Genomic DNA, 72,089 nt, shown 5'->3' on the forward strand with positions numbered 1-72,089 from the left:
GAGCTCCATGTGCAAGGATTGCAATAACTCTACAAGTACAAGAAGAAGACACTAAACTCCTCCATTTCTGGAGCTCATGGAGCCTAACTCAACCAAGGAGATCAAACCCTAGGATCCCATATCCCAGTCTCCTTTATTTTCTTTCTCTCTCTGTCTCTATATATATATATGTGTATCCTTAAATGCTATTTAAGAGGACCTGAGAGCACCAGAGGCTTAAATGAGTGTTTAAGATATCACATTAGTTCGCAATTTTGCACTTGTTTTATGAGAATGATCAATCCTAGCTTGAATCATCTAAAGTGGTCATTGGAGTAGTTCCTACTCAAGCGTTTGTTTCCTTGTGAAGTGAAGTAAGAATAAATTTATTTTTATATGAGCCTTTTTATATTGATATATTAAGTAAACAACTACTTAGGTTTATACTAATACAGTAAAACATACTTTCTTTTCTCCTTTACTCTTTCATCTAATATTTTTATATTTACCGATTACTATTTTATCTTTTAAAAGTTATCACTTCAGTGAATTATCATTTTAATCATTCTCTCTTATCTTATTTGCTAAACTATAATATCAACGTTACATATACACACTATATTATAATACAACTAAATAGCTTATATTTACATAATCTCTGTTATGCTAGTATTAAAATTAGAATATTTATTATTACCAATCTTATTCCACATGTGAACGAGGCTCAAGTGCTTAACTAAGGCACGAATAAGGATAGTATGTTAAGAGCAAAGATTTCTAGCTAGAAGGCTTCTCTTTAGGTACAATATATGCTCCATACATAATATATTAGATAATCAGTTGACTAAAAACATTTGTGATTTCATGTTCATAGAAATTTTAAATTTATACTGGATTTTAAATAAACGTCATAGTTTTGGGTCGAAAATAACATCTTTAAAAATTGGGTTATAGAGGTCATATTTTGAACGGCAAGATACAAATGATGAACTCCTGCTCTTGTACCATGTTAACACCGACAACTCTTAAGGCTTAAATTGTTAGTGTTTTGTTTTTTATTTATACTTTTTAAACTTCAACAAAAGACTAAGCATTACAAACAACAAAAGATGCAGAAGTGATGGGGTGCGAATCAAAATTTAAAAGTAGAGATCACGTAGGCCCCCAAAATTAATGATTTCTTCTGAAAGACAGGAGGACACAAGCAAAGCCATATTTATTGTGTTCAGATCCTCACCACCGAGTAGTCTGATTGATTTTAAAAGGAAAAGGAGAAAAAATTAGCTTCAGTAATAATAAGATTGAGCTCTTAAAATTGAATGCATATATTTAAAGGAGTGACATTAATGTTGTCAGTATGATAATAGCATCATATGATAATGGAATTATTGAACAAATACGAAACTAAGTGTATTTATGGAGTCTTTCAGTTGTGGTAGCCAATGCCAGAATAATGATGAATAAAGAATCATTAGAAATATTCTTTCTATCTAATAAGCATCCTAAGCCTTTGTTTAGTTTTGTCACTGTGTACACAGGTAGTTTCTATATTCTATTGTCGAAGAATATTTTTCTATATATAAATTAAATATAATTTAATTAAAAAAAACTTGTTATATTGGTTGAAAATAATGTTTCATTTGGTAGTTTGGTTTTAGGTAGGAAACAAGAATAGAAGCACTAAAGAAAAGAAAAAATCAATTGAACAAAGACCCAAAAATCAAATCAATTGAACAAAGGAGAGTTAGCTATTGCTTTCATCCCTCCCCTCTTTTCTTAGCAACAATCCAAGTGGTAAGTCTTTGCTTTGTGCTCTGGTCTATGCCAATTTGGGTTTTATGTTGGTGACAAAAATAGAACTACTGAAAAAAGAGTAATTAATACAAGACTAGACAACGAACTAGTGAAAAAGAGAAGTAATTAATCGAGCAAACAAGACTAGACCTTTGCTTTGTCTCCTCTCTCTCTCTCTCTCTCTCTCTCTCTCTCTCTCTCTCTCTCTCTCTCTCTCTCTCTGGCAGTGAACCAAATGTCACACCACCCACATATCCATCTCTGCATATAACCAACCAATTCCAACTCATCTCCTCACTCCTCACCACTCCCCGCACTTTCTAATGCTTGCAATCAATTTTTCCTAATTACTCTTTTAGCTATTCTCTCTCTTTCTCTCTCTCTCTCTCTGTAACACAAACCTGACAAAGAGGAGCCGTAAAGCTGTGATCTTTGATCTCAAGGTATGATTCATTGTTCCTTTACCTCATCTTTTCAGGGGATTTTCATCGAAATTTGCCGTCGGCTACTTTTTCTGCTTGTTTTCCACTTTGGAATGTTGGATCTGTCGTAGATTGCTGAAGGTGAAGGTTTTGAGGGATTTTGCTATTGGGTTTTGTGTTTTGTTGCTTGTTCGTCAAGAAAGATTGGATTTTGAGGTGGATTGGAATGATCCGAAGTGGTTTAGATTGTTCTCTCTTTGTTTGCCGTCTAGGTAAAAGTGATTGGTGCGGTACGAGTGGAGTTCCACTTTGTACTCTTGTAGTGTGTTTTTGATTGGTCAAAATTGAAGTGGGCAAACTGAATACTAATTTTAGTTGGCTACTTCTAGTACTTGATAGTTGATTCCTTTCACTGATGCATCTAAAGGTATCAGATCTGAACTCCACCTTATTGTTTCTTGATCTTGATGTCTTGTAGGTTTTATAATGTGGTTTCTCTATTTTCTGGTGTGAAGTTTCTTCTAGATTCTATTGAGTCTACTTTTTCTTTTTCTTGAAAGTCAGTATTTTATAAGTCCCAGATACTTGAAATTGTTTTTACTATTCCATAGAACTCTAATTTTATTTCCCAAATTCTGATGTACTGAGTCTGTGCTTGTAGGCAGACATCTTGAGCTCTTGTTATGGTGATGGGCAGATTGGAAAGTTATCCTACCAACGAGGTGGCGCACGTTGGATTTCGTTCAACATGGAGCTTGTTTCAAATTGGTTTTTTGTGATATCCACGGATCTCTGTTCTTAGATTGATGGCTTCAAAGACTATTCCCCAAACAATCTCTGAGCAGCGACACAAGAAATCTAGTCTCCGCATAGCTGAACCAGCTTCTCACAGGGCTTCACCTTTGCAGATCCCTAATCCAAGCAAATCAGAAAATTCCACTCCAGGAGTTTTGCACCAAAATACACCAAAGCAAACAGCTGAAGAAGATATTCAGTCTCAAAATCACCAAAAAGAAGGTCGTTCTGACTCTTCAATAAACAAGGCTTCTCCAGAGATAAGCCAATCTTTACAGCCTTCTGATCAGAACCCATCTTCGAGTAAACTGAAACAACCTGCCCAACAAGGTGAAGTTGCTAGTTCGAGTGGTTCCATGGTCTCAGAAGCTAATTTAGACCAAGAAAAGAAGAATTCTGAGTATGGGAGCGTCAAGGATAGTTCAGCATCTGCTAAAGTTAGTGATGGTAACAGCAGCCTGACAAAGACTAGTGGGAGTGGTAAGATTAGTGACCGGGTCGATTTTGTTGAGAGTGGAAAGAGTAGCATGTGCAAGGCCAGTACTAGCAGTGATGTCAGTGATGAAAGCACTTGTAGCAGTATAAGCAGTAGCATTAGCAAGCCACATAAAGCAAATGATTCAAGATGGGAAGCAATTCAGGCAATTCGGGCTAGAGACGGAGTTCTTGGTTTAGGCCACTTTAGGCTACTTAAGAGGCTGGGCTGTGGTGATATAGGTAGTGTATATTTGTCAGAATTGACTGGGACTAAATGCTACTTTGCAATGAAAGTTATGGACAAAGGATCTCTAGCAAGCCGAAAAAAGTTGCTTAGAGCCCAGACAGAAAGGGAAATATTGCAGTGTCTTGATCATCCTTTTCTTCCAACATTGTATACTCACTTTGAGACAGATAAGTTCTCCTGCTTGGTGATGGAGTTTTGCCCTGGGGGAGATCTACACACACTCCGGCAGAGGCAGCCTGGAAAGTACTTTCTAGAACAAGCGGTCAAGTAAGAGTCTGAATATTTTCCTTATTCCTCAACGTTAAATGCAGATTTTGATATCTATAATTTTCTTACTCATGGATGTTAAAATTTTGGATTCTTTGATTGGAAACTTAGCCAATCCCAAATTATTGGCACTTGAGGCCTCGTTTTTGTTGTTTTGATTTAAATCTTGCAGCATTTAGTGTTGTGTTTTCTATTTATAGCATGCTACATATTATTATAGAAGCAACATACTACATCCCTTTGTGTTTCATTTTAGCCTTCAATCACCTGATCATGTGGCTTAAGTCACATGGTTATTTTACCATGTTCGCATTAGCTTTTCTATTAAAGAAAAGAAATAAAATAACAGCCATGGTACTCATTAATAGGTAATCCATTAACTCAAAAATTCAAAAGACTGAGCATGAAATAATGCCTGCAAAAATAAATAAATAATAAAATATTAAAACTCATTTAGTTATTGGTTGAAGTTTTCTATGTGTTGTTTTCTCTCTAAAAAACTGAAAAGATGAACTCCCATTGGTTGCAAAGAGTTTGGCCTAGTGTCTAGTAAAGATGAGTTAATTCTAGTGACACTAAGATTTTTAATTTTTTATTTGCTTAGCTCTTTCTTTTTACCTTCCCCAAATCTTTCTAAGTTTCTTATTCAAGTTAAAGAACCTAGAGAAATAATGTGAGGATTCATGGTTGGAGTTATTATGAGTTAATTCAAGTGACACTAAAATTTCTATTTCCTTAGCTCTTTCATTCTACCTTCCCTATATGGTTCTTGTTCAACTTATAGAGATCCTATGAGGCTATGACTATGAGGACCTGATTCTTAGTATGCATGTTTATGTATAAGTCAGTTAAGCAGGCAAGGAATATTTCATGGGTGTCTAGAATTCTGGTAGTGCATTGCAAGATTGTCCTGTCTTCTGATGATATTTGATTATTTTCTTCATTCCAATTGTTAGTATCAAAGTTTAACTATTGTTAGGTCAACACTGTTGTCCAATGATCAAGTCTTACTAGTTATGATTGAGGTTAGAGTTTGAATCCTCTAGTGAATGTTTGAGTTAATATTTGTTGGATTTTTCACCAAGACGCAATATGAGGATGCTTTAAGCTTGTTGTGATCTGTCTCTTGGAAGGATTGACTGACTTGTCCATCCTATATATGTGATTGTATATATGAACACTTTCAGTGACAATGTTCCCTGTCTTGGATGCTGGTCCTTGGAGTTTATAGCCCTCACAATGTAGTAACTTTAAGGTGCCACCATACAACATTAGTTAATTAATGTTCCATGTTAGCCAAGTCAGACATGGAGTTAATTACTAGAACTAAGCTATAAATTGGTGACTCTAATCTTCCCTTAATTTTGATCATTTTAGTTCAATACCTAGCGTCGATGGGGTATCTTTGGCATGCCCCCTCCAAGAACTGCAATTTGAGGAATATTGTGTTTACTGGCGACTTACTATTATTATTTTTTTATTTTGCTAGGGGTGAAAGAGATTAATACAGTCGACTTCATTGTTCTTTATTTGTTTAGTTCCGACTCTTCTAATTATGTCAAACGAGGACAGGTCCTAAAAATAGAATGTAGTTCAGTTAGAAATTGTAGCTGAACTCAACAACGGTAGATTCTCTTGCAGTTTATGGCTCCCCAGTTCCTTCAATGCTCGAGATAAATTTGAAATGTGAAGGATGCTGGTTGAGAAGATGATTGTAGATTTTCAGTCCCTCATTACTATTGATTAGTCACTGAACTTGTGTTTCATATCCTTGATCTGAATAGAGTATTACTTTATAACATTGAGGCAACTTCCTGTTGGGGCCATGGAGATCTATACTTAAGTCATGTATTACAATGGAATAGCTGGAGATATATTGTTCATTTGAAAAGTAATGGTACTGCTTCTTATGGATTAGGATTAAAATACTCATCATGATTGTGGAGTCCTTTCCAGTTCTTAGTCAGTTCATATGCAAATAAATGTGCTACATCTCTATGAACTTAAACCAAGTTGTCTAGGTTGTATAGAGAAACAAAGCATTAATGTTATTCCTTCTCTTAACCAAATTGTCAAGCTTGCTTAGAGAAACAAAAGATTAATGTTATTCCTTTTTTCCAATCCAAGATGATGCTCAAGTGCTGAAAGTATCTGATTCATGTTCGCTGAATATTCTTTTCCCTGATGCATGCAGGTTCTATGTAGCAGAGGTCCTTCTTTCATTGGAATACCTTCACATGCTTGGCATCATTTATCGCGACCTGAAGCCAGAGAATGTACTCGTTCGAGAAGATGGCCATATCATGCTGTCCGACTTTGACCTGTCCCTTCGCTGTGCGGTTAGCCCCACACTAATCAAACTATCTAACCCTGATTCTGAATCTTCCCGAAGGAACAATCCAGTCTATTGCGTCCAGCCTACTTGTATTGAGCCATCCTGCATACAGCCCTCCTGTGTGGTACCCACTTCATGTTTCTCCCCTCGCTTCTTTTTATCCAAGTCCAAGAAAGAGCAGAAACCAAAGCTTGATGTAGGAAACCAAGTCAGGCCACTTCCCGAGCTCATTGCAGAGCCCACTGAAGCTCGATCCATGTCATTTGTTGGCACCCATGAGTACTTGGCTCCAGAGATCATCAAGGGAGAGGGGCATGGGAGTGCTGTGGATTGGTGGACCTTTGGTATCTTCCTATATGAGCTTTTGTTCGGGAGGACACCCTTCAAGGGGTCAGGCAATCGAGCTACATTGTTCAATGTGGTTGGCCAGCCATTGAGATTCCCGGAATCGCCTGTTGTGAGCTTTGCTGCAAGAGATCTTATAAGAGGATTGCTTGTGAAGGAGCCACAGCATCGACTTGCATACAAACGAGGTGCGACAGAGATAAAGCAGCATCCTTTCTTTGAGGGCGTAAACTGGGCCTTGATACGCTGCGCAAGTCCCCCAGATATCCCAAAACCTGTTGATATTGAGCGCCTCCCTGGGCCTATGGCATCGACCAGCCAGACCATTACCCCTACATCAGAGAAAGGCTCTGATAACTATTTGGAGTTTGATTTCTTTTAGATAATTTTTCTGAACTGGTGCAATTTATTATAGCGAGCAAAGTGTAGAGTTTCTAAATGCATAATGCTAATGATTTTCTACACAGATGGCCAATCTATTTGTAGCTCTGCCAATTCTCTCTCCTTTTCCTTCTAATTTCCTCAACTTTAAGTCAACTGCTTCAGTTCTGAGTGTGTAATCAATGAACACTTGCATGTATTCATCGTATTTGCGATTGTTATTAAGCAGCTGCCTGTTGATCTGTGTATCAAATATTTGTACGAGTTCCTCAGTCAGATGAGGAGAGAGTCCACCCTTTCTGGAAAATAATTTTGCTTTCCATGGGATTTTCAAATAAACGTTTATATAAAGAGGGAGCATAGCTCTCTTGGAAGTAATGCTAATCTGAACACCATTAAGAACAGAATTCTTTACTGGAGCAAGAATGGTTTGGGTAGAATTGAAAATCTAGTAAGGCCCTCGAGGCTAAGGAATGCACTGAGGGCATGATGAAGTAATGCATTTAAAAAATGCCTACACGAAGCATTCTGCTTTACTGAGACAATTAATCATAAATGGGAAGCCAAAGCTAGGGCTAATTGGGTGCATAATGGAGATCGTAACACCTTGTGGATGAGTCTGATAATGTGATTGATAACGAAAATGATATTATCAATTGCTTTACTCTGTTTTATGGTAATATTTGGTCTGTGGAGAATGTTAATTTTGAAAATGATGAGCGACCTTGCTTACCGTCTCTTGAGCTAGGAAGCAACGATGACCTTATCAAGCCTTTCTCCTTGAAGGAAATTCGTAGTACTCTTAGTCCAAGATAACGCCTCTGGGCCTGACGGTTATCATATTGAATTTATTAGGACTTATTAGACTATAGTTCACAATACTGTGTATAAGGGTTTTAGACAATTTTAAGGTTTAGGCTGCTCTCCCTTATTCTTGGGGTTAGATGCATATGGCTCTCATACCTAAAATTCCTAACCTCAGGTAGTGAATTCAAACCCATCTCTTTGTATAATGTCTTGTATATACTCCTTGCTAAAGTCTTGATTAATCGGATAAAGCTAATTTTGCCGAACTAGTGAATACTGAGCAATCGGTCTTTGCGGCAGATAGGTCTATCATGGATAATATCATCCTCACTCAAAGAAATTGTGCACTCTACGTAGCAAAGCAACCATTCTGATCCTCATAGATATTAAATTGAGCCAATTCTACCTTAGGATCATCATTGGCAAGTAGCCATCAAATTCATCAAGGATCGTACCCTTTTATAGGAAAATAAGAAAATAAGAAAATATCTAACTTTAGGCTTGGAAGCTTAGAGAAGTTGGATCTTTCTATCAATTTATAGAAATTTGATTACAAACATACCTCATTCTTCTTGCCAAGCTTAAATGGTTCAAAATCAACAACAATATCTTGGGTATGGTATTGGTCTATAGGAGGTACTCAGGTACATCACCCAAGATTAAGTTGTCAGGTGCATAGAGTGGAATAGAGGACAACACTCGTTTAAAAAAATATAGTGTTAAGAATATTGGTTATATTAAAATAAAATTTAGTGTTAAAGAAACCAAATAGATAAAGTAAAAATTACCATATCATTATTAAATTTTGGTATTATCTTCTTATATGTACTTCTTCATTTGATAATTATTGATGTCTATTGAAAAAATCTAGAAAATAGCACCGGTGGTGCATCTCTATCTAAGGTCGAAGTTAGCTCATAAAGTCATTAATAAAACAATATGCCCCACTGATATAGCAAACTCGACCTTCTTTTATTTATTTATTTTTTCTATACAAGTTGTAGCTTCAATCATAGAATTTATTAAGTATCCATTGATTGTCTTTGCCCATAAATACATCTCAATCTCTTCAACCGCAATTATGTAATTTATTATATTATGTGGGCAACAATAGTTATTGTGCTGAAATAGCACAACACTAAATAAAAGGAGAAATAAAAATCTAACAAAATCCTTCATGTCCTCTTTCATTACTAGGGGCTAATTTCACTAGGCAACTAATGATAGTGGGCCGGTCCAACTTATTATCATTCGGCACATGACGCCTAACCTATGGTAGTCCTAAAATCACAATTATATCAAAAGCATTCAAGTTCACTACTTGTTTACCCAACTGAAATATCATATCTTTATTTCACCAAAGATATACCAACTGTTCTACTAATAGTGTAACGCCCTCGCCCGGCACGGGCACGTGCACGCCCCTCGTGCCGCCCACGCGCCCATACGGCATGCGCGGTGCACGCAACAGGTCGGGCGGGGCCGTTACAATTTAGGTGGTATCAGAGCTTAGGTTTAAGGATGATCTGGCCCTCGTACACTAATTGTCGATTTGATTTAGGGTTATGTTAGTAGTTGGTCTTGATGAGTTTGATATTAATTGGTTGTGATAGAAATCTAGGTTGTGATGTTAAGATTATTAAGTTTTAATACTTTGTTGATATTAATAGAAATAATTTGTGATATTGATATATTGAGAATTTATTTGAGCGACTAATGAATAGGAACAGGTATTACTAAAATCATGCATTGATGTTACTGATATTGCGGTGTCATAGTCTGTGAAGCATAATATGAGATATATAGACTTGTTCATATGTTGTGATAAAGTGTAGAAATTTATAGATATATGGAGATATGTATTTTGTGCAAAAGGATTATTATCAGTAAATTTGAGGTTATTCTGAGCAGATATAGCATATTTTTGGATTTTTGATCTTTTATGGATATAATTGATATTAGAAGATTGATGTAAAGAGATATATGCATAGAGAGACTATTTTGATCTTTATGAGGGTTATAATTATGGATTGTAGATGGATGAGTAAGAGATATGATGATTTTGTATAGTGAAAAAGATAGTAGGCGGTGTGATTTAGATGATTGTAGATTGTATATAGAAAAGAATCTTGGGATGACTAGTATGATAAATTATGTTTGCAAGATACTTGTATTAGTAGGTATGACATTTTGATTGTTTCAATAAGATGGGTGATTTAGTAGGGATATGTGTTTAACAATATTGTTAGAGGATCAACGTCTCGTTTAAATCTTTGAGTTGATTACCAAATGAGTAATGGATATAGGAAATATGACATGAATACAGTTGGTGGATTGTGAGTGATGTCAGTAGTTGAGACGTAATGTATATAGTTTTGGATGACATGATAGTAGGTTTAGTTTAGAAGTTGCTGATTGTATGAATTTGATTAGATAGAAAGAATGATAATGAAATGAATTATATAGGGTGATGATAGTTGCTAAAGATGATAGTCTCAGGATATATTTTGTATGACAGTGAAAATATATTATGGTTATCAGTTTAATTTTGAACATTGATTTAGAGGATAAGAATGTTATAGCTTGAAGATTGTGTACGTTGGGTGAAGAATTTTAATTACAAGTATACAGACTTATTTTATTATGATTATTAGGTGATATTAATGATGTTGTTAAGGATGTTGATGATACTATATGATTAAATTGTGCAGTATATATAGTGGACTTTGTATGGAGGATGTGATAGAATATTAAATTGAGACTTTTGAAGAAATATGAGGTTTAAGTGATTTAATTAGGAATGGGATATGTTGGTATAGATGTTAAATTGAGATATTATGTGTTTTGACATGTTAGTTATTTTGATAATACTAATTGGAGAGATAATTTGATAAAGTTATTCATAGAACCTATAGACTTGATCATTTGTTATGACTGAGAGATGATTTAGAAGTTGAACTAATTGCTTCATAGGACGATAATGAAAGGAATATAGAAGACTATGATCTTTCATATTCAATGCATCGATGGATGTTTATTATACTGCTAGATGATAAACGGATAATGATGTATAGGAAAATGATTGTATTAGCATTTGTTTAACCATTAATTTATATGTTCGATTATTACTAGAGATTATTGAGCGAGCCTTTTAGAATGATAAGATTGATCTTAATGATTGTAAAGACTTACAGATTTACATTTAACTCTTAAGATAAAGATATTTGATTGGGAGATAATGATTTCATAATTAGAAGATAATGACTTCATGATTGGTTCCATTATAGTTTGTGAAAGTTTGATCTTTTAATAAATTGCAAAGTTAAGGTTGCGAAAATATTATAATTTATATTTTTGGATGTCTTCTGATCTATATGAATTAGTTAGTGCCAGTTATTTTATTAGCAGATCATAATAGCATTACCACTTCAGGAGATTAATCTTAGTAACTTTAGTTCATGTACAATGACTTTGTAGATTTGTGTAAGATATGTTTATGTATTCTTAAATATCAAGTATGATAGATCAGTAAATATTTGTGTGGCAATGGATTAATATTATGAATTGAATATTATATCTGTCAAGATATTGAAGAGATTATTGGATTACTTAATAGAACTCCGTGGATAGTCTTTTGATCTGAATGTCGATATCATTAAGTGATATTTTGGTGGATATACTAGTAGTGATAGTAATTAAATAGATAACGATCAAACAGAAATTATGTGAATCGATGAATGAATAGTTTGGATATAGAAATGATTGATAGAAGGATCATTATAAATTTTATCATATATGTTTCTTAAGATAGATTGGATTTAACATTTTAGATATTGCAGATTAAAAAGGAAGATAATGTGGAGAATCAGAAGAGGTATAAATTTCGGTTGAGGTTGCATTAGGATTCAGATTGATAGGTTGGATTTGATGCACTGTATGTCATTCCGAAGAATGTATTATGAATACACGTTGATATTATAGTCTTATATGGATAGGTATAATCTTTTATATTGATTTATCTAGTAATTTGTATAATGGTTTAAGCATATGAGCAGTGCACTTTAAATAAGAGAGTTTGTGCTATCGCCTAAATTTTATAATGATATCGGATGATGCTGAGTATGTTTGATTAGTGAGATTATTTGTCTAGAAAGAGAAGCATGAGTTAAGTATTTCGGATGTTCTTGAAATGTTTTGTATTAATCGTTCTACTTGGTATTAGTGATAGTATTGAGGGATAATCTATTGTGTATGTTTGGGATCGGAGTATATATTCAGTAGATTGGAGATAATTTACTTAAATAGGTTTTATCGTATTATCATAGGTGATTATGGTATTACGATGTGTATTGTTGGTGTAGGTCTTGTAGATCTAGATGGCATGAAATATTCTTCAACTCCATCTAGGAATTCATCTAACTTTGCAAAAATTGACGAGTTGTCATGTAGGCTAGAGACTGATACACTACTACTATATGAAAGGGTATATTCGATTTATGATCAATATCAATTTGTTCTCCAAACATTTCCATATGGAGTTATTCTCTATTATTTGCAATATGAATTTATAAATAGTTGCAACATATATTAACCATGTTTCTTAAAGTAAAGATGACAACATGAATAATCATACTTGCCACTTTTGTTGTCCAATCATAATATATTTGTGTTCTTATCTCTTTTTGCAATAATAAAATATGAATTAAAATATTTCAATAATTAATTTTTTTTATAAATAAAGTATACTCAGTATACAAATAGTATATTTTAAATGTGGTCGGAATCTCATAGCACCAAAATTGAAATGATATGGTTTCATATACAAATAATATAAACTTATTAATAAAGTTTCATGATATGTGATAAAAATGATAATGATAATACATATTCACAATCACTATATAGTATCGAATTGAAACTAAATACTATATCGTACATCACAAATAATAAATAATTAATATTACATAGTACATTAATAATAGTACAATGGCTAATAGTATACTCAATAATAGTACAATCAAATAAAATCGGGCACATTTGAAGCGCCTTGTTGCGAGAATGGTGGTGGTAAACCCATTTTCATATCTACCTAATAGCTACGAATCCTAAATAGTTTGCAATCCCTTCCATATTGACTTATTATTATCATTTAGAAAAGCCTCTCTAGGAAAGTATATCTTTCTACAATCTATACTAGAAATTTCATAGGCTAAAGACAAACAATGTTGTATGTCTTTATCCTATTTTCTTTTGACATCCCTCTTTAATTTTTTCCAATTCAAGATTTATCATTACATCCTTTCTTTTATGCCTTTTTAATAAATCATCAACAAATTTATCAAAGGCTTCATTGTTAATGTGAGACTTCTGACTTCTTTTTTTGAGCTGTAGTTGATCCACTTTGATTTCGTCTCTTACTATCGTATGAGGTTTTAGTAGTATCTGTGAAGTTAATATGTGAGATATTAAAACATGTTTGTTAAGTGCAATTAGCAAACTAACTCTCATAGACAAAGGATTTGCTACATACATCTCTACTAGGTGTATTAGAAGACCTAGTACTTTCATTCATTATCTTGTTATTTGGTTCAGTAGATGTAAAAACATATTGTCCCGTTGCAATATCATTATCACTAGGAACTCGACATCTTCAAAGTATACAAATCCTTTGTCTCAACATCGTTCGTATCTCATGTTATTCTGGAAAGTGGAAAAAATATTTTTGTATTACTATGTTTGACAATTTGTTAGTTTAGGAAATAAAAATATAGACCAATTTAATTAAATTTGAGAAAACATTAAAAAAATAGATATTTATCAAAAACTCTCAATCTTCAACATTAGGTGCGATCGGTTTGTGAAGGATGTCATCCCAACTCCATCCACTTTTAATCTTTTAGGCTCTTGTAATTTCTCTAATACTCACGAAGTCTCTTTCATCTACTTTTTAACTATCCTTGTGTATATTAGTCCCGATACTCAGTTTTCAAGCCTTCACAATTTCATTCTAACCATCTTTGGTAAAATTCTTACCACTCTTTCTCCCTGCATCATGTTGGCGACGAAGGTACTCTAATAAAATTACATCTTTCTCATCAATCCAATTTTCAATCCTCTTGCCAGATTATTGTCCACCATCTCTATTTCTTGGTATCTTCTCCCTAATGACGAAATATGAAGAAAAACATCTATCTAAGAAAGCAACAGTTATTTTGATGTGTTATAGGGATAAAATTTTCTAGGACCCATAGCGTATAATAACAATGCAACATGTATGACTCTTAGCCTAATCTATGTATAGTTATCTGGTGTGATCTTGATGTCAATGGGAAATATTTGGGGTAAAAAGGAGAGGAGAAGAAGAAGAAGAAGGGTGGCATTCCTATGGGTCTAAGGGAATAGGCCAGACAAGGAGATTAGAGATGGAGTAGCCGTGGTGGGAGTAAATAAGAGAGAAGGGGAGGAGAAGATTTGGGGGAAAGAACTCCATTCATTCAATAATAATTATAAGGTTGCCTTCCACATATTTAGAGACTAACATAACAAGCAAAATAATAATAAAAAAAGCCCTAAAAAGAGTGTAGGTTCGTTAATTGCATTTAAATGCGGTCAAACGCATTTGAACGTGCTAAATGCGTTCATTGTGTTTGCGAACGTATGCATGCCGTTTGATTACAGGCATTCGAATGCGACTCCTTGTGTTCAAACGCGACCTTTTGATAGGCTACAAAACGATTCCTTCAAGATCTGAATTTATTGTAGGAATCAGTCCATGCAATCGAGAAAAAATATTCACCAAATATTCTTTTATAGTTAGAAAATCATGAAACTAAGTGGGATCGATCCGTAACTCCTTGATCTATATTTTTCATATTTAGGCCCTTCACATATTCGAACTACAACTAGGATGAAAATATGATATAGTGCGGATGATGGTGGTGGTGACGGATGGATGGTTGATGTTGTTTAAGGGAAAAAGATGAAAGGGAAGAAGTGGTCGAGATCCCAAGGAAGAGAGAAGACTCGATAGACGAGGGAGATTAGAAGTTAGGAGAGACCTTGCCAACGGTAGAGGCGGTAGGTTGGTGAAGAGGGAAACGGGAGATTAAGGTAGAGAGACTAGAAAAGATAGAGAGCTAAGAAACCAATATTCTAATAGTATAATGATTTTGGCTGCCATCTACACCTTTATAGAGGCTAGCCAACAAGCTAAAATAATAATTATTAACCCTAATTCTAGTGGACTCCTGCCGATCGCGTTCGAATGCGTCCGATCGCGTTCGAATGCACAAAAGACGTTCTCTGTCGATGCAAACCTGATGTAGACGTTCGAACGCGCATTTTGCGTTCTCTGGTTTTGCGAACCTAATGCAGGCGTTCGAATGCGCCTCCAACCACGTTCGAACGTGACCTACAAAAAATTTATTTTGATAAAATAAATAACTAATGCAATAAGAAGATACTCTAACTATGTGTATCAGCCCACCACACTTCCCTCACCTTGTTCTCAAGGTGTAAAGTCAGAAAAACGCTCCAAGATATCCGTCTCCAACTCCTATGTCGCCTCATCGGATAGCTTGCCAAGCCACTCGACTAGAACCTCTATCTCTAATCTGGTACCATGACATCATCAACGCCTAGCAAGTACACAAATTGGCTCTATGATTTTTGTCTCTTCCAATTACTCCGGTAGAACTGATCCAACAACCTCATGATCTCCAATCCGCTCTCTCAACAATGAAACATAGAAGACAGGATGCACTCTCGAACTTTCCGACAGCTCTAAACAATATGCAATCGGTCCGATACACTCTAACACTCGAAACGGACCGAAGTAGCGATGTGCTAACTTCTAGTTTCGCATTGGATGCAAGGTGATCTGTCGATACGGTTGCACTCTTACGAACATCCAACTACCGATGTCGAACTCTTACTCCCGATGGCTGTGATCATAAACTTGCTTCATACGATTTTGAGCAAGTTTAAGATGGGTACGACACCTCCTCAATGTGGCATCTTTATCCATCAACACTAAATCCACCTCTGTCCAATCTACAGATGCCACTGGATCATAAGTACATAATGTCAGAGCCGTGCATCCATACACCACCTCAAATGGAGTCATACTAATACTGCTGTGGTAGACAGTGTTGTAAGACCACTCCGCCCACAGTAAGAACTCCAACTATCATCTTGGTATCTCTCCAACAAAGCACCACAAGTATTGCTTAGTACCTCGATTGACCACCTCAGTTTGGCCATCAATCTGTGGATGTTAGGCCGAATTGAAGTTCAATTGAGTCCCCTATAATATGAAAAACTCTGTCCAAAAGTCGCTCATAAATACACGATCACGATCTGAGATAATCGTGCGTGGCATGCCATGTAACCGAGCAACATCTCTAACAAAATTTTTTACCACTGACTTGATTGAAAATAGATGTGACAATGCCAAAAAGTGCGCATAATAGATGTGACAATGCCAAAAAGTGCGCATACTTACTCAATCTGTCAACCACCACTAAAATAATAGAATAACTACGTACCAATGGAATACCCTCTATGAAATCCATACAAATGTCTTCCCAAACACTGTCCGGTATCGATAGAGGCTGTAGTAATCCGATCAGTTTCAATATGGTTGTCTTAGCTCTTTGACAGACTTCGCAAGCACGGATAAAACTCCTCACATCTCGTCTCACTCCTAGCCACGTGCAACTCTGAGATATCCTCCTATAAGTCCTCAAGACACCCTTATGATTAGACTCTAGAGTTTGGTGGAAGTTCTCCAATAATTTTTGCCGCAATCCATCAATTGTGGGCACCCGAATGCATTCGTGGTCCAGCAGCAAACTGCCTCGATTCTCCAACTCTGGATGACACTCTGAATCATCCGACACCTCCTATAACAATCTTAAAACATCTGGGTCAGATGTACCTGACTACCTCAGCTCGTCAAGAAAAGGAAAAGTATGAGAAGAATAGACTGCAAGCTCAGCGATATCGGGTTGGTGTAATAGTGCATCCGCCGCTCTATTTTTCGTTCTTTTCTTGTATTAAATTTTATAATCATACCCCAGCAATTTGGTGACCCATCTCTGCTGTGCCGGAGTGTGTATACGCTGTCTCATAAAGTATGGAAGGCTCCTTTGATCGATTCGGATGAAAATTGCCTACCAATCAAATAAGGCATCCACTTTGTCACCGTATGTAGAATTACCAACATCTCTCTCTCGTAGGTCGATAATTGCTGGGATTTTTGTGATAAAGTCTTACTAAGAAAGGCTATGGGACGTCCTCCTTGCATTAGTACAGCGACCCATAGCCTTTCTTAGCAAGGCTTTAAGGCAAAATAATAATTATTAACTCTAATTCTAGTGGACTCCTACCGATCGCGTTCGAACGCGCCCAACCATGTTTGAGCTCACAAAAGGTGTTCTCTATCGATGCGAACTGATGGAGGCGTTCGAATGCGCCCGACCGCGTTCGAACGCACATTTTGCGTTCTTTGTTTTTGCAAACTGATGTAGGCGTCGCAAAGGCGTTCGAACGCGATCTACAGAAAATTTATTTTAATAAAAATAAATAATTATTGCAATAAGAAAAGACTTTAACAAGGTGTATCATATTACCACATAGGTCGGCATTTGATGAAATCTAGAGGTTAAAACAACCTAACATATAAATAAAGCTAACTTTGATATGCAATTAGTGGCTTTTACTCTTACAAGACAAGGTATCCTTTCCTTGAATCTTTTAACTTAGTTATATCCATTTTTTCAGTATAAATTTTCTTTTTATTTTTAACTAGTTTCTGCACTTTGTGAAGCATTAATGAGTCAAAATATTCTTGAATGTTCATATCAAGGTAATCTTCACACCTACTTTCTAAGGTAGTCCTCTTCAATATAAGTTTTAAGGATTTTCATGATCATGCAAATGCACCTAGGCTAGCTATTGGTCAATCTAGAAAAATTAATGTGGCATATGAAGCATCTAGATATAGAGAATCAATGAGTGAAATATAGGCTTAACATGCATGTCATGTATCGTTTTGTATTATCAATCTACATGTAAAGTCAAAATATAACAACCCTCATTAAAGAATAATATACAACATATCAAAAGGAAGTATACCGATTAGCATACAAAATATATGCAATGTGTCTCCATATCAATGTTTCAACTCCAAGTATTTTTGGTTTTCGTTTATTTTTTTTCTTTCTAAAACACAAACTAAAATGCAAAACACAAAAAGAAAAAGATCTCGATATTTGAAAAACAAAAATCAATCAAGACATAAGATATATCAATGAAATTCGTAAAATCATCTAAAGGGTAAAATATGAAAACAATTGAACCTGTTTCGAAAACAAAGCTAAGAATTAAAATATCTTCAAAACTCTCCGCCAAGCTCACTTACTTTTTGTGGATCATGAATCACTCAAAAAGGTTACTCCAATGGGACAAGAGGATTGGACGAAACCTGCAAATCTGACATTCCCTCTATCACTAAACTGCAATACCACCTCCTTTTGAAAATAATCAATGCTGGCATGATATAATGCTAGCCAATCCATTCTTAGAATAACATCAAAACTCTTGCATCTCCAAATGTATGATGTTCACTAGAAAATTCCACACACCAAAGATAATAATACAAGAGTGAGATATATGATTTTATAAAAGGCATCTCCTATAGGCGTAGATATTAAGAGGGGCTCATCTAGATACTCAATTAATTAGTTAAGCATAAGCCATGAAGGAGTGTGTAGCCCTAGACGAAAGAAAACTTTAGCTAGTTATGTCACCACCTTATTGGATGCCATGGCGTCCTGCTCAGTCATCACAAATACTTGACCAGTATAAAGACCTCTACCATAGTGTGATGAGCTGGCTCTAGTTGATCCCCCACCATTAGTCCGAAGAAGAGTTGACGAATTTCCATGTGATAAGATGGTTGAGGGTGGGCTAGAGTGGTATATGAAGACACCACCTTATATTGACTTGTGATATAACGCGACTAAGACACCACCTTATCGTTGCACCAAAATATTATCTACATGCTATTAAAATCAAATGTCACAAATCTTAGGCTCTGTAACCATTGTGTTTCTAAGACCACGTCAACACCTCTCAAGACGAGTGGGTACAAGTCCACGGTAAGGCCATGGCCTTGCACTAGAATTCTAACTCATCGGAACAAGTTGTTCGCTCGCATCTTGCTATCATCGTCGATTGCCACATCAAATCCGATCATAGACTCGGCTTCTAACCCCATCTTTTAGATTAGTCACTCGTCTAAGAAGTTATATGCACTTTTCGAGTCGATTAGAATGTGTATACAATGCTTCTTGAACAAGCCTTTTAATAATCTCCTTTTTGGTAAGGTCCTCATTTGCATCATCATGGCCATCAATCAACATAACGCTCCCTATCGTCTTCTCACACGGATGATCAGGTGTGAAGCATTTATCGTATCGAAAGCAAATGTCTTTTGCTCTACGTTCCTTCACCTATGCAGGTGTAAGAGATCGAATAACATACCATAGACCTCCCCTCACATTAGAGGATGTATGTAGGGGTGCTGTCATCCCTGGATAGGCTGGTGCTAGCTTCAGACCTGCAACTGAGCTCCCGACTATCGTAGTCGGCTAAGATGGGTAATGGCTATCTCAATCGGACCAAGGTGGCTTTGTCTTACTTTGGGGCTCGATGCTTCTTCTCTATTAGTATAACAACCTCAAAGACTTTCTCCAAAGTCCTAGGGTGAAGCACTTAAATGTCCACTTGTATGTCACTCCGCATCCCAAACATAAAATGCTCTTCAAATACTCTTTGAATTATTCGTACGTTATTTGCATAGGTAGTTGCAATGCTTTACAAATACTATATTCCTCCTATGTGTGTGAGCTTCCTATCCTTAGAGCATGCCTTTCCATCATTATGGAGGAGTAGAGGAATGATGCCCATTGATGGAATTGGAGAAATAAGGAAGAGAAAAGGAGAGATCAAAGCTTAAAATTATCTTTTAGGGTTGTCAAATAATATTATTGAGATGAAAAACATTTCAATTGCTATGTAATAGAATGATAGAAGAAGATGGAAAAGAATGGGCGAGCAGAAGAGTAGGTAGGTTTCATGAGAATCATATTGTGATACGATTTGATCCATATTGGCTCTACGCATGACATTAGGTTCATTGGAATGAGTCTATTTATCTAGTTGAGTTTGTTAGAAGCAATAAAATCATCTTTTTGCCGGGGCCCGTTTGAATACGGGAACGGGGGGGAGGGGTGCGAACGCCTGCATCATGTTTGTAAAAGCAGAGAATGCAAATAGCACGTTCGAACGGAATCGAGCCGTTCGAACGCCTGCACAACGTTCGCATTGATAGAGAACAGAAATTCCACGTTCGAACGCGATCGGGCATGTTCGAACGCATCGCTGCGAAAGTGTGAGTTTTTAATAATTTGTTAGGGTTGTTTAGAGTTGTTTAACTTAGTTGAGGAGTTCTTAAGGTGAGCCTCTATATATATGTGGAGGAAATCCAAATTGGAGTCTTATGATGATATTAGAATTGGCTTTAGCCTTTATCTCATCTTCTACTTGTCTCTAGCCATTAGCGCCCTCTCCCACCTCCTTTCTTCCATTGCCCAAGTCTTTGGTCGGTCTCTTCCAGCTTCTAACCTTCCTCTTCTATAATAATTTCTCCCATTTCATACTAAAAACTAGATCTAGTATCTATCTAGCCATTGGTGGGCTAGCAAGCTAGGATTTAATTGACCTTTGGCCACTATCTGGTCGATATCTTAAGATTTAAGCTCTGTCCAAGAGCAACAACATATCCAAAATTCAGGAGGATCCATTGGTTAGATCGTTCGTAGATTCTTTTGGAAGTTACGTACTTCATCGAGTCTAAAATCGTTGCTGATCGAATTAGATTGGTTCGTACCATATTAAGAAGAAGAATGAGACGTAGGTAACTATTGTTAGTTTGGCACTTGCTATTTATAACAAATTAGGATGTAATAATTTTTTTCACTTCGTCACGGCTAAATGAGTAAAAGATGTCCGTATTTAGTTGAATTGCTCTTTTAAAACCCAAGAGGTCAATATTGTCATTACCATAACAAAATGGCATTTAGGTGCAAAATGCCATAATTAGAGCTTATTTAAAATCAGATATAACTTTTTTTAAGTGAAATGGGAAATTAATGGCATACCAATTCAACTGAGATCGTGGGATGAGAACCTGAAAACATTTATACGACATATACCTAAATTTTTTTCTCTTTAAATTATCAAAGATATGACATTCTCAACTGGAAAAATTAATTCTTGAGCTAATAAGAGATGAAGCTCAACAAAACAACTAAGAAAAAAGAGAAAAAAAAAAGAAAAGAAAAAAGAAAAATGGACTGCTTTTCTAAATATATTAATTACACGATGACGAAGACAAAACATACTATGGTTTTAATAAATTTCTCTATATTTTATTTTAGAGGGTTTCTTCCGTGCAATAGAATTAATTCTTCATCAATCAATTTGATGAAGATCTAGGTATAACAAGAAAATTGGGAAGTTAGGCACACGTAATTAATCTTCTTAACTAATATACTCTTTTTCTTACGTAATGTGGTTTTGGAACCGATACCGAGAAACTGGTACCGGGTATGAAAACTGACTATCATAGCCGTTGGATTAATATTATAATTTTTAAAGGTATTTACTTTTTTTTTTTAATTGAAGCTAGGATTGAAGCGTAAGTCGTGGGTCAAGGAATAGGAAGAAGGGAAGCCAACTGTTGAGCGTTCTTACTTTCTATCATATCACACGCAACTGATTTATTTATATTTATTTTTGATAAAATATGTCACAAGATGTATATTTTACTCACAAGATAATTGTTATAACCACGTCTCGTGTATATGTTTTCATTATAATTTTTGGCGAGCCATGTCAACTTAGAATATCCCAAGGTATTCTCAATATTTAATTATTAGTCGTTTACTTATTATGAGGGGGAAAAAAAATACTTGAAATGTAATAATCAATTATTTCTTATAGAGTTTCCAGTTGTGAAACTATATTAGAATCAATTATTAGATATCTAAAGTCGTATTCATACTATTAAATGATTTTTGTAGCTCTAAGATAAGATTGCAAGTTTAAATACAGCAAAGCTAGGATATCTCTGATAAGTTAGATATGTCTAGACATACAACATTATCAGGAAACTATCTAGAAGTTGAAAACAAGATTTTTATTTTTATTTTTTATTTTATTTTTTGTGTAAACAACTGCCTATGTTTTGGATTTCTTGTGGAAATCCTCCCATTTAGATATTTATAAATTGACTCTTCCTTTCATAAATGTATTTGTAAAAGATTACCTCCTAATGTGATGTTTTTTATTTATTTTTATTTTTTACAAAATAACTTCTCAAGAGGTTTATATATATAGTATTAATATTAACCAACTATATTAACCAACTTAGAAGAGTTGCTAGATACCTTCTCCTATGATTTCTTACTAGGTATATTCTTCATGATTAAGAAGGTCATATGATCCGAATTCAATCCCAAGTAATTATTACGGAGAAAATAGTTTAGCGGTTTGTAGTGGCTTGGAGCAATATTACAGCGACGTTTAGATCGAAGTAATAGTTTGGCGACACACACAGCTTGAAGTCTAAACTAGGCTTTATGAACTTTTGAATGATAAAAAAAGTTATTATTCTAACAAAATAAATTTTTAAGTCAACTAGTTATCTACCACGGTGCTAAAACTAGTTTTCTCCAATATTGCGCTGTGGTAGGTAAGCTGTACATTTTGCTATCTATTATTTGTTTATTTGACGAAAATGTAAAAGACATAATATATAATGTTAATAAAAATATTTTTGTAAAAGCAAAAAATATGCTTAGTATATTTCTTATGACCTAAGAAGAGGTGGTAATTTGCAAATATTTTCAAAGAAGGAGGGACTTGATTCATAAATTTGGAAAAGGTCGGTGGTTTTTCGTGATAAGGTTGAGACGCATCGCGCATGTTGTTTTTGTATTGGAAAAGACCAAAAAATATCTCATGAGAAGAAGAATTGCAACAATGAGATAGATTTAATATTTTTTTTTATAATTTCAAGATAATGCTTTCAATCTTTCCACCTTATTTTAAAGTTTAAATTTGATTAAATTATTTCTTTTCCCTCCTTGTGTAGACTATATAAAGATGAGGATCAGAGTAAGCTAGAGACGCCAATGTAGAGATCTAATTAAGAGACCTCTTGGGAATGCCGTTTTGATCTTTTGATACGATCCGAAACTCTAAATCCAACCGAATTTCTTAAACTATCTCTAGGTTTAGCTCTATCTCGCATTAGAATCGGCTCCGGGACAATGGGAATCGCCTCCGAGGACGCCATTGAGCAGCTGGCTATGCTGATAGATGAAGGTCTTGATCTTATCAGTAATTTCACATATTTTCCGGTTTTTAGCATCTAGACTTTGGTAGGTTTTTAAATTTACTGGTTTTCTTTTTTCCATCTGTTCTTGTTCGCTTTTTGGTTGGACTGTTCCAGTAGAGGAGCCGCTGAAGAGAACATTTCAGGTAAGAACCTGGAATCTTAATCATTGTTCTTCTTTTTGGGTGACTTTAGATTTTGATGCAGTTCTTTTGTTAATAGTTCTTGTAGAGGTTGTAAGTGGATCTTATAGTTCAATTCTGTGCTATAAGTTCGTTTGAATCTTATGGTTCTTGTAGAGGTCGTTATAGATCTTCCATTTGAGGATGGTTGTTTTTATCTTTTATACTCTTAACAGATCTAATGGATCTGTGTTGAAATAGTTTGGCGAGTTTCATGGGTTGTCGCCCAGAGGGGCTGCAAAGATTGTCTAACAAATATATTACTTCTCATGCAGTATGAGGATCCTCATTGTGGAACTGTAATTGGCTTAACACAATGTGCCTTTCTCTTCTTTTTCTTCTCTGGTAACTTTGCAGGTTGCAAGGTGTCATTATGTACAGAACCTTATATTTGCCAAGTTTTTCAGGATTCATCAATGTCTTTGTTGACATAGAAGTAATGATTTTTAGGGACATTAGCCTACAACACCCTATTTTTGGACTATTATGTTTTCGTATGCGAAACAATCCCTTTGTCTTGGTTGTTATGTTCAAATAACCCCTAAATTTAAAAGTCTAAACCACAGTTGGGGACGGTAAAATAACAAAAGGATAATATTCTGTCGACCTTCAGAGTGAAATATTAGAATGGTCAAAGACTCAAAATACCCTTTAATCATTAGTAATATACAACCTGCCTTTATTTCCATGTTTAGGAAGAGAAAAAGTAGGGTTAGCATACCTTGTTAAGCAATCGATATATTATTGTGTGTATAAAAATGCTAGGGTGATCATAAAAAGAGAGCACATGTTTGACATTTCTCATACTCAGTTAAGTTGACGTCAGGTAAGCTAATGTCTGTTTGTTTAATAGAAACAGAGGGTTCATTTTTGGATGTGATCAAAAAGCAAGGTCTGAAACATAATAAATCAAAAGAATGAGTGTTAAAATATAAATTTCCCTAATTTATTTTTTTAAATTTTGTGACATGGAGCTAAGAACAGCCACATGAATTCAAGATTTATTTTTGCATCATGATTTTGTTATAACCAAAGTTACCGAACAATGGCACACGGCTCTTCAGCTTCTCATGCATTTTGGATATGGTTGTGCTCGCAGTATCTTCGTCCATTTTTCTCTGAACATCCATATTTTGTCTGCAGAGATAGTCTGCCACAAAGAAAGTATGCTTCCTAATTCTGACTGCTCATCCAATTGCAGAATATGCACCAAGGCTATCCAACAGAAGCGTTGATGCGCTTTCTGAAGGCTAGGGAGTGGAATGTCCGTAAAGCTTATAAAATGGTAAGCCTGCAAAATTTCTACTTGTATTTGGTTCTTTTTTTTTTTTATGAAACAGGAACCTAGTAATTATAATTATCATTGCAAGTTTTTGGTTAATAATCTCATTTTTGGTGCAGCTGGTTGATTGTTTGCATTGGAGGATTGAAAATGAGATCGACAATATATTGGAGGTCAGCAATCCTAGTGAAAATGGTCCACTTTATGATACTAATTGCACTATATTAAAGTTCTATTTCCAGTGTTAAAAGGAACAATTCTTATCTTACTATCTGCTGTTAGCCAGTCCTAATCTTGATATTTTCCATCAAATTTATCTGGATTAGCCACATGTTGTCATTATTGCTAATTAAAATTGTTTCAAATTATTAAAGAAAAGAACTTCCAAGAAGTAAAGACAAAAATGGCATAGCATAGTGATTAACAGAGAGTATGTCAACTTTCATGCTATCTACAGCTATCGCATTTTCTACATCATGTAGAGAGTAGAAAAATTACCAGTCTATCTATTACACTAGTTCTGTCATTATTTGCTTCCCAAATGCTTTGTACGATTCAGAGATGCTGTTCTAAACTTCTACTGGCATCGACTCTTCATTGCAGAAACCTATTATGCCAACAGATTTATACAGAACAATACGTGCTTCACAGCTTGTTGGATTGTCAGGATACTCAAAGGAGGTATACATCATCCATTATCTACAGTTAAAATTAAGTTTGCATTTTCCATAGCTAATACAATTTTGTTCTGTTGATTATTTTGCTATGTTATCAATTAAATCATCATCTCGGTAGATGGATATATTAAACTGATTTATAATGCAACCATTTACCTCTAACCCATAAATTGGTATGCATATGGGAGACTTGGAGTACCTGACAATTACTGAGAAAAATGCATGCATTGCTTGTTGAATCTAAGCAGATATTGTGGTTTTTAGTTACTGTATTTCCTATGCGAGGGGATTATCTTTCTTTGAGATTCTGAGTCAATCAATCATAACTGCTAGAAAAGAAACCGATATTAACAATTGAAATAGTAAAAAAGAAACAAAGTAGAATAATAATGTTTGATAAGTTGTAACCACAATTCAAACATTGGTGTACATATTCAACATCCAAGAATCATCTTGTCTAAGAGAGATCTACAATCCTGAAAAAAGGTAAAAAAATAAAAATAAAATAAAAATAGAGGGTTACATTTTTGCAAGATTTCTAACCTATCATCGTGGACAAAATTCAGAAATTTTATGATACGAATATAGTATTATGATAATTTATTTAAATATATGTAAGTTAAATTTTAGTAGTTTGGATTCTTCTACGTAACAAATCTCAACATATAGATGTATCGTACTAACAGCTAGTTTTATTTTTGTTGGTTTTGTGGTACTTAATCTGTAGTAGGATGTGATAAATGTTTTGGATCTTCCATAAGGCTGTCCTATTCTTAATTTTCTAATGATACACATAGTATTTCCCGTTGCTAGAGTTCCAGTTCGACTGTAATAAAGTGTGCCTTGTTTCACTTTGCATTTAGGAACTGTTAGTAAGCTTTAGTTTCTATACCCATATATATTGACTAATTTTTCTACAAAATTGCATAAACAGTTACTAATACTGGTGACGATGATTCTTTGCAGGATCAATGATCCTACTTGTAGATCTCAATGTTCCTCTACCCTTATCATAATCTAGAAATATCATGTCATTATTGAGATGAGGATAGATTTAACTAAGTAATGCATCTCATTATCTTATTTTCTACTAACCTTGACAGTTATATGCTTGTAGCTTCAGATTGAGTTTAGTTTTAATCCTGACAGAAATTATTCTGATCATAATAACCTATACTTGATTCTGCTAAAAGAGAGCATAAATCCATGCAAATTTTGCTTGTGCATAGACTTAAGCTGGGTCAGCCGACTATAACCTAAACCTCTTCATTAGGCTCTTCCTTTCTCATGTGTAAATTCAACATGGTGCTTCTATATTTCTCCCTGGTTCTTCTGCTACACTAGTTACCTCTTACCACCCATTTGTTTCACTCACACCTATCTTGTACTCACTAAGGTTAGTTCTTGATTGCCTCAATCTACTGTAACTTGGCTCCATGATCCTCTTTCCTTCATTGCTGCCACAGTTAATCTCGCTGCAACAGCTACAGGCATGAGTATTACAATTGATAAGGGTGCAAGTGTGCTCTGATCCATGCCGACTGCTTCAAGAAAGGGATTTGTGCCGCAGTAATGCAACCCTTAATTAGTACAGAGTTTGATTATGTCAAGACAAGTTTCTTGTGTGAGTGATAATGTTCGTTTCTTTTTTTCTCTGACAGGGACTTCCTGTATTTGCTGTGGGTGTTGGATTCAGTACATTAAGCAAAGTACCCGTAAGTTTGTTATAGCTTGTAGTCCTTTCATTTTTAGGTTTGCTTACCTTTTGTATTGTTGAGTCAACTTATGAAGAACAATAGTTTGATGTCCAAGTAAATGATTTGTAGCAAAAGCTTTTGCTACTCTCCAATAATTTGTATTCTCTTATTTATGAAAAACTAATGATCCTGTTTCCATACACCTCCTAAGGCATCATTTCCAACAAAATCAGTATGTAAAATAGTTCTTAAATAATATGTTGCATTTCCAGTCTTTCTATTCACCAAATTTGAGCTGTATTTTTTCATGGTACCTTGATTTCCTTGTTGCAAGAACTACTTGTTGGTATTTTAAGATCAAATTGTCATCAGGATCCTTATGTTCTCTAAGGTTAAATGATATTTTGCATGCACTTATCTGCATAATAAGCTATGTCCTTCCATAGCTTAGGCTTAATGATGGTAAAAATGTCTTTTGTGAGTGAAATATTTTATTAGTTAGAAGTATTTTGTTTGACATTCAATAACATTTGCATAATACGCATGCTGAATGTTAACATGCTTCAGGGAAAACATAAATCGAGCTTTGTTGTTGTGGACAGAGTAGATGAATCATAAACTCTCATAGAAGTGAAGTGCCACATTTCTGGATTCTGAAGTTACATGCTCTATTTTCTACTCTATAAAAATTCATAAGTACTTCTATAACATGGATCTAACATCCCTAGAATCAAATGGTCCTCCAAAAATGCTCTCGTTATTCTGGTTCTACCAATTAAAAAGAAAAGAAACTAATTTTGCAGATCAGACTGAATTAGGATGCTAAAATGAAGGGGTAAGTTTTGGTTGTAGTTGGTATTGTATTATTTTCATTAATATATGTGTTTTGGCAACATAATTTTATCGCAAGGAGTAGAGGATGTTATGTATATTCATATGCATGCACCGTGTGTTTTGATCCTTTGCCGAAGTAGATACAAGTCTTTCTTATGTTTTTCTCTTAGTAATAGTTCTCAACAAACTTAAATATGATCTATCAACTAACCAAGCCAAAAAAGGCCGTCTATTATTTTGGCATACCATTGGCAGTTTTTGAAAAACTAAAAAGCAGGGGCCATGGCAGCTGCCAAATCGGTTTTGTCTTCTCACTGCCACACTATCTTTGTGGGGGTGGGAAAGAGCGGACTGGCGCATGGTGGCTGTTTTCATGACAGGTTAGGGCAGTCACTTTCTAGAACACTGCCAATCATAGGCCAGAAAAGGGTACGTCTGTTTTTGGCTTGGTACTAGCTAATTGATAGATCATATTTAAGATTCATTAGTATATGGGAAAGTTTAATCATAATCATCATGAGTTATATGGACCCTAATCGATGCACTAGAAAACTGTAATGCATAATGTTTGTCATCTCTACAGCTTGTATTTATTGTGTTAGTTCCAAAAGTTTTTATATAAAATAAATAGTGAGCCTGATCTATCTAGTAAGGACATTCCATAAACAGGATGAGTTAAGCAGGTTTCAAGAATGGATAAGAGATGAGTGAAACAAATGTGATTAAAGAAAGATTAGCATAATCATGTTTTGATATCTTGTTTGTTCAATGTGGATGAAAAAGTTAACACCAAAAATTTCCTTCAATTTTGATGTGCTTATCTAGTAGATCAATATACTGAAATGTGTGGATTGTTGTTGAAGAATTTGCCTTGCTCCTGCATAAAGTGGTATAATAATTGCCAAATGCCTATCTAAGCAGCATTAAATGCCTAATACTGGAATCCAAGATCAAGCACATTTTACTTGCGTGAGAAACATACATTTTCTGCAAATGTTTGCAAAATAAATAGGCAACTACTCACATTTTATATTCATTATCTTATTCATAAAGTGTAAAGAAGTATCGCCTAATATATAAACATGAGCATCTATCAGTATAACTTTGTCCAATTCTAGTAACTTATTTCTTTATTTAGGTTAACTACTACGTGCGATCACACATTCAGATTAATGAATACCGAGATCGTGTAGTTTTGGTGAGTGATCATCTGCACGCTTGAAGTAATTTAAGTTATTGTTCTTTCTTTTCTTATTTACTTGCTTCTTTTCTTAGCCTAACGCTACGAAGAAGTATGGGCGACAAATAAGCAACTGCTTGAAAGTCTTGGATATGACTGCTTTAAAACTTTCATCCCTGAACCAAATAAAGGTACACCCTTGGATATTATGATAATGAAAGACATTCAACTAATTCTTTTATTCAAGTTCTATCTTTTGTATACAACTGCTTTAAAACTTTCACACCTGAACCATGACCTTTATTACCATGGCTATTAATTGCAGTTGGCAACTGCCTTAGCTACTGTTGATGACTTGAATTACCCAGAGAAGACTCAGACTTATTACATAGTTAATGCTCCATATATATTTTCGACATGCTGGAAGGTAAATACGCATCACTAACTAAGTTTATACGCCATCCATCTTGGTTATAGATTTTGTTCCAGACTTCTGATAATGTTTCAGTCAAATTGGTGTTCCAGGTTGTGAAGCCTCTTCTACATGAAAGGACAAGGAGAAAAGTGCTCGTCTTGAAAGGTTGTGGAAGAGATGAATTGTTGAAGGTAAAAATGCTTTAAGATTCTAAAGAACATTTAAATTTTTTTTTTTTTTTTATAAAATGCAATTGTCACCCTCAAAGGCCATCTATCTGTTGTATGATAATTGTCGTCGTTGGTTGCATTACATAGGTTATGGATTATGCGTCTCTTCCCCATTTCTGTAAAAGAGAGAGTTCTCAGCCATCTCAGAATTCACCTAATGAAGCTGATGACTGCTTCTCTTTGGACCACTCTTTCCACCAGCAAATGTACAATTACATCAAGCAGCAAGCCGTAGCGAGTGCTTACAATTCTCCAATGCAAGCCTCTCTTGCCCTCTGTAATATATGAGAAAGTATGAAAATGGTATGGAGCTCATGTAACATTTTTCAAATCTCATAGGTATTAAGTAATTGTGCTGTATTGTACATAGGAGGAGTTGCAATCTAGACGAAATGGATGTCTTTGCAGATGATTCTATTTTATTTCCCATTTGGCAGTTTCCAGATTAAACCCATTTCTATTGCAAAGCAGGACCATTTTCTTTTTTAATAGATTGCAATGTCCTTGCTATTGGAAGGCTAACGAAATGTATCAATGGAAGAATATAAATATTATTATATCTTTTTTCTAAAAGATCCTGTCCTATCTCTCTAAGAAGAAAATATGAGAGGGTATTTTCCTGAAATGAAATTTGAAACAACCTTCATTAACAAATTTAGTGGAAGTATATCAAATGACATTTAAGATATGGAGCTCGAAATGTAAATTCTGAAAAAAAAAAGAAAGATAAGTGGGTATTAACAATTATGAAACTGTTGGGTTTAATATATAATTTTCTTAAGAACTTTTACAACGTGGGCCAGTCACAATCAGCTAGCAACTCTGGTTCGGCTTCTGTAAGGCTTAGATTAAAATTAAAGGAGCTGAGACTGAATAAGTATTTAAGCTTGAAATTAATTATTTTGAGCGGAGCCTGAGCACAAGCCGGCTCACTTAAGCATAGTTCATGACTTGTTAAGACTTAAAATTATTAATATGTTTTATTAATTTATACTATGTATAAATCATATTTCTTTCTAGTCCTAGACAACTAAACACAAACCCTAACATCTTATCCCATTTTCATATTTATTTAGTTCAAGCTTAATTCAAGCTTGATGGGCTTGAGTAATTGAGCTTGAATTGGGCTTGTTTAATAATCGAGCTCAAATTAGGCTTGAATTAAGGCGTTGGTTAAAATAGCCTTGAATTGTGCTTATTTATTGCTCGAGGTCAGCTCAACTCGAATCAGAAGGCTCGAAAGTAAATGAGCTGAGGCTGGACAGATATTCAGGCTCGAACCTGAGCAGCTTCAGGCTCACTCAAGCTCTGCTCGTTTACGCCCTAATTAGGTCAGATTCGGATCGGGTAGGCGGATTCAGCTGAGTCCGTTATCGGATCGCGCAATTAAAACTCAAATCTCATCGTCCTCCACTCACACGATTACACTGATAGTGAGAAGGGCACCAAATTCCAGCTGCAATGGACTCAGCGAGTTAATAGCCCGACCTCGGGAGCTGGATCGTGGATTTCGAGGTGAAATCGAATGCCAAGGGCGAGACGAGCTCTTCTTCCTACTTTGGGCTTCTGGGTTGCTCCAAAGGTGGCTCCTTGAAAGAAATCCTGTGAGAGATCTAATGGTACTTTCCAAATTCCACTTTCCCCTGTACTAATGCTGGATCCAGAACTTTAAAGGTGATATTTTTAGATGAACCAATCTATTATTCGGCATTTTGTTTTGTTTTGTAAGCTCCGCCCCTGGTTTCGGCAGCATTGGAGGATTTGGAGCTTTGGGTTTCGATTAGTTCGTGAAGTCTCGTTTTATTCGTTTCAATTGCTGTATTTCTGACTCGGTTGAGGGATTCTGAGAGTTTGAGTCTTTTTCCTGAATTATCTTGATTAAAGATTGGATTTTGTAAGCTCTCCACTTGGGTTACTTCCAATTGTTAAAGTAGTCTGTGTGTTCTTAAATAAGTGTTAACTTTTTGGTATTTAGTGGTGGATAATTGGTTGGTTTCATCAGAAGTTGTTTAATAGAAGATTGCCATTTTGTTTCAGATTCTTGAGGACTTACCAGTGCTAGAATGGAGAGTCTTTGAAGACGGACTCCTCCTCTTTAGATCAGAGTAGAACTAATTGGTCTTTGTTTTCTTTCCTAAAGTAATACAAACAAGTTATCCCTTTGATGCCTATGGTAATTTCTGAATGCCTTTTTAGTGCGTGAGTCTATCATGCGCTTGGCTGGCCCATGTTACACCAACCATTAATTGTGAAGTCCCTACATCTCTTGGTCCACGATTCCTATCTCTTCTTTGTTCGTACTTCTTCTTTTACTTTATTATGGTCTCAGGGTAGTTTGTTATATGTATACTTTTAATTCTGCTCCACTTTAGGTTGTATAGCAAATTATCATTTAAATCTTCTTGGTGTGAAGTTCTCTTGGAGCTTTTACTTTTGCCTTTGCTCTTGTCAGTTCCTCTGAGAGCAGGTCTCCAGCAGTTCACTTTGTTAAGAAGATGAGATGATTTTGCTTTGCTCCTTCACCTTTGGCAAAAGAAAGTTGAGACAATTTTCTTTTCCAATTGAAAGATACAGTAGTCCCTTTGTAGCTGAGGATTAGCTTAGGTGAGGGAAAGAACAGGCGACCAGCCATGCATGTGTTCTTAATTCTTTGTGAGGGGAGTGCTCCACTTAGCAGTTGAGACGTCCTCTACTTAGATTATATCACAACCAGCACTTGACGATCCCCCAATGGTTAGCCAATCACCTACCTACTTTTAATGTATTAAGGTATATTTGTTTCATAAATATTCATCATACTTTATATTCAAAAGGGAATGAAATTGTTTGAAGTAGCTACAAATATTGCCTATTTATAATATCTTTCTTTTATAGTAGGACCTGTACTTTTGTGCAGCCACCAGTTCTTGCTTCTTCTGAGACTATTGAATGAAGCAAACCATTACCCAGAATTTGTGCTAAGTGTTTTTTTCTTGGATATATATGTTTGAGAGCATCCTCTCACTATTTCTGTGTTTTCTTCTACTGTAACAGGGGCAAAGGATCTGCCGAATTGAACTTTTGAAACCATACTGCATTTTCCATTAGCCATTCCTATGAAGTTGACATGGTTCACCTTGTGTTCTTTTCATCAGTTCCATCTATACTTCTTCTGACATGCTTCCTCCTTTCTGCAGTCAAAGCCGACCTAAATTCTGATAAGAAAGCTCTTCTCACATTTGCTGCCTTGCTCCCTCATGGCCGGAAACTCAATTGGAGCTCAGTTACTGCTGTTTGCTCTTCTTGGGTTGGGGTCACTTGTACACCAGATCAAAGTCATGTACATATCCTACGGCTTCCAGGTGTTGGGCTACTTGGCCCTATTCCTGCAGACACACTTGGTAAGCTTGATTCCCTCCAAATCTTAAGTCTTCGATCTAATCGCCTAACTGTAGATCTCCCTCCTGATGTATCCTCACTTCCTTCTCTGCACTCACTCTACCTTCAGCACAACAATTTATCAGGACTAATACCAAGTTCTCTCTCTTCTAATCTTAGTTTCCTTGACCTCTCCTATAATTCTTTCATTGGAGGAATTCCATTGACCATTCAAAATCTTACTCATCTTACTGCATTATATCTTGAGAACAACTCTCTCTCAGGACTCATCCCCGACCTTCGTCTACCCAAGTTAAGGCACTTGAACTTGAGCTACAACAACTTCAGTGGCCCAATACCACTTTCCATCCAAAAGTTCCAAATTGGTTCCTTCCTGGGGAATCCTTTTCTCTGTGGACCACCTCTGCCACAATGCCCTGGAGTTTCTCCTTCACCTTCTCCAGAAGTTCCCTTCCTCCCAACGTCCAAAAGAAGCTTTTGGAAAAAATTGAGTACACGTGTTATAATTGCGATTGCTGCTGGTGGAGCAACCCTACTGTTTATATTGGTAATTATGGTTTTGATCTGCATCTTGAAGAGGAGAGAGCGGGAAGAAAGTGCAGTATCAAAAGGTAAAGTTATTGCTGGTGGAAGGACGGAGAAACGCATAGAGGACTTCAGCAGTAGTGTACAAGAAGCTGAGAAAAATAAGATGACATTCTTTGATGGCTGTCCTTATAATTTTGACTTAGAAGATTTGTTGAGAGCTTCAGCAGAAGTCCTTGGAAAAGGGAGTAGTGGAACTACATATAAGGCTGTTCTTGAAGATGGTACAATCGTGGTTGTGAAGAGGTTAAAAGAGGTTGGGGTAGGAAAGAGAGAGTTTGAACAACAAATGGAGGCGATAGGAAGGGTAGGTCAGCATCAAAATGTCTTATCCCTTCGTGCTTATTACTACTCCAAGGATGAGAAGCTTCTCGTCTATGACTATGTGCCTTCTGGAAGTTTTTCTTCCCTCTTGCATGGTATGCTCCTCTTAGTTCTTTCTTTAATTAGTTAAGCATTTTAACTGATAGTATCTGTAATTAACTACTACAACGAATACCACTACTTGGACTTAAGAAATACAAAGTAATTGAAGTTATAAAGAAAATTCTTTGCTACATGAAGTAGTCAAAGAAGTTGCAAAATTTGACAATACATAACAACAGCCAAGGTTTTAGAAAACAATTGCATGCAACCAAGGAATCATGTAGCATCTGAGCTTAAGGTGGTTGCCAAGATGGGAACTCTGATGGCCATACTTTCTGGTAAGATACCTCAACTAGCAATATCCAATCTGATTAGACTTTGTCCAGACTTTATTGTATATTACTTCTCACGATTTGATCTGAAATCTGAATAGAAAACTGCATTTGGAAAGGTAGAGAACATAATCTTGCACTGCTTGATTGTGCTTTTAGTCATTTTGATTTAGATGACAATTACATATATTTAACTGAAGATTGTGTATAGGCTAATAATGTTCTGCAATTTTGAAATTCGTAAAATTCAGTGGAAAGTAATTTAGACATGGAAGCTCATACTAAAGTGTTAGAATATAAAATATAAAATTCACCGTTCTCTAAAACTATCATTATCTAACAGTTTAGAGAACGGTGGTTTTTATATTTTATATTTTTAACATTCTCCCTCACTTCTGAGCTAAAACATTTTGATGAGCTCAAGAAGTAAATTAATTTAAATAAGTAGAGTAGGCATGACAGGATTTGAATCTATAATCTCTAACTTTGATACCATATTAACTCGTCAACTACTCTAAAAATTATTAGAAAACGGTGGTTTATATATTTTATATACTAACAAAAAGGATCCAGACTCAATGTTTTTCTGATGGAGAAACCATCACAACTTGAATAGTTGATCCACAAATAGCTTTCCCATATAAACCAAAGTGACATCATTCCTCGGAATGATGAGCCCTCTAGTTAAGAGATTTAATATTGGGATGTAAGTGTGTAACATTATAGTTTATTTGTAGTCCTCTTCAAATCAATGTTCCTTCAAAATATACTTCTTTTCTACTAGAGAACAACTTATCCACTTTTCCGATGATGTGCATATACTTGTCCAGTCAGATAAACCATGTTTCCTAGTCTATTCTTTTTAACCAAGTCAGTGAATTAGAGACTAAATCTTAGTATTGATTTATCATGCCTTTTTGTTTTCCTTCTTGAAATACAATGTACAGGAAATAGAGATGCTGAAAAAACCTTTTTGGACTGGGACTCCAGAGTCAAGATTGCCCTTGGAGTAGCTCGTGGCATAGCACATATTCACGCAGAAGTGGGTGGAAAACTCACTCATGGCAACATTAAATCCTCCAATATCCTTATCAGCCAAGATCTTGATGCTTGTGTCTCTGAATTCGGCATCAGCCCACTTATGAACACCATTGCAACTCCCTCAAGGGTTGCCTTGGGATATCGCGCACCTGAAGTCATTGAATCTCGAAAACACACTCAGAAGTCTGATGTTTATAGTTTTGGCGTTCTACTTCTTGAAATGCTCACTGGCAAAGCTCCTCTTCTATCCCCAGGGCGTGATGATGTAGCAGATTTACCTAGATGGGTTCAGTCTATGGTTCGAGAAGAGTGGACTGGTGAAGTTTTTGATGCGGAGCTGACGAGGCATCAGAACACGGAGGAGGAATTGGTCCAGATGCTTCAGATTGCCATGGCATGCATTGCAAAAACACCAGATCAACGGCCTAAAATGGAAGACGTGATTAGTATGATTGAAGAGTTCCGGAATTCCGACTCTGGGAATAGACCATCCTCAGTGTAGTTGAAAGGACAAGAACATTCTAACATCAAGGTCACGTGCAGTAGCTAACTTTTGCGAGTGAGAAATTTGCTTCTGCTGAGTTCACAGGCAAAAAGCATGTGGAGTTTGTCCAGTGTATTACTGTGTTAGGATTTGATTGTTATTGTAGTAAATATGGTTTTCATTCTTCTGTTACATTGTCAGTGATTTCAGCCATTCTTCTTGATTTCTTCCAGTTAACCTTCCGCATGTGAAGTTTGTCCAATGTATTATTTGTGTTTGTATTTGATTGTTGTAGTAAATCTAGCATTCATTCTTCTGTTACATTACCAGTGATTTTAGCCATTTTTCCTGATCTCTTGCAGTTAAACCTGAAGGCTTCGCTCTTAAGCTTCAACTTGCCTCTGTGACACCTCTCTCTGTTATTGCAACCAATTGTAAAAAATGCCTCCACATATACATAGTATTCTTAGAATGATATGTGTTAAAAGGTTGGAACATTTGCGAAAAAGAAAATGCCCTTACTTTTTATTCTTAGTATTAGTAACATTCTACCATACAGATGTTTGCCATTCAACCTAATGTTTATTTTTATTATTGTACAAAAAAAAGACATCCTTGATATTAGTCTTCTTAACCATATGTATTAATGCTTAATGCAGTTTACAGTGGTGTTGGATCCAAATGACCAAATCTCACCCATTTCATTTTCCGCCTCTACCGATACTGCTACAGTTACAAAGAGTGTTGCTAATGTGAGCAACCAAAAGAGAAACCAACAGGGGAGGGTAGGACCTTTCCCATGTAATACCAAAGCTCGTATGTCTACTTGAGTTTACAAGTTAGTTCGTTGTGGCTTCGTGGTAGATATGGTTTACATATAAAAAAGGATAAGAAGATACCAAAAGTTTGCATTTGTCGATGATGAGGAGATATACTAGGGAGCTAGATGGATATTGCTAATGATGTTGACCAAGAGTTGGGAGTCTATCACGATCTAGAGGTGAGAGACCTATCAGAGTTGAATGCACACTAGGGCCTCTCTAAGGATCGCAGCGATTACCAGCTATAATCGAGGAGCCTAGTAGGGAGCGTAGGATGAAGCCTATGGTACACTTAGTTAGGATCTTTTCTTATTGCATTAGTTGTTTATTTTCATTAAAATAAAATTTCTGTAGGTCGCGTTCGAACGCAGGTAGGGTCGTGTTTGTACGCCCTTACGAACGCCTTTGCGAACACCTGCATCAGGTTCACAAATACAGAGAACGCGTAATACGCATTCGAACGCCTACATCGCGTTCACACATATAAAGAACACCTTTTGTGTGTTCCAATACGATCAGCGGGAATCTTCTAGAATTAGAGTTACTTATTATTTTAGGACTTGTTGGCTAGCCTCTCTATATATGTGAATGGCAGCCAAATTTAGAATGCTATTGGAATATTGATTTCTTACCTCTCTATCATCTATCTACCTTAATCTCCCTTCTCTCATTTCACCATCATTCCACCTCTATTATTGGCAAGGTTTCTCCTAACTTCTAATCTCCCTCGATTATAGAGCCACCCCTCTTCTTTGGGATCTCGATCACTTCGTTCTCTTCGTCTATATCCCTTAATCACATCGATAATCCACCTTCATCTCCATACCCATCCATAACCCTAACATCCACTTCACCCGTCACCACCACTATCACCCACGTTATTCCATATTTTCGTCCCCGTTAGAGTTCGAATCTGCGAAGGGCGTAAATACGAAAGTTGTAGATTAGGAAGTTATGAAATTTTCTGACTATAGGAGAATATTTGACGAATATTTTTCTACAGTTGTATGGACTGCTTTCTGCAATAAATTTAGATCTTAAAAGAATTATTCTGTAACCTATCTTTTAGTATAAGAACCCATTAATTTGGTATCAGAACATATCTTTTGGTACCGTATCTTATCAAATTGGTATCAGAGCTTATTAGCCTACTGCATCAGGCTCATTGGAACCCCAATATGAGCCATTAGTGTTGAGTTTGAGGAAGCTAGGAGGGGAGGTTCCTAACGAATGAAATGGGAAGGAGAAGAGGACGTCGATGTAGGAGCCATATTCTCGAAATATTCATAAACAAGAGATAGCGTTCTTTCCTAGATTAAATTAGACAGCTCTTTCATTGAGTTAAAAAGAAGGTTATTATGATAATCCCATATTTTCTAAAGAAAGACACTTATTACCAGAATTAGCATATCATGGTTAGAGCTAAGCAGCAAAGTTTTCTCAAAGAGCTAGGATATGTCCTCACAGTTTGGGTCCTACGGCCCAATAGGCCAAAGTACATTGAAAGCATTCTAGAAAGCCTAAGCGAACAAGCAAGTGAAGAACATATGAAAGCAACTCCAAGTGGGCTCTATTGCTAGCTCCAAATTTAGAGCTAGCAACAATAGGGCTCCAAATTTGGAGCCCCACCAAAAAAATGGATCCTAGTTCTATTTTTTAAAAGTTTTTAAAAATTCTAAATTTTTCCAATAAGTATTGCATTCAATAATTTTAATTTCATATGTATTCTTTATTAAATAATCTAGTTAGTTAAACTGAGTATATAATTAGTTTTACTAATCAGTTTTTAACAAAAATAGTACTGTTGGAAAGGTCTCATCGAGACCTTTAAAATGAATCTAATATTAAATTATTTTTGAGTTAATTTAAGTTTTAAATATTTTATTATTTAGAAAAATAAGTCTAATATTTTATTATTTAAAATCAATGTGTCCTAAAATATAATTACTCAAATTATTTCCCAATGTAAATATTAAATACTAAAATACAATAGATATAAAATACATCAAATATGAAATACATTAAATATCTATTATTTTTATTATTAAATGTTAATTTCTACTTATTTTGTGTAATATAATTTTGATATTTTTAGTTAATGACATGTTATACTTATTTCGATGTTTATTTCGTGTAATATAATTTTGATGCGTTTAATTAAAAAATTAGTAATTTAAAATTACTTCTAAAACTATTGGATATTAGTCTTATTTTAAAGATCCCGATGAGAATTTTCCCACCATACATTTTTTATTAAACAATAATAATAGTAAGAGGACCTATTAAGTAATTTAAAATAGATAATATTATTTTAATAAATATGGAGCTCGATGCGTTGGAGTGCATTAGGCTCTTGGCTTCATATTAGCTTCATATTTGGAGATTTTGGGCTCCAAATATGGAGCATCGGTTAGAGATGCTTTGAGAGTTAGATTTGTCCTCTCTACAACAAATTGGGAATCCTTATTGGAACTCAGTCCTAGCCGACTTAGTACCATTTTGGTTTGGAGTCTGTTCGAACATAATTTCTACCAAGATAGTTTGATTTTAGAGGGAACACGCATCTTCCAAAGTACCTTCCAACCTTTATAAGATAGCATAGGAGCTGGCTCATGATGCTTGAGATAATAGTAAGCCAACTTGGTCGTAGTCAGGCCTAATGATTTCAGAGCCCAAATCCAATAGTCATCCTCACCCTAAAGCGGAATATAAATTTTGAGGAATTTTTCACAGAGTTTTGGTCCAAACATGTGGTAATCAAGTTTTCATTCAAGGTGCGATCTTTGATGAGATTGGCAACTCTATAAGTGTGCGAGGAAGTGGAGACATTTATGAAAGTCGACCACTTGTCCAGAGGAAGAGACGAGATCCAAGGTTCAATAACTAGTTTCCAACTATAAGCATGCTTAGGTTTTAAGTATGGTGGCCCATGGGTCGACGTGACCTTACTTAGCTTGGACCAGTTGAACCCAGCAGCTATAGTGACCATTAAGCAGGAGGACTTGCTTAGTAACCAATAAAATACGCATGAGGTACAAGTCCCAAACAGGAGCTCACCATGAATCTTAGGGTGGGCCGTGTCCCAACCCATGAGACAGAGGCCATGCTGGCTAGAACCTTTGGCCTAGAAGAACAATCAGGCCAACTTAGCAATCCTATCCAACACGATAAGGGGAGTCCACAAGGAAGACAAAAGGTGGACTAGAATAGTGTTAAGGACTAAATTTATAAGGGTGTGGCGACCAGCCTGGGTGAGGTTGGTTTTTTTCCACCTTGCCGGTCGCAAATTAATACGAGTGAGAAGATACCCATGATTGCAGATTAATAAGCGGTTAGGGAAGATATGGACACCCAAATACTTGAACCAAAAAGAACCATTATGTTACGGTTTCCCTAGAGGATGATGATCGTCTATCCGATTTGTTTATCTGGGCATAACTCAATATAAAACTTGTGAAGGCAAGAGGGATTGATCCAATCGTTGGAATGATCTAAGATTCAGATATGTTGTTCCTCTAGAAGTTAGGAATTCAACGCAATCGAAATCTTATCGATCAAGCCAGTAGATCAAACATTATGAAAGAAACAATGACGTAGATTATGTGGTTTGGGTTATGGGAGATGATGATGGTTTTGGCGGTTGGGTTAGTGCTTTGAACAATATGAGGTGGGAGAAGGGAGCTTCCAAGTATAGTTGGTTGTTGGAGTGAGGAGGGAGAAGCAAAGGAGGATTAACCTCAGCCATAGTTGAGAGCTTGGGTTGGATTTTGAGGGGGAGGAAGGAGAAGAGAGAAGTTGGATCAGGCCTAGATGCAAAACAAGTTCCAATAATCAATAATCCAAGTTCGTTGCTTTTTCACATATTTGAAAGCTAGGCAATTATCTAAAAATCCTAAATAATATTCGAATGCCCAAAAATAGGGCTTTGGATGTCATTTGGTATCAAAGGTAGGCAAATTTTAGACCTCCATTAATGGTGGAAATAAGAAAGATGATATCAACAAAGAGATCAATGAAGAACACACCGACAAGGGAAGACTCAATCCACGATCACCTTAACTATGAGGTTGATTTCTTTGGGGCGACCATGGTAGGACGGAGTCAACCAACATCCATGGGTGTGAATACGAGCTTGGCGGATGAACTTAGAGGCATATTCCAAACATTGTTGCATAGGGTGGACACAATATAGAATGATCATAATGCTTTAAAAGAATATATCATGAATCGATCGGCTTCGTTATCTCATCGACGAAGATTGGTGCCTCAAAAGATTGGTGCCTCAAGAAGGACCAACGATGGGACCACACCGAATCGATACCCCACAGGTCTAGGTATGACATGTTAATGTCAATGATTCTCTTTTACCTATTCCTACGCATCATTCCCCACCTTCGATACACAACCTAAGATTAGTGGTGGTGGAACCTAAGAGGCGTGCGGCACCGGTGCGCTTCGTCGATGAAGAGGATTGGCACTTAGAGGATGATGTTGATCCCTTCGGAAATGGTGATGGGCGTGCTCGAGGATATCAAGAAGGAGATCAACAAGCACAAATGTTCAGATCTGAACTAAGGATCTTTCGCGATCTCAACAATGTTATTAGGGAGAGAATCGCATGGTTGGACTTTCCAAAATTCCAAGGCAGTGATCTGACGGATTGGGTGTCTCAAGTGAAACAATATTTTAATTGTCAAGAGACAGCAAAGGTCTAAATGGCAAGTTTTCACCTTCAAGGAACGATATTGCATTGGTATTGATCGGCTATTTGTGGTAGAGAATTTACCAGTTGGGCTAACTTTTGTAGGAGGATAACACACAGATTTGGGATAGCGGCGTATGAAGATTTTGCTGCCACATTAAACAAGATGGTTTAGATGACAATCGTATTGGAGTACTGTTATGGACCAGATCTGGAATGATCTGTCCGTAGGATGATTATGAAAATTTAGGTGGAGGTAGAATCTTGAGATAGAATTCTAATGGCTCTAGTTTCACCTAAATTGAAGGTCGAGATGAAAAAATAAAAATAAAATAGTGGAAATAGGTCAAGGAGGGCAGAATGGTAATTTTTGATGTTGTGGCGGTCGTCGGAGGGTGGTGGACGGCCAAGGGTGGTGGTGGATGGCCGTGTAGCAGGGTGGCTGCTGGAGGTAGAAGGTGGCTAGGATTTGGATGCTTAAAAGGGATTTACGGTTAAGATATACTTCTATAAAGATAAAAGACAATCCAACGGTTAATCTGAAAAAGATAAGGATGAGAATATTAACTGGCTAAACTCAGATTTCTCTCTATGATTCAATTCCATTTCAATTCCCTCCTTATCAATACATGTCCACTCCTATTTATAGGAGTAAAAATCCATAGCGAAATGGATCCACATATGGATTATCCGATTTATTTAAAATTCAAATAACAAAATAAAGCTAGCTAACTAACTAAATTAACCTTTTTTATCTTTCTCGGATTAATCCTTTGTTTCGCCATAGATAGATTCCGAATCTAGAGAAGTTGTAAATACAAAAGTTGTGAATCTAGAGGTTGGCAATCTTATCCGGCTAATTTGATATTATTTGGACGTTTATAGAATATTCTGCGAATATTTTTTTAAAACTGCACAGAACTAGATTTAGCTAATTAAATAAAATCATAACCTTCTAACTAAACCAAATAAACAAATAAGATAACTAGACTCAATCCATTGAGTCTAATCTCCTTTTGATGTTATCCGATATGACCCGGTTCGCATCAAGTACTAAACAAAATTTGAAAGAGTTAGTAGTCGTTACGTGCCACCTTAGCCCGAACTGACATTGATAAGCACATTCATTTTAGGGTTGTGGGAGAAGATTTAGACGGATGTTCATGTTCTCTGTCATACCACTTTTGAGGAGGCCTTTGAGAAGGTCGTGAGAATGGAGTAAAAGCACAAGGCTCTCAACATGGCAGTGAAAGGAAGTTGGGGCAACCAAGATGGGCAGTTTACGTTTTGAACGCTGGTTGGAAATTCTGCGGGTTTAAAGACAGTGGCAACTAGTACTAGAGCACGAGCACCTTTGAGACCCTCTTTCGGTGTTAGAAAAGGCACAGGACTCACAGTTCAAACTCTCACACCTGCCTAGGTGGAGGAGCGAAGAGCGAAGGGTCTTTGCTCTCGATGCGATGAAATATTTCACTCCCGATCATCGGTGTTCCAAGTCGATCGGGAGTGTGATGCTCATCGACGGTCTCGAGGAGGACGATGAGGTTGTTGATGATGGAGAGTGTTCAGAGGAGGTCCATGAGGAGGCCGTAGAGGAGGGCGTAGAGGAAGATATCCAAGCTGAAATATCGATGCATGCATATTCGGGTACTTCCTCACTGAGGACATTACGGGTAGATGGACTCGTTAGAAAGCATTGTGTGCACATTCTCATTGATTCCGGGAGTACATACAACTTTCTAGACGAGAGGTTAGTGAAGAAGTTGGGCTTGGATGGTGAATCGACCATGAGGTTTGACGTTGCTATTGGAGATGACATGAAGCTTCGGGCGAAGAGCTTGTGTCGCTGGGTCAATTTACAGGTGCAAGGACACGACATCATTGTGGACTTGTACTCGTTAGTGCTGCGAGAAGCGGACATTATCTTTGGCACTTAGTTGTTGTAGAGCTTGGAACCTATCACTTTTAATTTTCAAAGAATGTGGATGGAATTTAAGTAAGGAAACAAAGATGTGTGGCTTGATGGCGTTCGGTCTCCGCCGATTCTTGCAATGCAACCGATGGTGGGGCTGCCTTGTGCGAGTGATTTGGTCTATCTTTTTTAGTTAGGACCAGCAGGAGATGATCCTCTAACGAGTCCAAGTACTATAATGAATTATCTAATTTATTAGATAAATTTTCTGGACTGTTTGAGGAGCCACAGGAGTTGCCACCGATGCGAACGACGGACCATCGCATTGAGATTGTGCCTAGGGCTGCACCAACGAACGTGAGGCCATATCGATATTCACATGTACAAAAGGAAATTATCTCCAAGATAGTAGTCGAGATGTCGGAGCAAGGCTTCATACAATCAAGTCATAGCTCTTACTCATTACTCATGCTATTGGTGCGAAAGAATGACGGGACATGGCATTTTTTTGTCGACTACCAAGCACTAAACACTATCACGGTCATGGACCAGTATCCCATTCCGATTATAGAGAAGTTGTTGGATGAGTTTGTAGGGGCGACCATATTCAGCAAGCTTGACTTGAGGGCTGGGTATTATCAAATTAGAGTTCACCTAGTGGATGTGTACAAAACTATATTAGGACTCCGAATGAACACTATGAGTTTCGGGTGATGCCCTTTGGTCTTACCAATGCTCTAGCTACTTTTCAAGGCCTTATGAATGATATTTTTTGACCTCTACTATGAAGGTATGTCTTAGTATTCTTTGATGACATTTTGGTGTATAGTAGGACTAAAATGGAGCATTAACGACATTCAAAGGATGTGCTGAATTTATTGAAGCAAAACCAGTTGAAGATTAAGAAATCCTAGTGCCTATGAGGAGTACCATAAGTGGAGTATTTAGGTAACATCATCATAATAGGATGGAGTGGCGGTGGATCCTTAAAAGGTGGCATGCATGATTGCGTGGCTGATCCCTACTTCCACCACAAGATTGCGAGGATTCTTGGGGCTGATCGGGTATTATCGTTGCTTCATCACTAGGTGTGACAAGATCATTGCTCCTCTCATTTCTTTGCTGAAGAAGGATTTTTTTAGATGGACCGATAAAGCCACTACAGTCTTTGAGAAACTAAAAATAGCAATAACAATGACGCCCATTCTAGCTTTACCGAACTTTACTAAAGAGTTCGTTGTGGAATGTGATGCGCCAGAAGTTGGCATATGAGATATACGACTAGTCGTTCCCTCTCGACCTTGAGAGCCAACCTCCTCCTCCTTCCTCTTCTCTAACTCGATCCCAACTTAGCCCACACCATCTCATAACCTTCACGTCCTAAGATCTTTCCCCACGCCCCATAGGCCTTCCACCATCTGTCGACGACCTCCATTGCGTTGATCCCATGATGTTATTTCAATCCTTCGTAGCTATCAGTAAAACATTAATATATTGAGATTCAGATATCTCCCCTGAATGCATGACCCTATTCTGGAAAGCTGACACAAAGATCTATCTACCAATCAAATTTGAGAAGGATCCAATAGTTGAATCACTAGAAAATCAGCCCAAAAAGTACAAATGTATTGAGATACAAATCGAATATCAATATTCTTGTAATTCAAATTATTTCTTATTTATTAACTATCCTTCTGATCTTCCTTATTCCATTTCATAAGCTTCCATTTGCCATCTATAGCCATTCCATCTCTACTGTTCATCCCTAATCCTTCATATTTATCATTCATCTAGCCACTCACCCACCATAACTCATGATCCAACAGTTGGATTCGATGCATTTTACAAACCTCCGATTCGTGATTGTATCAGATTTGGTCATGTCTAATCTGTATCTTAATCAAGAATCGTGACACTGCCACCTCCATGAGTATGTGTAGAGGCAAGTAGTTAAAAGGCACACCCATGAACTAGACCCAAATCATTGGGACTAGGTGATTTCCTCCTGAAGGGGCTAGAATGTTGCCATAGTATCAGGTTTACCATAAGCCTTTAGAAGGTCTAAGGACCCCGTTAGAACCCTTATCGTGTCCTCTTCGTCCAAAAATTTGAAGGTGAAAAACTTCGTCGTCATGTCTATAACCTAAAGGCTACCTAGGGGAGCCCATCTCTTCTTGGACTCCCTCTTTAAATAAATCGAAGGAGGAAAACAACTGAGAAACTTATTGATGAGGCTATACCTCTATTCCTCGTGGCTAGCCGCCAAACGCTCTTACTCAATAATGATGGAGCCAAATGGGACCCCTTGCACCCTTTCCAAAAGAGAGCCGAAGGAGGGAGAGGCTCCCTTCAATTCCTACACCATGCGATTGATTTTGAACAATTGAGCCCATGGGGAAAGGGTAGCAACATCAATCTTAGCAAGTTGAGCGAGCACTGGCATAGGCAAGGTCACCTTTGGGGGATCCGATGAGCAAGGGGGAGCTGTTGGGTCTGGGACGAGGGCTCAGAAGAAAGAATAGGAGCAAGGGGAGATGGTGGAGCAGAAGGAGCGCTTTATCGTTTTTTTCTTATTCGGGTTTGCAATTTTATCTCTTTTGTATTATGATATTGATAACATTAGATATCCATCAATTTAAGTAATTTATACAAGGATAAAATAATTTTTTTTATGAATTTAAATTTGGTTTTAATAATGATCAGTTGGATTAAAGCAATCAAAATATGTTTTAAAAGAGTCTAATAATTATGATGACAATTATGAAATTTGAAGAATGTCGTAGCTATTATAGTTTGAAAGGTTGTAGTGGTTATTATGTAAAAGCCACAAATAGATATTGATTGAATACCAGCCAATAGGAGCAGGGTTCTAGAATTGGACTAGTATTTGTCCTAGGGTCAACACTTTCGACCTACTAGTTATGATATGACACGTGGCGTAGGGAAAAGTGAAAAAAAGAAAGATCGGAAAGCATTATATTCTTTAAAAATTCCAAATAGCGACCAAAAAAGTCACTCTACTATGAGTCAGTCGCCTTCTATGACATGAAGCTATTCGAACATCCGTTTCTCCTATCGTTTCTTCGCCTCGTTTCCCAGCACCATCTCCCCTCTTCTCTACTGCCCACCTCGATTCGCTCCGCCTCAATTCCTCTCTCCTCCTTTTCCACTACTTCTCCTTCTCCTCTCGCTTCTATGGAATCCACCAAACAATCCTCTCCTGCCGACATCGCCGGCGCCGGAGGGGAAGACTTGGTAGTCGGGTTCGGGAGGCCGGAGTTCCGGCGTGAGGCGGTGGTGGGGACGGTACAAGCGTACGACCGCCACGTTTTCCTCTGCTACAAATCGCCCGAGACGTGGCCTCGCAACGTCGAGGCGGCGGAATCGGAGATCCTTCCGAGGACCCTTGCGGCGGCGATCAAGGCGCGGAAGGGGGACATGAGGAGAAAGGTATGAGTTTGATCAAGATTTGGGCTTGTTGAGTTCTTCTCATATCAGGGTCTGTGCATCCTGGATGTGTTTTTCGATTAGTTCGCTTTATTGAGTTTTGAAGTATAATTAGATACCAACTGGGTTATCGATTTGATGGTTGAAATGGGTTTGTTTTACGATGAGTTTTTATATCATAAATATGAATGGGTGCTCCATTTTTACTATTCTTATCAGTTAAAGTTTAGTAGTCCGATCAGCTAATAAGTGGAGTAATTTTCTCCATTTCTAACGATTTATGTGCTTCTCAAGACACTAGTTTTAGTGGCAGCTGTCTGGTCTGATGTTTCAGCAGTTCTATTAATTGACAAGTTTGTGAGACTAAAACTTACAAATGTTCAGTTTTGCCCGTGTAATTGCTGCAAACTATATTGCCCAGCTAGGGGACCTGACATAACCATCTATAATATTAATCAATTGTTGGCAGTCGAATTTTACAATTAAACGGAAGTTTAAAGTTGGAGTTATCAGAAAATCTAAATTTCTTATCTTTATCATTTTTCTGAAGTTTTAGGAGTTTTCTATGTTTTAGATCATTTTTAGAATTTAAATACTAAAAAAAATCTGAAACCAAAACGGCTGATATTGTCGATATGTATTACTTGGTGCTCTTATTTCCATGATAAATGAATTCTTTGCTCACTGAGCTAGAACAAATGCTAATTTTATGAAGTGATATTTAAATTTTTTTTTAAGTGATTACATATGCAGAATGATATGTGAAATGTCCTACTACTTTGAAGGTAGGAAAGAAGTAATTAATAATTGCTCACATTTCTTGAGGGTGTCATTTCCTTGATGCCAAGTCTTCTAAGCATTGCCCTGTGTCATCACTCGTGTGAATATTGTATGCAACCTGTTCAATAATGGGACTAATGATGTGTGCAGGTTGCTGTCTCTCCCTTCTGCATTTGCAGGAGAACAATGTGCTGGAACGGTCTCTTTCACTTAATTCTATTTCTTAAAAGTAATTGTAATACAACATATGACCAAGAATTATCTGTCAGCAAGGATCTGCAATTTGAGCTCCTTTTGCCTCTTTTCTATAAAATGTGCATCCGCTTTATCGATAAAGGTTACAGTCACTGCATTAAAAGTGTTTGCTATCTACATCTCCATGACCTTTTACCTTTACAGACAATCCAACACTCATTGCTTTAGCCTCCATTTACCTCTTATATATTATAATCAGGTTTGCTAGCCTCGGTCTGTCCTATAATGCCTTGTCAGGATTTATTTCTGAAGGTCTTTATTCGTAGCATTATACCATGCATTGTCTAGGAGATTCTCTATCTTCCAGAATTTATCAGAGTAAGAATATTTGTCAGCCTATATCTGTGTTTTGTTAGTCAGCAAATTGATGGAGCTTGAACTACTTGCTCAGAAGTAACTGTGCTGTGTATTTTTTATCAATCATACAAATATCTACATCTTTGCGGACTCTATGTATGTGATTAATGTCATTAATCTGACAATTTCTGAACTTCAACTTTTCCATTTATGCCCTCTTACCATATCCCTTTCCCTTCGACTGGCATTGTATCCGTACTTTTGTTTTTCTTTCATTCGTTTCATGTTCCAGTTATTCATTAACTAGGCCATAGAAAGATATTGGCACTTTTCAGAAAGCTAGACCAAGATAATTTCTTATTTCATTAATTAGTACTGGATCTCTTCTAAAGCATTTTTGTGGGTTATACTCTCAGGCTCGTTTGACAATATGCGAAGGAGAGGATGGCACTGATTCATCTGATGCAGATGTTCTGATCTTCCCAGACATGATCAAGTACAGGTGAAATAGCCAGTCAAAAGATTTTTACTGATGGAGAAAATTTGGGAGTTCTTTCTTTTAGAAGTAATACTCTATTTTGTCATTGTTCATAGGAGGTTAACACATCTTGATGTTGATAATTTTGTCGAAGAAGTGCTTGTGAAAGACAGCAAATGGCTTCTAGGAGTAGCTGAAACTCTGTCAGGGTCATATATCTTTGTATGTGCTCATGGAAGTCGTGATAAGAGATGTGGTTTTTGTGGCCCTGTTCTCATAGAAAAGTTTCAAGAAGAGATAAATGCACGTGGTCTACAGGGTCAAGTGTCTATTGGCTCCTGTTCACACATTGGTGGCCATAAATATGCTGGAAATGTCATTATATTCAGCAACATCAATGGAGAAGTGACTGGTCATTGGTAAAGATGAACTTGACTGCAATGAGTTTTTCTTTTCTGTAGGGTGCATTATCCTCATTTTTTATGTCTTATTTCTCATTTGGATTTCAGAGTTCTCTTGTGAAGGAATACTCAGTTTGAGTTCGACTGCACCATTCACAAGTTCTTAATTTCTGTTGTGCTATTTTCTTGTTCAGGTATGGATATGTAGCTCCAGATGATGTAAATGACCTGCTTGAGCAGCACATAGGAAAAGGCAAGATTGTAGATCGTATTTGGAGGTATTCTTTGTCTGTATTTATAGCAGTTCTTTTCTTTTCTCACAAGTAGGCATACTAAGTTCAAATTTTAACATACTAAGTATGTTACACGATGCCTTGATGTGTCATCATGGTGCTACTTATGATTATTACGTAGGTACATTAAGTTATGAAGTTCGAACAAAAAAAAATCATTCTTTATGCAAACTGTAACAAACTATTCATGCTTCTGATATTGAAAATTTTAAATTTGCTTATTAAAACTACAGAGGCCAGATGGGTTTATCCGAGGAGGACCAGAAAGCTGCTCAGATTCTTAGATTTCAGATCAATGATTCTATGGAGAAGACAACTGCAACTGATACTGTTGAGAATGGTGATTTGGGTGGAGTGGCTGGGTGCTGTCAGGGCACCAATAGTTCCACTTGTTGTCAATCTGTGCCATTGAATGGAAAACCAGAAAATAATGATACAGCGAAGCTAGAGACTCAAGAGATCAAGCAGAAAGAAACCAGCTCTGTAAGCAAGGCTGGCAATAGTGAAGGGAAGTCCAGTACTTGTAAAATTTGTCGAATGCCGACATGGTTTGAGCGGTGGGAACGGGAGGATATGTATGCAGCTGTTGCAGTGGTTACTGCCATCGCTTCAGTTGCTGTTGCCTATAGCTGCTATAAGCAGCTGAGATGAACATGTCTGCGTACTGCTTCGTTTGATTACAGTAAAGAGATACTCATTTCATAGATGTAACTTCTTCCAACTGTCATAATATGAAGAAACACAATAAAGATGCATGCGGAGTGAAATGTTTCACATCACGCCCATTCAAGGTTATGGTCATGCATTTTGAAGCTGTTATACTTTTGAGAACATATTTTGCAGAGCTTTATGCTCATTTACCTATATCATTTGAATTGAATGAGGAAACAGAGATACTTATATTCTGGTCATATTAATATCGGATATCGTATTGAGTATGCTACTCCTTGGATATTTTGGATACTTAAAATATCCAAATGTTTAAAAATAAAATTAATGTTGTGTATATTTTTCAGATATCTCTTAGATACTCATTGGATACTTAACAATTCCTATCAATATGAGTTAAACTGTTTATCTTTGATTTCTTTTGAATCTAATAGGTTTCTCTTCGTGAAAATATTTTCTTTTATTTGGTGATCTATATTGTGAAATCAAATAACAATGATCAAGTTCTTTTCATTTATAGCTTAATTTTTTTTGTTTATCTTACATATTAGTAATGCACTAGGTAGCATGGTAGTTCCTTGTTACAAATGATAGTTTCTTTAGTGGATAAAAATTGAAGGTCTCCTTATAAAAACTATCATACACAACAATAATATATATTTCCTCTATTAACAAAATAAAAGTACAGAGAGAGAGAGAGAGCTATATATTCTAGGGATATTGTATTCATACTTTTTAAGATTTATCATATCAACATGTTTATATTATATCAATCCGTATCCATATACACTACTTTTATAGCATCCATCCTACTTTTGCGATTGTTTGGGCGTTATCAAGTTTGGAAAATGATACTGCATGTGATAATTTTTCTGAACAAAAGAGGACATGCAATTGAACAAACATTATCTTTTGTCTATATGATTGGTACCTTTGAGGTTAATATCAGAGGCCAGTAGATGATTTTCATGCTTCTCTAATAGTTTAGGCATTGTGTAGTTTGAGGCTAAGTCCTAAATTTAATTAGTTAGTCTTATTTTTTAGTCTTAATCTTTTAAAAAATAAATTTGATTATATATAAAAAAAATAAAAAGATGTTTAGTTACTTAATCAGGTTAGGAGTTCCTGATCTGTTCCGGAGGGATTCTTGAACTCAAAGCAAACAAAGTCTTCGCTTCTAGCTAAATGGAGAAATAATACACAACTGGCTTCTGGAATTGAGACAAGATCATGATCTTGTTCAGTAGAATCATACGTCGTCTTTAAGCTATGTCACGGACTCCATGACCAAATGGGCAGTGACCGGTGATGCAGGTGGCCGGCGGCGGTTCTGAAGGCACCGTATGAGCCGGCAAACGATAGAAAAGACCGGTCTGAAGCGCCAGACGAAGAAACCTATCTGGCCGATCGCTCCACCGGTGAATGTGACGATGGTGAGAGGTTCCATAATATCACCAATGTAAGAGAGACAGAGAGAGTAAGGACGTTGTAAGAGTTCGTACGTCTTGTAAATTAATTGAGAGGAAAAGGAGATAGATTTATAGGTGTTCTTATGGGTGTTATGTAACTGATGACTTGAAATTATTGTTCGTAAAATGGAGTTAAAACTTATAAGGTTGTCACAACCTACAAAAGGTTATGGCAGCTATAAATTAGAGGGGCAAGGAGGTGTCTTAATCTATGAAACTGAAGGTGAATTAACCACCCTTGCCTCATCGATCCTGCAGTTAGATTGGTTTCAGGATTGTGGGTGGAAAATTAATGAAGCAGTTCGATGATATGTTACTCATTATAATGCTTAGATTGTAATTATTTACTAAACCTTATATGATTTAAGAGAGAATTATTGTTCACCACAAAAAGTTGGTTAGCCCAACCAAAAGAAGAATTGGAAGTACAAAGAAAAGAATATAGTGTTCATTACGACATAAAAAATATGGCAGCTTTTTTAGTTGCAAAAAAAGAGTGCAGTTTACAAAATTAATTTGGTCTCGGGCCTCCTTCTAAGGAAAAAATAAGCATGAAAATTTTCAACACAACTGATACACTTATTTGTAGAATATTCTACACATATCCAAATAATATCAAACTAGTTGGATAAGGTTGACAATCTCTAGATTTACAACTTTAATATTCATGACTTCTTTAGATTCGGAATATATCTATGACAAAACGAAAATTTAATCCAAAAGATATTCGGAGAAGATGAACAATACTGGTTTAGTTGGTTTGTTAGGGTTTCCTATTGTTTTAGGACTTGTTGGCTAGCCTCTATAAATATGTGGATGGCACCCAACTTTATATTGCTATTGGATTTTTGATTTCTTACCTCCTATCTTCTCTCTAGACTCTTCCCTCTTTCTTCTTCACCATCCGACTGTCGACCCACCCCTCTTCTTTGGGATCTCGACCACTTCGTTCCCTTCGATTACTTCCCTTAATCACTTCCACAATCCACCCCCATCTCCATACCCATCTATAACCCTAACATCCACTCCACCCATCACCACCACCATCACCCACATTATTTCATATTTTCGTCCCTACTACAGTTCGAATCTGTGAAGGGCATAAATATGAAAGTTCTAGATTAGGAAGATATGGATCCAATTCAAATAGTTTCGTAATTTTCTAACTACCAGAGAAAATCTGACGAATATTTTTTCATTGTTGCGCGGACTGCTTCCTACAATAAATTTAGATCTTAAGGAATTGTTCCGTAGCCGATCTTTTGGTTCTAGATCCCATCAATTTGGTATCTGAGCTTTAGCAAATTGGTATCAAAGCATATCAATTGGTATCAGAGCCCTATCAATTAGTATCAGAGCAGGCGAACCTCATACCTCCATTAATGGTTGAAACAAGGAAGATGACATCAACAAGGAGACCTATGGAGACTACACTGACAAGGGAAGACTCAATGCACGATGATCCTAACCGTGAGGCTGATTCCCTTGGAGCGATCATGGCAGGACCAAGTTAACCAACTTTTATGAGTTCGAATATGGATGAACTAAGGGGCATGTTCCAAACATTGTTGCATAGAGTTGATAACATACAAAAGGATCACAATAAATTCAAGGAATATGTCGTGAATCGATTCGGTTCGTCATCTCCTCGACGACGAATGGAGTTTCAAGAGGGACCAGCGGTGGGACCCCATCGAACCGATACCCCACAGGTCCAGGTGCGTCATATGAGTGTCAATGATCCCCTCCTACCTATGCCTTCACATCATCCCCCACCTCTGTTATAAAACCCAAGACCGGCGGTGGTGGAACCCGAGAGGCGTGAGGCATCGGTGCGCTTCGTCGATGAGGAGGATTGGCACTATGAGGATGAGCTTGATCCCTATGGAGATGGTGATGGACGTGCTCGAGGATTTAGAGAAGGTGATCAACATGCACAAAGGTTTAGACCCGAACCAAGGATCCTTCACGAACCTGACAATGCTATCTAGGGGAGAACCGCACGTTTGGACTTTCCAAAATTCCAAGGCGGTGATCCAACGGATTGGATATTTCATGTTGAACAATATTTTGATTGTTAAGGTACAACAGAAGATGCAAATGTCCAGATGGCAAGCTTTCACCTCCAAGGAACGGCACTACATTGGTATAGATCAATTATTCGTGGTGGTGGATTTACCGGATGGGCTGATTTTTATAGGAGGATTATACGTAGATTTGGGACAGCGACATATGAAAATTTTGCTAGCACATTAAGCAAGATGGTTCAAAAGACTACCATATTGGAGTACCAAGTTGAGTTTGAAAGAGTTAGTAGTCGTTGTGAGCCACCGTGGCTTGAACATACATTAATGAGTACATTTATTTCAGGGCTACGAGAGGAGATACAAGCGGATGTTCATGCTCTATGTCCTACTACTCTTGAGGAGGCCTTTGCGAAGGCCGTGAGGATGGAGTAAAAACATAGGGCTTTAAAGATGACAGCGAAAACCAATTGGGGCAACCGAGATGGGCAGTTTGAACCTAGAATACCGGTTGCAAATTCTGCTGTTTCAAAAACAGCAGCTGCGACTACTAGACCACGACCACCTTTGAGACCTTCCGATGTTAGAAGAGGTAATAGACCCCCCGTTTGAGCTCTCACACCTGCCCAGGTGGAGTAGCGAAGAGTAAAGGGCCTTTGCTTTCGATGTGATGAGTGTTTCACCCCCGGTCATCGGTGTTCTAAACCGATCAGGAGTGTGATGCTTATCGATGGTCTTGAGGAGGATGATGAGATTGATGATGATGGAGAGTGTCCAGAGGAGAACCATGAGGAGACCGTTGAGGAGGGCGTGAAGATATCCAAGCTGAAATATCGATGCATGCATATTCGGGTACTTCTACGCCGAGGACGTTACGAGTAGATGGACTCGTTAGAAAGCATTGTGTGCACTTCCTCATTGATTTGGGGAGTACACATAACTTTCTAGACGAGAGGTTAGTGAGGAGATTGGGTTTGGATGCCGAACCAACTACGAGGTTTGACGTTGCTATTGGAGACGGCACGAAGCTTAGAGTCGGAGAGCTTGTATCGTCGAGTCCGTATGCAGGTGCAAGGACACGACATCATTGTGGACTTTTATTCATTGGCGCTACGAGGAGCGGACGTTGTCCTTGGTGCTCAGTGGTTACAAAGTTTGGGATTTTCGGAGCCATCACATTTGATTTTCGAGTTTAGGTGAGCATGTGGATGAAATATAAATAGGAAAACAAAGATGTGCAAAAAGAAGCTTGATGAGATGTGTATACAACCAAGGACTTCGCCGATTCGACTGCGATGCAGATTATCGAGGAGTTGCTATGAGCTTGCACGGGAGGGGCTGCTTGGTGCTACAACAGTGAGATGAGGCCTCATGAATGATATATTTCGGCCTCTCTTGCGAATGTATATCTTGGTATTTTTTGACGATATGTTGGTATATAGCAGGGCTGAATTGGAGCATTGGCGGCATTTGGAGGACGTGCGGAATTTGTTGGAGCAAAACCAATTGGAGATTAAGAAGTCCAAGTGCCTAGGAACGAAAGGTGGAGTATTTAGGCCACATCATTTCAGCGGATGGTGTAGCGGCGGAGCCTCGTTGCATGTATGACTGCTTGGCCTATTCCTACTACTACCACCGAATTGAGAGGATTTTTGGGGCTGACTGGTTATTATCGTCGATTCATCGCCGAATATGGCAAGATCGCTGCTCCTCTCACTTCTTTGTTGAAGGACTCTTTTAGAACAGCAATGATGAAAACAGCAATGATGACGGCATTCGTTCTAGCGCTACCGAACTTCACCAAAGAATTCATTGTTGAATGTGATGCATCGGGTGTTGGCATAGGAGCTGTACTAATGCAAGAAGGACGTCCCATTGCCTATCTTAGTAAGGCTTTATCGCAACAATCTCAGCAATTATCGACTTATGAGAGAGAGATGCTAGCAATTCTATATGCCGTGACAAGGTGGAGGCCTTATTTGATCGGTAGATGATTAATTATCCGAACCGATCAGAGGAGTCTTCCATACTTTATGGGACAACGCATACACACTCCGGCACAGCAGCGATGGGTCACAAAATTGCTGGGGTATGATTATGAAATTCAATACAAGAAGGGAATAGAAAATAGAGCGGTGGATGCACTATCGCACCAACCCGATACCGTCAAGCTTGCAGCCTATTCATCTCCTACCTTTCCCTTTCTTGATGAGCTGAGGTATGTATGTAAATTTGACCTAGATATTTTGAGATCGTTGTAGGAGCTGATAGATGATCCGGAGCGCCATCCAGAGTTGGAGAAAATGTAACAACCCATCCCCAAAAAAAAAAAAAAAAAAATTTCTTTCTATGGGCACGACGTGGCCGGCCACAGTGTGACCGGCCTTGCGCCTGTGCAGTGGGGCTGCGTGGGGGAGGTGCCATGCACCCCCCCCCCTCGCGTCGCCGCAGCCAACCGGCTGCGGCCATCTGGCAGCGGCGGGCCCCAGCGCCGCCGCAGCCACCGCTAACCTCCCACCGCCTTCCCTCTCTCTCTTTAAATCTCTCTCTCTCTCGTTTGGTCTCTCTCTCTTTAAACCTCTCTCTCTCTCGCTCTCTCTCTCTCTCATTGAGGCCGGCCTATCGCCGCCGTCGCCACCTCCGGTGAGCTCCTTTCTCTCTCTCTCTCTCTCTCTCTCTCTCTCTCGTGCGTGCGCTCACACCCGAGCTCGGGCACGTCGGAACAGAGCCGCCGGCGAGAGGCTGGCCGCTGGCTGGCCAGCAGCGGTCGGTGCCCTCCCCACCGACCCGGTTCCGCAGTTCCCTCCCCTCCTCTCTTTCTTCTCTTCTTCTCTTCTCTTTTCTTCTTCTTCTTCCTTCTTTCTTCTTCCTTTCTTCTTCTTCTTCCTCAGCTGCTTCTCCTCTTCTTATTTTCTGCAACAGTGCTGGGCTCGGCCCAGCACTTTAGTAGGCTAGTGCTGGGCTCGAGCCCAGCACTGTAGCAAAGATCCTTTATCCTTTTAATTTTATTATTTATTTATTTAGGTATTTCTGTCTTAATTAATACAAATAGATTTAAACATTATTTATTTTAATAATAATACATATTCATCATTATGATTATTATTAATTAAAGTTTATTGATGATTAATTAAGTGGTAAACTATTACACATAAATATAGGTAATACTTATATTTATTTATTTATTTATTTACTTATATGTATATTAGATTAATAGATAAATTTGTAAATTATAGTTATTAGATTTATATTCTAATATTCTTATGATATAAATTTTAAGTAATTCTGTTAATTTATTATACATTATTATTTTGTAACAAATAAGATAATGACTACATAGTCCCTAATTAATCAAGAAATAATTTAATTATAATTAGGTTTTTATCTATATTTATATAATTAAAATCTAGCCAATCATAAAAATTAGTAGAAATTCTAAAATCTAATAAATCATCATATTTTACTCGAACGGATTATAATGGGATAAACAACTAACTTTATGTTACTTAAACATTTTCAGATCCCGAACCCTTTATTTGAGACCCCGTTGTCCTTGCTAGCGAGAAGTGTCACACGGTTGATGGGCGGATGTAAGGGATACGTGGTTTGTATCTTCTGATCAGTGTGAGTAGTCTTATCCCCTAGATCCCTTTCTCAAATTAGGTTATATTATATATTATATACATGCATGTTTTGGCCTCCAGCATGATTATATGATTTTATCTAGAAATGATTACAGTCGAGCATATTTTTATCATGCATATAATTAGGCTGATCTTGGATATGAGTATGATGATGATAAATAGAGATGATGAGATATGATTATACTGTGGTGAGGTTATGTCTAGTTGATCTGTAGCATGGGTATGCATATAATAGATTAGCATGAGTATGCATGTGTTGACTATATAGTTGGAGACTACATTGCATCATTTTTCTCTTGATTCCTATTCCACCTAAATTCCTGTTATGTATTGACTTGTTATCGTACTGGATATATGCATATGATCTGTCATTTAGAAGGAAAGCATGAAACATGATTGATAGGATAGTTGATAGAAAGCGTGAGGATACCCGAGTGGGCGTGAGGGTTAGGGCGTGCCTAGAGATGACTGATCGCTCGACATAGTCGCGATCCTGTTGGCCTTACGTCTGAGGTCGTTAGTCTGTGTGCGTAGTAGACATTCGGACACATGCCGTTTGCCAGGGCATATATGGCGAGTTATCCTCACGAGGTTTCTATCAACTATGTGGGTGCCCGGTCTGGATGGATGTTGATACCCTAGCGGGTGGCGGGGTATGGTTATATTAGAGATACTCTTGCGGGTGGCGGAGTATGCTCTAAGCCTTTGGATATGATGTTGAGACCGGGTACCGGGTATTGACTGTGCACAGTGGTCTAGTATGATGATATTATACCGAGATGTCGGTGATGATCGTGAATGTTGAGAAATGCATATGATTTCATTTTTATCTGACATACCTGATTATTGAGTGGTCAATATACATCATATATGGTTGCATTTGGTATCATAGCATGGTCATGGTCGGCATACATCATGTGTCATATTTGATAGAGAGTTATGATGATCATATGACATGGAGATTTGTTTATTCATTGTCGAGGATTGTATACTTTTATCAGTATGACATATTATCTACTTTTCATTTATGTATTACTCATTCATGACATGATACTCTTTCTGATTCATATTATCCAGTACATGATTTACTCTCTGTTTGGCATCACTGATTCGGGGTAAGGTCTATTCACTAAGCCTTTTGCTCATGACTCTCTTTATTTCTTTTCTAACCTCTCAGATTTGTGGTACGTGATAGCGACCTAAGATATCTTGGGAAGATATTTTAGAGTGATGATGAAGTGAGCTATTGATGCGAGACGGTATAGAAGATAGTTTAACCAGACATTGAGTTGTATCGTGTTTGTTATATTTGTACCTTATTGTATCAGACGATGATTTGTATAATATAGGTCGAATCATAGTGTACTCTTGTATTAGTTATTTTAGTTGTATCTTGATGGTTTGTTGTGGCCTGTGTGGGTCCTGCTAGATTATGTAGCGGTCTAGTGTATATTATTGTGGACTTTGATATTTATATGTTAACAGGTTTATTTGGTTAAGAGTATGATTTATTTGGTGATGGATTATATGATCATGGATAGGTTAGCAGGTTTTATTTGATGATGTCATGATTATATGTGCACAGGAGAGTATCCGTGCGTGACGGGCCCCGCCCGACTTGTCGCGTGCGTCGCGCATGCCGTGTGGCCGCGTGGGCGTGCACGTGCCGTGCCGGGCGGGGGCATTACAGAATCGACGCAATTTGCTACTAGACCATGGATACATTCGGGTGTTGGAGCGTATTAGTCCGGTTGCATATCATTTGGAGTTGCCGGAGGGGTCGAGAATGCATTCTGTCTTCCATGTTTCATTACTGAGGGAGCACATTGGAGATCATGAGATTATTAGATCAGTTCTACCGGAGCCATTGGAGGAGATAGAGATTATAGAGCCAGTTCGTGTACTTGTCAAGCGCTGACGACGACATGGTACGAGATTAGAGATGAAGATTCTAGTTGAGTGGCTTGGCAAACCATCCAATGTAGTAACATGGGAGTTGGACATAGATATCTTGGAGCATTTCCTTGACTTTTCACCTTGAGGGTAAGGTGGGGGAAGCGTGGTGGGCTGATACACTTAGTTAAGATTTTATCTAATTAGCTAAATCCAACTCTACGTAGTTTTGGAAAAATATTTTTAGAATATTCTACACATATCCAAATAATATCAAACCAGTTGGATAAGGTCGACAACCTCTAGATCTACAACTTTGATATTTATAACTTCTCTAGATTCAGAATATATCTATGACAAAATGAAAGCTTAATCGAAAAGGTATTCGGAGAAGATAAACAATACTGGTTTAGTTGGTTTGTTAGGGTTTCATATTGTATTAGGACTTGTTGACTAGCCTCTATAAATATGTGGATGGCACCCAACTTTACATTGCTATTGGATTCTTGATTTCTTGCCTCCTATCTTCTCTCTAGACTCCTCACTCCTCCCTCTTCACCATCCTTCCACCTCTACCGTTGGCAAGGTTTCTCCTCGCTTCTAATCTCTCTCGACTGTCGAGCCACCCCTCTTCTTTGGGATATCGTACTTCGTTCCCTTCGTCTACTTCCCTTAATCACTTCCACAATCCACCCTCATCTCCATACCCATCCATAACCCTAACATCCACTTCACTCGTCACCACCACCATCACCCACATTATTCCGTATTTTTGTCCCTACTACAATTTGAATCTGCGAAGGGCGTAAATACGAAAGTTCTAGATTAGAAGATATGGATCCAATTCAAATAGTTTCGTAATTTTATAACTACCGAAGAATATCTGACGAATATTTTCCCACGGTTGCACAGACTACTTCCTGCAATAAATTTAGATCTTCAGGAATTGTCTGTAGCCGATCTTTTGGTTCTAGATCCCATCAATTTGGTATTAGAGCTTTAGCAAATTGGTATCAGAGCCCTATCAACAACACAACCATAATGGAGTTTGGTTTGAATATAGAGCTGTTCCTATATTAAATGAGTTGACCCATCTAATACAATAAAAAGAATAGAAAAAAGTAGAGATTTACTTGTTATAGAATAATTGATAAGGCCAAAGTTTGTCGGATAAGCTCTCCCAATGCTCTACCCTGTCCTCTTGCCCCCATGACGATGTTTAAACAACTAGCGCCAGACCCTACCCTTACCCCTCCCCCTCGCCCACTGGATCCATCCACAAAACCCACTACTATGGTTGTGCCTGCCCAACCTAATTATTTTGCTGCGATAGCCCCTTCATCATAGGCTTAACTGTTCAAGAGTGCCTGCATGATGTAGGAAATGAAAGGAGCCTCTCCTTCCTCTGAGTCTTTACTAGAGAGGTTGCAAGGTGTCTATACTGTGTGTTTTAAGTGCGATCATATTGGTCATCGGATTTCTCTTTGCTAGCTTGTCCTGACGGCGGCTAGGTCAGGAGCCTACATGGTGGCGATCTAACCACGGTAGCGCAGCCGTAGTGTTCTGCTCTTGAGCTCGAACAGAGTGGGGAAGACCATTTTGGACCTTGGATCAGGGTCCAGCCTCGATTGTGGAAAGGCCAGCACCTTAGCATGGCCGTCGCAGGTGGTGACTAGCAAAAGCAGCAAGCCGCCGGTTGAGAATTCAACAGTGCCCACAGTAAGGTTACCGTCATTTCTACTGCTAAATAGGATAATCCGCAGCCTACTTGGTTAGGGTGGCAGTGACGCAAGCTCCTCGGGAGGCGGAGCCCTCCACTTTGTCTCGAGCGTGTAACATGGGTCATCCATGTTAGGTTTTTATTTGTTGGCAATTGTGTACAAAATATTCTAAGTGTATTTTTTCATGTATATGAGCTTTACACAAGTCTAGAATATCACTGGTGTGAAGAATTTCAAGATCATTGGAGAAAAGCCGTCGCGTTCTCAGCCGCGTTCACAAGCGCGTTCGAACGCGGGCACTGCGTTCACACAGACAGAGAGCCGCATTCACAAGCGCGTTCGAACGCGGACACTGCATTCACACAGACAGAGAGCCGCGTTCACAAGCGCGTTCGAACACGGGCACTGCGTTCACACAGACAGAGAGCCGCGTTCACAAACGCGTTCGAACGCGGGTACTGCGTTCACACAGACCGAGAGCAGCGTTCACAAACGCGTTCGAACGCAACCTGAAGAATTCAAGCTGTCGCGTTCGAACGCACTTGGGCCCGTTCGAACGCAAGTGAGATTAAGTTAGGCCGTTCGAACGCACTCGGGCCGTGTTCGAACGCACCTATGAAGTTTGCAATTTATTGGATTTTCGTGAGTACGAATATTACTTGGATTTGGAAATATCTTGGAGATCATATATAAGGATAGTGTTGCCCTAACTCTAGGAGGGGTGGAAGGAGATTATTCAAGGAGACCTTTTGGAGGCTACATTGGTTCTTCAAAAAACAAGGCCCTTCGCATCTAAAAATCTTAATCTTTCGTCTTAAGGGCTATCTAGACGAAAGATCAATCTCGAGGGTTACTGAGATTGAACTTCAATCACAAGAAGCAGTGAATCGTGGGTTCTAGCGATCAAGACTGAGAGGAACAAAGTCGTTTGGATCGATGGGTTGTTTTGTGAGTCAGTCTTGTAACTGCTACTATCATAGTGATTGGTTTTGATCCGAGTTTGGATCCGTGGTTTTTTACCGTTTGGGTTTTCCACGTTAAAATCTTGGTGTTCATCTCTACTTTCGTTCTTTATATTTCTTCAATCTTTTACTTAAGCGAACGAGCGAGATCATTGCCTAGTATTTAGATACATACGTGTGTCTAAGGGTTTTTTCAATCCACATGGCAAATCGGCTACCAAAAGAAAGTTAAGTGCCTCAGGGCACAGTGTTAGTGGGGAAATTACGTCAACTCTACAATCTGTGGATGCCATGTGCCCTGCCCCCTTGGTTGGCCCCTCGTCTCCTGCCGTGGTAGATCCTTGTGTCTCAACAATGGTGCCTCTCTCCTGCCCTACCATCAATCAAGCCATGCCTTCCGCTTCGGACTTTAATGAGAGTAATTGTTCTCATGCCACGTCCCATCAAATCTCAATCTCATTGTAGGAAGTGGAATGATTTCAAACGCCCCGTTGGCATGTGAGGGTGAGCATTTTGCCAATGGTCCGATGGGCGGATTGGATCCCATGGCTCTAGATACTTGCCATGTGGATTGTGTTCCTCTTGTGGCCTCATCTCTTGTCGCGTCTCTCTGCATCCCTATAATGGCCTTATCTCCCATCTCGTCTCACCTACCCCTTTCTACTCTGATTGACCCTTCTGGTCATCAGGCTTAGCAACCCACTCTCCCCTCGCCTCCCAAAATCTTTTTATGTCTATGGACTTCTCTCCCTAGCCTGCACCTCCTCTTTCATCTACCACCACCTCTAGCACCCCCTCCCCTATTGACCCCCTCTCATTTGTGGCTATAGCTATGGAAGCCATTAAAACTATGCAAGTGCCTATTATGGAGGAGGATGTGGTCATCTCTAATGAGCCATTTGACCCAGAGCTGATCCCTAGCATCTTTAGCACGTCCTTTAAACAATGGTTGGCTATAGCGCAGCCCCCTCCCCTTGTCAATGTGGCGGCCCTCCTAAAACCTGAATCTCGTGCGGGACAATTCAAAAGTCAGAAGCCTCCAGTGGAAGCTGAAGGAAAGTCGATGACTTATTCCCCTATTGATATGGTTTCCTAATGAAGATTCTCTCTTCGAATTGCGGAGGGATCGCATAAAAAAAGGATGCTCCTCTTTTCAACATCTTATTAATATGAATAATTATGATATTTTTATTCTACTTGAAACCCATCTCACTACTCACATATCTTCTTTCTTTCTTCGAAGGTTGAGACCAACCTAGTGTGGCCTCTTTGTTCTTGGCTTCGGCTCTTTTCCTTCTCTCAACTATTTATGCTAGTATTACTGCTTTGAGTAGGAACTGGCTCTGGCATGAGTTGAGCATTTTAAATATCTTGGCTCACCTCTGGATTGTTATGAGAGATTTTAATTGCATTCTTGCTCCTGAGGATAAGCTGTGGGAGAGGTCTTTCTTGGTCTCTTATTCTATAAGTGCTTTTCAAAATTTAATTTCCAGTAATGAATTGGTTGATGCCGAATTCATTGGTCTTGCTTTTACTTGGTGTAATAATCAGCATGGTAATAGTAGGATTTTGGTTCGTCTTGATCGTGTTTTCTTAAATCCATCCTGCATTGATCTATTTTTCGAGTTACTCTGTTTTACACTAACCTAGAAATGAGTGACTAAAGAAGTGTCTTTTTGGGATTGAGTGATTTTGGTTTGACTATTCGAAGGTGAGAGAGATTGTTACCAAATCCTGGACCCTGTCTAGGCCTTCAGCTAACTCAATCTCACCAATAGATTCCTTACGCTCTAAACTTCTTGAGGTCTCCTATAACCTCTCTTTTTGGAATTGTAATTCTTTCAACCGGCTTGGGGTCAATCTTTCTAAGATGCAGGCTGCCAAGCTAGAAAGTAAGGAAAAAGTGTTTACTCTATAGCCGCTCCCCTGATATCTTTAATTGAAAATGCATAGCCCTCCTTAGACAACTAGCCTTAAGTGGCAGAGTAAGGCCAGAGTCAATTGGAAGAAAGATGGAGATGATAAAACAATTTTTTTTTCACTTAAATGCCAGAATTAGAAATCAAAGGAATTTCACTAAAAGATTGGATTTTTCAGAGAATGATTTTACTAAGGAACCTAATAGAATCTCGAAGGAATTTGTCAATTTTTATTCTTCCTTATGGAGTACTAATTCATCGATTGATAGTTTGGTTGATTGGGACCCTCACCAAGACTTAATCCTCACTGCCAGGATGGCCTTATCAGAGGTGAGATCGGTTGTGTGGTCTAAGCTAGCAAGAAAGGCACCTGGTTAGCTCACCCTTGGGCTTCCATGTGTAAACCTAATCAAGCTTACGCTGGAACTTGTTACGAACGGTATTACTCACACTTGCGAGGGCTATTTTAAAATTGTCAGAGATGACGAGTTTACTTCTGTGCTGTTTGACCTTTGACTCTCTCCTATCCCACTGGATAAGTGGCCTATCATTGTGAATGTACATATGTCCTCGTATGCCTATAAAGTGTCTAATCTGATTAGAGATTGCACTTCGAATGAAAATCTGATTATCAATATGTTTTGGCTGGAGCTTTATGAGAATATCTTCAATATCTATATTCCCTTGCATGGAGGGAAGGTGATCGAGGAGTCATTAGGTTTTGAAACGAAACGATGATATTCATGGCAATCGAATCGATGCAAAATGGAGCACACCAATAGGACTACCCAGTCCATACTTGGAGGCCGAAAGGATACTTTGCCCAAAACACCTTTCAAAGATTATATCTTATAACAACCTTAAGGGTCACTAAAGTTGGGTGCCATGCATGTAAAGTGGAACATTGAGGGGTAATCAAATAAAGTATTATTAAGAGGATTGTGGGTAACAACAATCAGATTGTAAGTTTTTTAGATCGATTATTTTTATAGTGCTTAGTTTAATCTCATAGAACATATATATTATTTTTTAACCTTTGGTTATAAAAAGGAAAATCTCATGTTTGAAGTCTATTCGAAGTTCATTCCAAATTTGTTCGAACGGCTTCTAACAAAAGTTTCCTAAGAGTTTCAGAAAATATTCAAGCGAAGAATTGAGGTGGTTTGTTTGGACTTATTCAAACATACTTTCAATTGTCCGAAGTATGGAGGGCAAATTGTTTGAGTGAGAGGGAGATCGGACTCAACTTGAGTGAGTGAATATTCAAGGTGGCTCAAGAAGTTACCTTGTTCAAACCTATTCGAAAGACTTTCTTTTTCAATCTAGATTAGGGTTTAAGGAGCCCACCTTTTAAAAGGGGCTATAAAAGAAAAGTCTTGAGAGAAACAAACACCACTCTTAAAAACCAAAAATCTCTTTGGAGATCATTCAAAGGAGATGCTGGAGGAGATTATTTGTGAGGATCTACTACTTCATCTTGTTGGAGTTCCACTATATTGAAAATTCCATTAGACAATGTCTCAGGAATTATATCCTACAACCTTGAGGGTCACCAATGTTGGATGTCAAGCATGAGAAGTGGCTAGGGGTGAAAACGAGTCGGATTAACTCCGACCCGACTCGCTATCCGACCCGACTCGGATCGGATTCGGATAAAAAATTTCTATCCGACTCGGATTCGGATTCAGATACGGATAGAATTTTTGAAAAAAATTCGGATACGGATTCGGATACGGGTCGGATAAATTTTTTGGATTCGGATACGGATATCGGATATCTGTTTACCCGCATATTTTTTTAAATGATTTATAGTTTTTAGTTTGCTTATTTAAATAGTAAGTATTAATATTATTACTAATAATACATTATATATTATTTATAGAGATTAATTTCTCTAATTTTATATATTTGACATACAAAAAAATTATTTATTGTAAAACTCTTAATAATTTTATGTTAATTATATTTAAATAAAATATTATAATTATTTTAAATTTAATCAATAGCCGTTTAAGATCCGATCCTTTATCCGAAAATTATCCGTATCCGTTTAGTTAGGATATGGTTTTAAATTTTGCTATCCGTCCAATATCCGTATCCGAACTAAAAATACGGATCCGAATATGGATTGAGCACTATCCGATCCGTATCCAATCCGTTTTTACCCCTAGAAGTGGCCCATTGAGGACTCAAGTAAAGCACTCTCAAGAGGATTGTGGTAACAACAATCTCATTGTAAATATTTTATAACTATTATTTTATGATCTCATAGAAGAGATCTACTGTTTTTTAACCCTTGGTTGATAATGAGTTTTCTCATGTAAAAATTGGTGTGTTTGATTGTTTCCTTATATTTTGTATTTTAGCTGTTACTTGTCCTTATAAATGAAATTCATCTTGTAGATAGTAGTTGAATATTTTCATTTTTTAGATTAGGACATAGTATAAAATTGCATTATATTTTGTCCCCCATATAATCAATCTCTTAGTCCCCCATGTGTAATTTTTTATACTGAATCAATCTTTATACTTATGACTAAAATAAAACTATTACAGTTTCTATCCAAATTAACAGAGCCATCCTGAATACCAGATGCCCTTTTTTGTATCAAATATACAATATAACAAAGTTCCAAAACACCCAGATTGCCCTTCTCCCCAATCAATCTGTCCAACAAATATGACAAGAACATTTTACTAATTTTACAAATATGACAAGAATACCCTTCTCTAATGGTTTTATTATAATTATAATATATGAATTAGTTTGGTAAATCTATATATCAAAATAAATAATTTTAGGCATAATTATAAAAAAGTAAAATGCATCTAAACTCTATAAATTTTCTGCATACATGAATGTTGGACTGCTATAGAAGACTAACAAGGGCCTATTTGTCAATTTTGAAATGAGACACCATATATAGGAGTTTTTGACCAAACTAGCACTATTCAAAAATTAATTTATCAAAATAGATTACCGCCCAAATTTATTACCAAAAGGGGTCAGATTGACTGTAGCCCTACTGAAAATGCTTACAACTTTAGCGTTTTACTGTTTTTAAGTAAAACGTTGGACTGTTCAGTATTTTTCTTGTGGGCGGAAACACTAAAGAGTAAAGCATTTATCTGTATTAACCAGATTAACAAGTTGGCTAAATGTTTAAGCATCATAGATTGATTAACTATAGTACTTAAAACGTTAAACATTTTGGAATTGTACCTTTGGAAATGAAATGCTGGGTAGATAAGTGTTTTCCGTCTAAAATGCTGAACCTATCAGTGTTTTACGTGTTCCGTAAAACGCTGAAAAGTTGAGCGTTTTATATCTAGCACAAAGAACTGTTCTGAAATATTTGATAGACCACTAATTCTCATAAAACGCCGAAAAGTTGAGCGTTTTATTTCTGGCACAAAGAACTGTTTCGAAATATCTAATACACCACACCTAATCACAAATTATCAATTCTCATAAATTACAAAGGAAAATTTATAAATAAACAATCATTAGAAAACTTCCAAACTCAATGACCACTAGACAATCATTAGTCAACTCTAAAGGAAAATATAGTCAAAACACATTTACAATAATAAAACATTTTGGCGATAGCATAACATCTACATATATTTAAGGATCCAAAAAACACATCTAAAACCAGTAAATCCATATCAAACCATATTGAAAGTAATACCACTAAATAACATATATTTACATTAAATTATTTCAAATTCCTAAAACAAGTATCTATTCTCCTAGTACATAAAATCGTAAATATCATGATTTCTTTCTTTTTTTCTTAAGCAACCCTAGGTCACGAGATGTAGATGGCTCCTGTGTAAGCTGTAAAATAGGCATGTCTATATTTGCTAACTGTTCTACTATACTGTGCTCTATAGTCGGCTCCTCTTTAATCGCCTCCTCTATAGTCAGCTAATGTATAGTCTCCTCCTCCATGGCTTGCTCTATAGTAGCTGTCCTCTCTCTCCCTTTAACTCTTGCTCGACCTCTACCTCTACCTCTAACTGTAGGAGGTGGTAATGGCTGATGCTCTATAGGAGTTGACATTGGACTATGCACTATAGGAGGAGCATATAAACGTGCGACTCATCAACCATCTGCAATGCACTAGCACACATGTCAACAATCATGCTCATCGATGCTCGACCACCACTGCTCTTCCATGCGTCAAGTGCATTTGAGCCTCGATGGTGAATATCAGATAAAGTATGAACCTACACTAAATATTATGTAGTTAGTTTTTTTTGGTAAATTTCAAACCTTTTAGGATATTATAATTTATAATAAACATACCACAACCTCAATAGTCATGCCAAAGGGCGAAAATTACATGTGGCCTATTTGATAATGGACAAATCAACCGTCGTGTAATCCTCCTATGCCACAACATGTATGGATCACCAAAACTTATCGTCGCAACCACCGGCGGTGAATCCACTATGTTGGTTCCATGCTACTCCCATAAGGCAATATACTCTACATGGTGAGCCTACCAATCATGGGTACTCTTACCACGCTTATCGACAATGTGAAGTTTGTCTTCAAAATTGCATGGAGTAGGGATTTGTTGAGTCCGGCCAAACTGACGCATGACTCAATCTGGAAAATGTCACTCAATAATATCAAAACAAATAAGTGGTGCCCTCGTCCTCCATATATTGCTATATGTTGTACATATTGCTAGTAATTCAGCCAATACTTCTTCTATATATGGCTCCCATATAATTTGCACATTAGATCAATAAGTTAAATATATCATGTTAGAAATAATTTTACATATTTTCAAATATTACCTGATCATTGCGTTGTTAGTCTAGTTGATCTCGGTAAAAATGTAACATACGCAGTGCTAGATTTTGGTCATAACTTTGCTTGCACTTTCACTTGCACTAAGTGCATACGACTGAGGTTGAGTTGGCTGAGACTTCTTAGCTCAACATTGGCAACCTCAATGGGAGCCAACTGTCTGTTAGGCTTGCCCACATGTAGTCACTCCCATGCCCAAACCTATAATTATCTTAATAACTTAAGTGCGAAATATAATTATATGCAAGTACTAGCCAAAAGATTAACTTATAAATACCTATAATAAAACAAGTGGCCCAACTATCTCTCCAGCATCATGTCGACTAGCACGATATAGCTCTCGCCAAAGTACTGCTAATGCGACACTCCCCGGCCTACAATGCGCAAATCCCTCAATGGATGGACCAAATGACCAAAACATACATTTAAATAACTCTATATTTGATTCCGGTGAATGAACTTTCTTTCACAATACAATTATACCGGAATTCGTATATTGTAATTCATGCATGAATGATGGCAATTGGTTATAAGAATCGTCCCAACTACTAAATATTTAATGGCCTTTTGTTTTGTCTTCCAAGCTTTTCGATATAAATTTGATAGCAGTACTTTTCAAGAATGTGAGTTTGTAGCTGAGAAATACTGACGGTTGTGTTGTTACTAACAAACCTTTTAATCTCATGTGCAACAAATTTTATAACCAATTGATGGTGGTCTTTATTCAAAGAAAGATTGACGCAAATATGTGAACCATTATATTTAGTAATTTTCCACATTACATGGCTCTTACGAAGAACTACTTGTAACCTCCATTGGCATACATCCTCTTGTGTACACTTAACATATAAAATTGTAAAATTAGAAGCCTTAACTTTGAATGAATAATGTGTGCTAATAGCATTTCTCTTTAGACATATTTGTACTTCTTTGCTCATAAATAGCATTCCAACATACAAATTACCACCAGTATATCTTGAAGGAGTAGGTAGGCCGGCAGGTGGATTAATAACATTAACACTTTGTGTTAAATTTACATTGTACAATTGCATCATCAGGTCAAAATTATCGATTGCAATTCCATCAGACTCATCATCAGACTCATCATTAGTTGAATCACCCTCTAACAATACATCAATATCCTATTCATCAAATGTTTAAGATGGTTCGCTATCCCTAGTATATTGTAAAACACATCATCATTTTGTTCACTTTCAATAATGCGTGCAATAACTATATCAATAGATTGATCATCCAAACCTATATGTGATGGTTGACTACAACCTTCATTACTTATATCAGCAACTTCATTAATTCTAGCGACTCCAAGTGGTTCACTAGGGCCTTCATGACTTGGTTGAGTAGAGCCTCCATTAATTGGTTGACCGGGTCCTTCATTAGATATCCATGTAACATCAACTAGTGTATTAGTACAGTTGTATAGTGGAGCTTCAATTGATGTATTAGTATGGTTATTTTCTTTGCCAGCAATTGGTGTACCCTTAATATAAACTTCCAACATACCTTAGTGTTGTTTTGTAATATTTAGCATAGCATCAACATCGTTATCATCATCAATTCCAATGAACTGAAGTTTTCCTCCTTGGAAAACTCTACTGCAAATAATTTTATACTCCATTGCTCTATACTCATTTTAGTCGCTTTTAATATTTTTTTCGACCAATTGATCATAACTACAATTTCTATCGACTTTAACAAATTTTCTTGACCCATCTTTGTAGTTTACTATACCATCTTGCAACTGTATAATATTTACCACCTAAAATACATGTAATTATTATAGACATTTTAGGCAATTTTGAAAAGAAAATATATATAAGAGTTTATTAGCATATAAGAGTGCAAGAACTTCAGATATGGATCACCAAAGATAATACATATGATAGAGGGATTAGGAAAGAACTTTCTATATAAAATACACCATTTTAGTTTATTTTCATAGGCCGTAAAGATTTCGCCACTTTAATAATTATTTTCTTGGAGGTGATAATTTTGGTCTTTATACTTAGAACTTTTTTGTTATTGCAAATGAGGCATAATATCCAAGGCACATGCCATATTAAGGATGATCCGGAGACCATTAAGAAAAAAGTAGATTAAAAATACATGGACATCAACAAGACATTGGCAAGTTTTAAACTCTTCACCTAAAAATATTCCAATTCTACTATCATTTCAAATAACTAAATAGTAAATAGCTTAAACTTACAAATGATAGCAGGGTGTAAGAATAATCTCAGCCAAACTTAAGAGGAGAATATCAATGCTATTGAAAATCATTTGTAGCATTTAAGAGGTATTCTTCGTGATATGCATGACAGAATTATGAATAAGTGGCATTCCTTTCGGTTAAATCATAGTAGTAAGCACAAAACAAAAATTCCAACCTTGCGATCATTTACTGTAGATTTCGAATGCAAGGACATAAGAAAAAAGGAAATCTAAAGCTAATATGAGATAGCTAAGACTTTAATATGCCTCATTATAAATAAAAACCAAACATTTTGTAAACTTCACAACTCTGGAGTAATGGTAGCTAACGGTAATAAAAAAACATCTTGCAGTAGTCTAATGAAGATCACATAGCAATTAAAAAAACCATATTGCAGGAGACTTTGATACCTGAGTCAATGGATCGTCGGAGACGCAATGGTGGGGCCACAGGCGTAAATGGATTGCCGAAGACGCAATGGTGGGGCCACAGGTGTCGAAGGATCACCAAAGACACAATGGCAGGGTCGCAGGCGTCGATGGATCACCGGAGAGAGAGAGTGAGGGGAAGAAAAGCTTGGCGTCGGCTATGAGTGTTAACTAGAGATGCTTTTAGTGATGAAGCCATGTAGTTTAGCGTTTCATATAGGAGAAACCCTAGTAAAAACATTGAATTATTTAGCGTTTTATGTGTAACATGCGCATCAAGCTTTATTTTGCAACTGACGCGCCATACCAAAAATCAAGCTCTCGGGTTTGAGAAACCCTGCTGAAAATGATAAACTGTTCACCATTTCATTAGGGTGAAACGCTGAACTGTTCAGCGTTTTCTATTTTTTTGCAACTTCCTTCATGCGTAGCCCTAGAAATCAAGCTCTCAGGTTTGAGAAACCCTACTAAAAATGCTAAACTGTTTAGCGTTTTATTAGGGTGAAATATTGAACTTTTCAGCGTTTTCTATATTTTGGCAACTGCCTTGACGTGCGGCGCTATAAATCAAATTCTCGGGTTTGAGAATCATGCTAAAAATATGGAACTGTTTAGTGTTTTATTAGGGTAAAATGCTGAACTGTTCAGCGTTTTCTATATTTTTGCAACTGCCTTTACGCACCGTGCCAGAAATCAAGCTCTCGAGTTTGAGAAACCCTGCTAAAAACACTGAACTGTTTGCCGTTTCATTAGGGTGAAATATTGAACTGTTCAGCGTTTTCTATATTTTTCTCCGAAAATGCTTATCTGGTCAGCGTTTCATTTAGAAAGGTAAAACACCTAATATTTTAGCATTTTAAGTAGTAGAGCGTTTCTTTAATGCTTAACTCTAATATTTAGGCACTCGTTAATTTGGTT

General features: G+C 37.2%; 4 protein-coding genes across 12 annotated transcripts; all 4 read left to right on the forward strand.

Annotated features, from left to right (window-relative positions):
* The first annotated feature begins 1,991 nt into the window (after window positions 1-1,991).
* On the forward strand, window positions 1,992-7,289 carry LOC140767181 (serine/threonine-protein kinase D6PKL2-like). Of its 2 annotated transcripts, none has more exons than XM_073107001.1 (3): window positions 1,992-2,216; window positions 2,857-3,981; window positions 6,176-7,289. In XM_073107001.1, exons 2-3 carry the CDS (start codon window positions 3,002-3,004, stop codon window positions 7,041-7,043), a joined length of 1,848 nt encoding a protein of 615 aa, XP_072963102.1. In that variant the 5' UTR covers window positions 1,992-2,216; window positions 2,857-3,001; the 3' UTR covers window positions 7,044-7,289. The 2 variants fall into 2 exon arrangements, with proteins under 2 accessions (XP_072963102.1, XP_072963103.1); XM_073107002.1 differs by having other exon boundaries at window positions 2,861-3,981.
* A 15,698-nt stretch (window positions 7,290-22,987) lies between these two features.
* LOC140767299 (phosphatidylinositol/phosphatidylcholine transfer protein SFH2-like) lies at window positions 22,988-30,339 on the forward strand. 3 transcript variants are annotated; one of them, XR_012105559.1, is made up of 11 exons: window positions 22,988-23,305; window positions 23,433-23,461; window positions 24,699-24,782; window positions 24,899-24,952; window positions 25,383-25,460; window positions 27,118-27,171; window positions 29,126-29,185; window positions 29,263-29,358; window positions 29,493-29,594; window positions 29,676-29,773; window positions 29,900-29,967. XR_012105559.1 is itself a non-coding variant. In XM_073107154.1 (11 exons), exons 1-11 carry the CDS (start codon window positions 23,251-23,253, stop codon window positions 30,098-30,100), a joined length of 894 nt encoding a protein of 297 aa, XP_072963255.1. In that variant the 5' UTR covers window positions 22,988-23,250; the 3' UTR covers window positions 30,101-30,339. The 3 variants fall into 3 exon arrangements, 2 of the variants coding, with proteins under 2 accessions (XP_072963255.1, XP_072963256.1); XM_073107154.1 differs by having other exon boundaries at window positions 29,693-29,773; window positions 29,900-30,339; XM_073107155.1 differs by having other exon boundaries at window positions 23,436-23,461; window positions 29,693-29,773; window positions 29,900-30,339.
* An 880-nt stretch (window positions 30,340-31,219) lies between these two features.
* LOC140766947 (probable inactive receptor kinase At5g58300) lies at window positions 31,220-36,327 on the forward strand. Of its 6 annotated transcripts, none has more exons than XM_073106659.1 (4): window positions 31,220-32,581; window positions 32,846-33,192; window positions 33,454-34,194; window positions 35,421-36,327. In XM_073106659.1, the coding sequence occupies exons 2-4, from the start codon at window positions 32,919-32,921 to the stop codon at window positions 36,014-36,016; spliced, it is 1,611 nt and encodes a 536-aa protein (XP_072962760.1). In that variant the 5' UTR covers window positions 31,220-32,581; window positions 32,846-32,918; the 3' UTR covers window positions 36,017-36,327. The 6 variants fall into 6 exon arrangements, with proteins under 6 accessions (XP_072962760.1, XP_072962756.1, XP_072962755.1 ...); XM_073106655.1 differs by having other exon boundaries at window positions 31,220-31,486; window positions 32,265-32,581; window positions 32,846-34,194; XM_073106654.1 differs by having other exon boundaries at window positions 31,220-31,431; window positions 32,265-32,581; window positions 32,846-34,194.
* Window positions 36,328-46,472: 10,145 nt separating this feature from the next.
* LOC140767707 (uncharacterized) lies at window positions 46,473-50,295 on the forward strand. Its single transcript, XM_073107708.1, has 5 exons — window positions 46,473-46,883; window positions 48,629-48,714; window positions 48,807-49,109; window positions 49,286-49,369; window positions 49,618-50,295. Exons 1-5 carry the CDS (start codon window positions 46,479-46,481, stop codon window positions 50,033-50,035), a joined length of 1,296 nt encoding a protein of 431 aa, XP_072963809.1. The 5' UTR covers window positions 46,473-46,478; the 3' UTR covers window positions 50,036-50,295.
* The last annotated feature ends 21,794 nt before the right edge of the window (window positions 50,296-72,089 follow it).

The sequence above is a fragment of the Typha angustifolia genome, chromosome 9 (assembly GCF_048772165.1).
Source record: "Typha angustifolia cultivar Huaian chromosome 9, ASM4877216v1, whole genome shotgun sequence".
NCBI classification, from domain to species: Eukaryota; Viridiplantae; Streptophyta; class Magnoliopsida; order Poales; family Typhaceae; genus Typha; species Typha angustifolia.

Excerpts from the sequence above, each read along its gene's own strand:
- LOC140767181 (XM_073107001.1), top strand. The coding sequence starts at position 3,002 with ATGGCTTCAAAGACTATTCCCCAAACAATCTCTGAGCAGCGACACAAG. Across the intron at positions 3,982-6,175 it reads TTTCTAGAACAAGCGGTCAA|GTTCTATGTAGCAGAGGTCC; the intron begins GTAAGAGTCTGA and ends TGATGCATGCAG.
- LOC140767299 (XM_073107154.1), top strand. The coding sequence starts at position 23,251 with ATGGGAATCGCCTCCGAGGACGCCATTGAGCAGCTGGCTATGCTGATA. Across the intron at positions 29,359-29,492 it reads CATCCCTGAACCAAATAAAG|TTGGCAACTGCCTTAGCTAC; the intron begins GTACACCCTTGG and ends TATTAATTGCAG. Across the intron at positions 29,595-29,692 it reads TATTTTCGACATGCTGGAAG|GTTGTGAAGCCTCTTCTACA; the intron begins GTAAATACGCAT and ends TTGGTGTTCCAG.
- LOC140766947 (XM_073106653.1), top strand. The coding sequence starts at position 32,919 with ATGGTTCACCTTGTGTTCTTTTCATCAGTTCCATCTATACTTCTTCTG. Across the intron at positions 34,195-35,420 it reads TTTTTCTTCCCTCTTGCATG|GAAATAGAGATGCTGAAAAA; the intron begins GTATGCTCCTCT and ends TACAATGTACAG.
- LOC140767707 (XM_073107708.1), top strand. The coding sequence starts at position 46,479 with ATGAAGCTATTCGAACATCCGTTTCTCCTATCGTTTCTTCGCCTCGTT. Across the intron at positions 48,715-48,806 it reads CCAGACATGATCAAGTACAG|GAGGTTAACACATCTTGATG; the intron begins GTGAAATAGCCA and ends CATTGTTCATAG. Across the intron at positions 49,110-49,285 it reads GGAGAAGTGACTGGTCATTG|GTATGGATATGTAGCTCCAG; the intron begins GTAAAGATGAAC and ends TTTCTTGTTCAG.